General features: G+C 35.5%; 1 protein-coding gene across 4 annotated transcripts; it reads left to right on the forward strand.

Annotated features, from left to right (window-relative positions):
- Positions 1 to 17,892: 17,892 nt before the first annotated feature.
- Positions 17,893 to 59,149, forward strand: LOC127076635 (uncharacterized). 4 transcript variants are annotated; one of them, XM_051018340.1, is made up of 26 exons: positions 17,893 to 18,196; positions 19,269 to 19,349; positions 20,396 to 20,533; positions 22,735 to 22,845; positions 22,930 to 22,980; positions 23,078 to 23,178; positions 24,525 to 24,618; positions 25,258 to 25,389; positions 25,890 to 26,144; positions 26,244 to 26,322; positions 27,697 to 27,788; positions 27,894 to 27,977; positions 29,167 to 29,241; positions 30,002 to 30,049; positions 45,593 to 45,688; positions 49,580 to 49,809; positions 50,154 to 53,640; positions 53,749 to 53,826; positions 53,937 to 54,017; positions 55,739 to 55,810; positions 55,891 to 55,996; positions 56,164 to 56,218; positions 56,367 to 56,495; positions 56,588 to 56,705; positions 58,134 to 58,216; positions 58,394 to 59,149. In XM_051018340.1, the coding sequence occupies exons 1-26, from the start codon at positions 18,032 to 18,034 to the stop codon at positions 58,800 to 58,802; spliced, it is 6,450 nt and encodes a 2,149-aa protein (XP_050874297.1). In that variant the 5' UTR covers positions 17,893 to 18,031; the 3' UTR covers positions 58,803 to 59,149. The 4 variants fall into 4 exon arrangements, with proteins under 4 accessions (XP_050874297.1, XP_050874298.1, XP_050874296.1 ...); XM_051018341.1 differs by having other exon boundaries at positions 58,400 to 59,149; XM_051018339.1 differs by having other exon boundaries at positions 17,897 to 18,196; positions 50,154 to 53,638; positions 53,750 to 53,826; positions 58,385 to 59,149.
- The last annotated feature ends 12,940 nt before the right edge of the window (positions 59,150 to 72,089 follow it).

The following is a 72,089-nucleotide window of genomic DNA, read 5'->3' on the forward strand; positions in this document are numbered from 1 at the left end:
AGAGATATGTCACACAACCTGATGGGTCTCTGATACAAGAGGAAGCAAGGAAAGTATACAGGCTAAACAAAGCACTTTATAGCCTCAAGTAGCCTCTTAGGGCATGGAACAAGAAGATCGACTCATACTTGGTCGAATTGGGATTCATCAAATCCAAGTTTGAGTATGGAGTCTATGTTTAGGTTGTGGCACAAGATATAAAAATCATTTGCTTATATGTCAATGACTTGTTAGTAACTAGAAATAACTTGGAGAACTTGTCGAAGTTCAAAGAGCTAATGAAGAAGGAATTTGAAATGTCTGATCTGGGAATGTTGTCGTACTTCATAGGCATAGAATTTCAAATGTCTATGTAAGGTATAGTGCTACATCAAAGAAAGTATGTCAAAGAGATACTCAATAGATTCAGGATGGAAGACTCAAATCCTCCATCCTCATCTATCGAACCAAATTTGAAGCTGGATGAGCATGGAGAGAAAGACAAAGTCGACGCTACTTTGTTCGAACAAATTGTCGAATCTCTGAGATATGTGTGTAACAATCGACCGGATATAGGTTTCTCAGTCGGATTAGTGAGTAGATACATGAGTGAACCAATGATTTCACATATGAAGGATGCAAGAAGACTCTTGAGATGCTTAAAAGGATCAACAAACTATGGAATTATATTTTCACAAGATTCTAAAAGAAAAGAAACTGAGATTATTTGTTATTCAAATGTTTATTAGTATGGAGATAAGGAAGATCAAAGAAGTACAACTGGTTATTTCTTTCAAGTATTTGGTGCCCCGATCTCAGGATGCTCAAGAAAGCAACATGTGGTGACATTATCATCATGTGAGGCTGAATATATAGAAGGATCCTATATTGTGCGTCAAACAATTTGGATCAGATACATGCTGGAAGAGACGAAGGTCGAAGTGAAGAAACCTCTGGTGTTGTAGATCGACAACAAGTCAGTCATTAATCTTGCAAAGAATCCAGTTATGCATGGAAGGCGTAAGCACATTGTGGCAAGATTTCAAGGTGAACTTGAAGTGAGATATTGCTCAAGTGAAACACAGTTGGCTGGCATTTCACCGAAAGACTAAAGATTGACAGATTCCTAACTTTGAAAAAGAAATTAGAAATATTTTAAATCGACTATGGTTAGGTCGTGTTCGACAACTTGAATTATAAGGGAATATTTTGTGATATAATCCAAGTTATACTCAAATCACAATATATTATATATAATATATATAATATATATATATATATATATATATATATATAATATATATATATATATATATATATATATATATATATATATAATATATATATAAACTTTTTATAACATTTAATAATAATAATTCTTATTAAATAATAATTCTTATTCTTCATTCTCTCTTTTCTCATCGATATCTATTGAAGAATCTTTTTATAAACATAGTCACAGGAAAATAAATTTTGTATATAGTAGCATTATGATTTGAAACTTCTTTTACTTAGGTAATGTTGGTAACATGATAAAACTTCCAAACTAAATGATTAAAAGACAAGTTATTACATGATCATAAAAATGTACAAATGAAAACATGTGAAAATGAAGATTTAAATAGTAGATGCGCTTTAAGGAAGCGGCTTGATCGGTAGTTATTTAGTTATCCAAAATGGGTCACATGCATTTGATTTGCTGACCTCTTTTGATTGATTAGAATACTCGGAAGACCAACATGGATTGGATCAAATCTTGTTCCAAGATAAGCATTTTCTACACAAAGAACAAATCCAAATGCTCCAAGAGCCTTTGATGTTTGTGACACTTTCTTAATTGATGTAGTGCCAACAACAAAGTGGTAATAATAGCTACAAAGAAGAATTATTTATCATGGCAATATGGAGTTGGTTTAACTATGGTAATGATATTTTGACAAAACTAATTATTTATCATGGTTTCAGTTATTTAAAAGAGCTTTCAAATCTCAATGATCTAGAGTATTCTTTTTAGTTAACTATAATATTAATTTTAAGTGACATGATGCGTAACGTGTCATGTCATATCAATTTCTTTTGAGAAAATGGACGACAAAAATCAAAATTGTGGACAAATTTTTTTAAGAGAATCATTATTCAAAATATATTTTTCTATAAAGATTAAAACTAAATGATGATTTATTTAAATGGACGGAAAACATTTTTAACCCAATAGCTCATCTAACCAATTTTTATTGGTAACAAAAAAAAAAGTCCCATAAAACAAGTGTTTACGCCAAGAAAAAGAGAAGCGCTAGTGCACAACATTTTGTATTTTTTTTTTCATGTAGTCTATATTTTATATTTTTAAATATTTTAGTTTTGATGTTAGAATACGAGACTATATTTCAAATAAATAAAAACATATCAAATTAAAAAATCTTTAACGTATAACTTAAAAACTTGTTTAGTTTAAAGTTATAACAAGGATTTAAAATAAATCTCTCTCTCTCTCTCTCTCTCTCTCTCTCTCTCTCTCTCTCTCTCTCTCTCTCTCTCTCTCTCTCTCTCTCTCTCCTCTCTCTCTCTTCTCTCTCTCTCTCTCTCTCTCTCTCTCTCTCTCTCTCTCTCTCTCTCTCTCTCTCTCTCTCTCTCTCTCTCTCTCTCTCTCTCTCAAATTTTAGAGTTAAGTTTTATATTTGTGGGTGTTTATGTTTGGTGTAAGGATAATCTTGTAAATTCTTATTGTGGAATATTTTATTTTGGCTGTGAGACAAATCAAGTGAAAAGTTCTTCTTGGTTGTTTAGAACCAGTTAAAACCTTTGTTTGATTAGGAGGTCTCTAATTAAAACTCTCAATTGGTTTGTGAGCTTATTTTGATGTTTAAACCTCCTAGTTTGTTCAAGATTGTTCCGGTGAAAAAATCTCAAGGTTGGGATGTCTATGTAGATAAAATTTCGTGTTTGGTTGAGAAGTTAACAATTATAAAACTTCAATCCTAGTGTAAGGAGGTTCGTGGGAAAATTCAGCCAAAAACTCACATCATAGTGGAAACCCTCAAAAATGAATTTGTTGGAGAGGAGTAAGTCACATAGACTGAACCTTTATAAATCTATTGTTTTTTTTCTCTCTCTTTTAAACTTTTTACTTTTTAGTTATTTATTTCCGCTGCATTTCCATATATATGATTTTCTATTTTTCGATGCTTTTATCTTGTTTGTTTTACAAATGTATTTCAAACTCTCATTTTGTAAAAGATTTTTATTTGGAAATGGTTTTTCAAACTCACAATTCACCTTATCATCTTGTGTTCAGAGTCACTTGACCAATAAGTGGCATCAGAGTCTAACTCTTGTTCAAATACTAATCGTCATATGAAGAAGAAGATGTCTACAAACACTCATGCTTTTAACAGTGGACTTTACATGAATACACACCTCTACCATTTTATGATGATTGATTTGAATTATGGAAAGTTAAATTTAAAGTTTTTATCAAAGTTATTTATTTTAAAATGTGAGATATTTTAATCAATGGACTGTTTATTCATACATTATCCTTTAGCGATGAGGTAGTAAACAAACTTGATTTTCATTCGATCGAAGAGGATAAAAGAAAAGTCCATATTGATTTTGAAGTCAAACATATTTTGATAAATGATTTAAGTTCCAAATAATTTTACTATATCTTTACTTGTGAGTCATACAAGAAAGTGTGAGATCCTCTTGAGATTATTTACGGAGTTTCTCTGAGTATCACGCAAGAGAGAATGAATACACAAACCCATGAAGTTGAAATGCCAAATGAATGTGAAATTCATTCTTACATATGGTACTCAACCGTTGAAGCCCTGGGAGGTTTGATTGGAAATTGTATTTTAGAACCTATCTAAGAATCAAGAATTAAAATTATAAATCTCATCAAATCCTTAATTCAAAAGATAGTAATGTGGTTGTTGGGTTTTATAAAGAATCTAGAAAGTAAGAGATAGTCAAGAAATCAACGAAGTGATCCAACTTTTGAAAGTTTAAGGAATAAACTCTAGATAACCAGAAGAATCTTCTTCAAAAGGATCTAGTGAAAAAAGAGCGGAATCAACCTCAATAATGTCCTTTTAATGAACGATCTCAATAGATGAAAAATCATCCAAAAATCATCATCTAATGTACTTGTTGAAGAAGCTTCGACAAGAAGAATATTCAAAAGTATAAATGATGAAGAAATAACATGCAGGAGATCCTGTAAAAAATGTACTTCTAGAAGAATATTCAGATATCCCCCATATAAAGTCTATAATGAATAAAAGGAAACAATGAACGATGAATAATTAAGATCAACTTTAAGAGATTAAAGTTCTTCAAGAATATACTTGATGATATATCAAAAGACTCTTATGAAGTACCTCCTAAAAAAGGAGAACATGGTGAAGAATATCATGTGTGCCTCAAAGCTTCTAAAGACACTGATGTCATTTTTCTAACTCATAATCAATTGTTTAAACTCGGTGTTAAGCTTGCTAAAGAAAATGAGAAATTAGAGAATAACATTAATGATTTTAAGGTTTATTTTGAATTCTTAGAAAATAGCAATAATATTTTTGGTGAAGAAATTGTTAGCATAAGAAGCGAATCTTTAAAATCATATAAATATGATTTTTGAAAATCTTTGAAAAATGAAGTAGCTACTTTGTATGAAACCTTAAAGTAGTTCACTAAGGAGAAAGATAATCTCAATTTAATTCTTTCTAGTCAAAGAGCTTGATTTAATAAAAGTGGCGTAGGTTATAAACCTAATAGATCACATAATAATATTTAGCATGATAAGACGAAATCTAATCGCCCTGTATTTGAATACAAATTTTGTAATAAGTTGGCTAAATTAAGGGTCGGAATGGAATACCTGCATACCTCTTAAAGTAACTAACCGACCAACACCCAAAAAGATTTGGGTACCAAAGGTGAAACTTGATCTGTTTTGCAAGAAATGCTTTGGAGCCTTAAAGGTGCTTGTTGCAAATTTGATAAAGTTATGCAAAGTAGGTGTATACTCTGAGTATACAAAATAATTTTTTTATTCCCAATGGTATATGGTCATAGTATTGTTGGCATTAATAGTGGTATTCAATATATAGGAGAATTGTCATCCAAGGCGCAGCGGAATTTAAAATTTTCTCCATTTAGTGATCCTTACGAATGGGCATGATCAGTGATAGAATCGTTACCTCTTGTGGCGATTCAAACCTTTGGTGCAGATCTCTGATAATGATCAAAACCTTTGATACAGATCCACGGGGCGATCACGAACGTTGAACGATGACAACGTCTCTACTCAGTCTACACGAACGGATTCCTTCAATCGCAGTGCTAGCTGTTATGAATGAAGGCTTTGAGTGAGAGAGAGAGAGATACGAAATTCCAACTCTTTAGTTGTGTTTTCTGTCTCAATGAGTTACAATGCTTCTATCCAAGGGGTTCTATTTATAGAACCACTTGTGTGGGCTTCAAGCCAAAAAGCCCACTTAAGTGCATTTTGGCCCATATCTCATAAAAGGCCAAAATCACTTAAGTATTTGGTACCTTACCATATTTCGTATTCTACTTAAGTACATCGTACCTTACGATGTTCCTTAATTATTCTATCTCTCATCAATCCGTCCTTTGTGTGTGACCCTATAGGTTTTCGTGGCGTTGGCAATTATATTAAATCACGCATTTAACATAATAAACAGTGAGCGGTATTTAGCAACACATCACTGCTACCCAAGTCACGAAAATGTCATGTGATCTGACAAAACCTCCTGTGATAATAATTATGTGTATAATTACCCCTTTGCCCTTATGTCTATATTGAACACAAGGTATAGACCGTGTCACCCTTGTCCAGTTCAATATTGGGCCCATAGACATTTATCCTGTTATGCAGGATTGGCAAATTCCATCTAGGACACTCATGTCCCTCAGCATGCTTCGTGGAGTACCCATCAACTGTCTTTATGGTTATCCAGTTACGGACAATGTTGGATCAGCAATAAAGCACTCGACTCTACATCTAGGATCCATAGTGGTTTCAGGTCGAAGAGTGGTATACACTATTATCACCATGAGAATAACTTATGACACTTTGCATAACTTTCTATATAGTATTCTCATAGCGGGTCAATCCGGTATAAATATTACTCCTAATATTCATACCTATGTTTAAGACTTGATAACTCTTTATCCATGATCCATGAGATGTGATCATCAGTCTACAAACATAATAGTCTTAATGCTTTAATGTTATCCCACTCCACACTAAAACTCGACTACGGATACTTTAAGAATAGTGTCCTTATGTTTAATGTGTTCTCATGATTAAGTCACACTTAATATATTAAACGGACTATCTATTCCAGGGACTTTATTAATCAACCATAATAAAGAAAATGTCTTTTATTATTAATAAATAATTCGATACAAGTACCAAAAGTATTGGCCTCTAGGGCTTACACCAACACAATAGTCATATTTTTGTGTTGGCATTGATGATGGTATCTAACAATTATTTTATCAAGTTATAGGTCAAGCATGATTGTGTTGATGGTGTTTATTCAATGATGATTGATCAAGGTTCATGTTAAAATTTATTATAATGGCTAATAGTCATGCATAACCTATTTGTTCATTGGCATTTGTAGAAATGCTCAGTAGTCACTACGGTCCTGGTGAGTTTTAGAGTTTGAAGATCGTTATTGATCATGTCTCTCCTGATGTTTTTCTAAAAATCTCTCGTATCAAATAGTCCATACGGAGGGGGGTTTTATGATTGTTCATAATTCCCTATTGACAGGGAGTTATTTTCAAGGGTTCTTGAGATTTTGAGGTAAAGTGCTTAGTAGAAAATTGAACTGGAAAACTCCAAGAAAATTATCTAACAAGAAATCCTTATTTATGAACAACGATTTTGATTTTATCAATAACATATACATGTGTTTGAGTTGATTGGTCCTTTAAGCCATAATACATAGAAAATTAAACGAACTAGACTAAAGGGGTACAACTGTGAAATTGTAGGGGGTGCTAAAAGCAACAAATTCAAGCCTAATCTTTTGTCAAGGCCCAAAAGAAGCAAGAATGACTGAAAGTAGTCTGATAATCGATTAGACAAAAGAGAAAATAGATTACAACCCACTTCTCCTCCAATCCTTCAAGCGAGAACAGAAGATATATCTTCCAAAATTAAATTAAATAAGATCTTTATTGAAGATTGCGCCCATTCCCAATCTTCTTGAAGATCCAATTGATTAAGCATGAGTTATAATCGATTAAAAAGTTCGTTTTGGAAAGTTTTTCAATTCTCTCATTTTTTGGGGGAAATCTCCATTAATTTCATCGATTTTCTCATGAAAAAAACTTAAAAGCTACGCTATAGAAATATACTCTTTCATTATTTCTTTTGCAGCAAACTCTCTATTTTTCTCTTACAAAGTGTCGTCATAATTTATAGATGATTCTTATTGCATAGTGGCATATTTGTAAAAACCCGCAATATGGTTACCAAAGTATGGTGAAGAAACTCGTGCACCAATTTGCATTAAGTCGACACAAAAAGATGTCCATCACAAGCCTGTTTAACATTTGACAAGAACCTCCAAGGTCATCGAGGGAATACCTTGTCAATTTCAACAAAGCCAATATAAAAGTCGTTCACATAAACCAAAAAATGTTCGTTGGAGCATTTCAGAATGGTCTCAAGGCAGGGCACTTTAACAAGTCCCCCGCCCAAAGGCCAACTGCTTAGTTAACACATGTGGTCACAAAGGCATAGTGTTATGTAAAGGGAGAGGACGATAACACTGAGAAGAAGGTCTCATATGTGAAAGAACACATTCCTAACACTGAAATGTCACATCACTCATGGAATAACAATTAGTTCTTGCCCGTCAAGGACAAACGATGTTTTATGTGGAAATGTCATGGAAAGCTTCATGCCCTGAACACTTGTTACAATCAGATATGGAAAGAGATTATCCACTTATATGATATCCATGCGCCTTCATCTCCAGAGGAATTTGTTATGGGACATGAGTCTGACAGGTGGTGTAAGTTCCACAAGGTCAAGGTACACCACACAAAATATTGCTACCAACTTAAAAAGGAGATAATACATCTAATACAAGAGGGCCACCATAAGAAATATATAAAAGGCGACTCCTTCAAAGGCCAGGCGAGACCAACTCTCACGGGCGTGACGGTGCTAGAAGTCGCGAGCCTGTAAAGGGAAAAAAGTTGTGAAAATAAGATGGCGTAAGACTATGCATCATACCTTGAATACTATTGTAGGAGGATTTGTTGGAGGTGGAGAGACCAATTCCGCTCATCGAATATATGCTCGCTAGATATTAACTATATAGAACCTGCCATAGGTTTGGAGTTAGGCAAGACCAAGGCAGTAGAGGTCGATATCATCTTTTAAAAAAATACACATCATACATTCATCCCCACAAAGACGAACCCATGGTCATCATAGTAAGGTGCAATGACTTCGAAATTAGAAGAGTATTAGTAGATCAAGAAACTTCATGTATATCATCTACTAGGATGCATTTGAGAGACTTCACCTCGACCAAGATGCTCTAAAATCTTTCAAAGGGTTACCAGGGGAGTTCTCTGGGGAACGAGTACAAGTAAAATGTTATGTAACACTGAAGAACACCTTCAGAATGGGAGAAAAAGCCAAGCAAAACAAAGTTAGGTATCTGGTTATATAAGCCCAGTCTTCCTATAATATTATCAAAGTGCGACCAACTTTTAATTAGTTGGGCGCCGCCCTGTCTACCTTATATTTGTGCGTGAAATACTCGTTCTCAAACTGACGAGTTAAAGTCATCCAAAAAGGCCAAAAAGTCGCCAAGAAATGTCATGTGGAAAGTCTAAAGTTAAAAACAGATCGAACTCTAGGCGTAAACACTAAAAGTATGGGCTAGAGAACCAAGCCACCAGAAACGGACTTGAAGTATGGAGAAACTTCTCCTCAGAAGGGTGAGAAGACAGAAGAATGAAGCCTTAATGGAAGCTTCAAAAGTAATTCCTTTTTTTATCATTGTTTCTTTTGCTTGTTATTATTTCTATTTTAGGAAAGTATTATACCTTTGTTGTTTGTAAGGGAAAGTTATCTTTATGGGGAAAAACTTTCTTTCCCTTCTCCTTGTGTGGGGGAAATGGTTTTTAATAAGGCTCATCTTTTTTTGTTGATTATTTGCATTTTTGTCTCCCCCTTCTTTGCATGAAAATATAGGAAATTTTCCTCCAATGAGATAATAAAATGTTGGACCCCTATGAGGGATTTTTGTCGCCCTTTGAGGCGATAAAAATGTTGGACCCTTGTGGAGGAATCTTTGCCACCCTAGGTAGGCGATAAAATGTTAAATCCTCATAGAGGATTCCTTTTCGTCCTTTGAGGCGATCAAACATGATGGATCGTCATGGAGGAATCTTTGCTGCCCTAAAGAGGCGATAAAACACTGGATCTTCATGAAGGAATCCTTACCACCCTTTTAGGAGATCAAACATGATTGATCCTCGTGGAGAAATCCTTGCCACCCTAGATAGGCGATAAAATGTTAGATCCTTGTAATGTAATCTTTGTTTCCCTTTGAGGCGATCAAACATGTTGGATCCTCATGGAGGAATCCTTGTTGCCCTGAAGAGGTGATAAAACATTGGATCCTCATGAATGAATCCTTACAGCCCTTTGAGGCGATCAAACACGATGGATCCTCGGGCAAGAACCCTTTACGCCCTCTAAGACGATAATAAAATGCTAGATTCCTTCAAAGAATCCTTGTCGTCCTTTTGGGTGATAAAAAATGTTGGATCCATACAAGAGATCCTTGTTGGCGATTTCAACTAGTTTATACTCTTAGGCTTTGTTTATGAGTTTGAAGGGTAAGGAAAAGGATGGCTTGAAATATGATTCTTTTAAAAAATATAGAGAAATCTCTAACATTTTATGAAATTTTGTTTTGTTTAGAATGATAAAATAATGCTTATCATTAATAGATTTTTAATTTTTGAAATACTATAACAACAAAAATTATATTTGAACAATTTGTCTAAGCGTCCAAAATCCTCCAAAACTCTTTTCCAATTCAAATTTTGAGTTCTTCCAAATTAGATAATTTTTGGTGGTATAAACAAAAAGAAACCCTCCAAAGCAAAATATTTCTATTATTTTCACACAATCCATCATATTTTTTAAAGTCCTCAACTCATTTCCCATTCAAACTCTCAAACAAACCCTTAAAGAGGGTACTGCATGTGCTAACTATCTAGCAAATGATGAAATTGATAATCATGCATCAGCGTTATTTCAAATTTTATGTGGCAACATTATTTCAAATTGTCAATAGGGATGAGAATAGGTTATGCCGACCTACACGAGCTTATGGCCTGATGTATTTAAAACTAACGTGGATTGACATATTTAATAAAAAAAGATTAGACTTAGGCTTTTCTAAAAGCCTATTTAGTTAAATAAGTTATATATGTGTATCTTTTAGAAATAGACTAAATAATGTATAAAGGCCATGTTGTATATTAAAAAAAAATATGTAAAAAATACTATTTGAAAGCATTAATACAAAATATAGAGTCGTCAAAGTAGACTAGTCCATATGGATCGTCCCGCCAAACCCGAAAATTTATAGGGAGTTGGAGCCAAAATTATATATGGGCTTTCTTAGTTCGGCCCTAGAAAACTCGATACCCATCGCTTAACTAAAATTTCTAGAAATTATTCTAAATTTTATGTTAATTCACTAAAAAATAATACATTGATTTATCTCATATTATTAAATTTTATCTCTTTTAATCTTTTAAATCTTTACATGATAAATATTATAAATTATTAAAATCAAATTAATATTTAATTATCTCACTATTCACTTCCTAATTTTTTTATTCTATTAATTTGTGTTATGTTGGGTGTGTGTCTTATTTAGAACACTTTTAAATTTGTAATGTATTTAAAAACATGTTAAAGTATTTATTTTAAATATTATGGTACTTAAAAATATATTATATTTAAAATAATATAATTTATATATTATATTTATAATAAATATTATGAAATTTTTATTTAATTTTTTAATAAATTAATCATATATAAATGACCCGTTTATACCAAGTAGCCTGCAATCTGTTTAGGGTCAGGCTTAAATAATAAATTTTGACCCTATATTTAAATGAGAATTTTGGGCCAAACCCTAAAAAGCTCGAGACCCTCCAGAACCGACCAATTTATGACTGAGTAGTCCATTTTGACAACTTTAATGAAATAAGCTTTTAAATAGACTTTCAGATCAAGTCAGACTTTTAAAAAGATCAAGTTAGATCAATAAAAAAAGAGAATTTCTTATCTCATCTTATGAGGTGGAAAAACGTCATATGAAAAACCCAAAATGCCCTTCATATTAAGGAGATGCATCTCCGGACGCACTTTGTCTTAAGTCAAAACGTTAACTAAATCGGAGATGGATCTCCGTAATATTTTAAAATACACCTCATGCATCTCTCTATGAAAGACCCATACACGTTTATTGTTATGGAGATGCGTCTCTGTTTAGGATTTACGGAGATGTATCTTCGTAACCTATCATAATAGTGTAAATTATGTTAGTTTTATGGTTATTCATATGAAAATGACGATTTATAAATGTTAAGGCCCTGTTATGTGACGAGTATTAAACCATACAATCAATATGAAAAAATTGAAATATATAAATTCAGATGGTCAAAATAAGTTATTAGTCGATACACAATAAAGTTAAAATACACAATATAGTCAAAATAAGTCAAAAAATTGATAATAAATCAAAAGTACAAATAGTATCAACAATTGTGTATGTCGAACTAGAGATCATCGGGCTCCTCTGGCCCCTCCCCCTATGTTGTCTTTGGTATATTAGTGCATATTGTGCCTCTTTATAATGACATTTAGGATCTGTCTCACCTCAAACCCATAAGGAAAGATACCTTTGTCAATGCATGTCTGCCCAATCTCCACAATGAGATGACATATAGGCAAGACATCATGAGCATGATCTAACTATATATACTTTTCTTATAGTATCTTCTGATAAGCTAGCATCAACGGATCTCCTGAAGCAGTCTGCATCATATACCAATGTGATATCCTGAAGGACCACCAGATGTACCTATCGACATAACTCTAGTCGCTCTAAGATATGGTACTCCGTGTAACACCAAAAACTTCAAAACTTATATAAAAATATTACTTGACAATTTAAGGTGTCGTCAACGACAATCCTTCAAACTCATCAAACATTTGAAATTTAAGCAGAAAAATTAACATACTAAAATCCTCCAAATTAGTTTCATCAATAAAGTATTAAACTTTTAAAAAATACCAAAATCAACATTAGTTCAAAAACATAACAAACTCGTGTCCCGATGTTACACGATCAGAGCACTAAAACCACTAAAGCAAAATAAACCGATAAATAAAAATGAAGACTTGCTCCAATAAGCCACCTTCCATACACGACAACAATGCTCACTCCTGACAATCTGCAAGATGTCCATGATGGAAAATATGAAGCAAATGGATGAAAAACATCTTTCAATATGAACAATATAACAAATGTGAAGGTAAATAAGTACGCAACATGTCATACATCCAATACACAATCAACATCACCATAATCTTACACTCATTCACAACAGTATACAATTATATGTATGCAATGCGACTCACGACATAACATGACACTTATACATGTGGTACCAACTCAACATTTGGTTCTCTATGGACCGGGTCCCCCTTTATAAACCCATGCGCCCCCCTTCCGAGCTCTAAGCCCCCCTTTTGAGCTAGCGAACATGTCTCTTTCAATGACACGACACAATGATGCATGTCTCTATAAATCAATGCACAAAAAATAATAATGTTCATGACCCCCTTCTGACCATAAACAACATGCATTGACACACAATAATAACTCCCAATTATGAATTACTATCCCCCAATAATAATAATAATAATGCACACCAACAATACATAATTAATCACCGTGTATTCATGCATTTCATACACAACACAAATCATATTCATCACCAAAACGCATCACCAAGTCGAACATATATTCACATATAACACCCAATCATGTTAAATCATCTCAATATTGATTAATCGTTAAACATGTACAATAATTCACACAATTACACATACCTTTCACAACATATACTCACACATAAACGTATGTTCCCACAACACTCAAGCATGTTAACTTCTCTCATTAAACATACCTAAATAACAACCAACAATCACCAGAATCGAAAATGGACCGACAATTTCACACAAAGAAAACACCTTTGTCCTGTCATTTTTGCCAGACGATCACAACAACTTGTTGGGTGAGCTCTTCCCTCGCTAGGTGAGCAACCCAGAACCCATACTTTCTCTCACTATGCATTTCTCTTTGGGCAAGACATGGCTCAATTAGCGAAGTTTGTCCTTGGTGGGCGAGGTCGTTCAGATCAAAAGCTCCAAAAATAAGATTTCCCACCATTGAAGTCCCTATTAAAGCTCTGATTTCCAACCCCAATCGATCCCAAAACACCCAGAAAATTATATCACAGGTTATAATATCATCGCAACACGACAAAACACATAAAGTACACAATTGATTCAATAAACTCATCAAAATCATGCTTATGATCAAACTTTCAACAACTCTAACAATGACATAAACACATATGTACAGAAAAAATATGACACCTATAATTCAGTCACGAATTTGAATGATTACACAATAATTAATCAATTTTCAGAATCATATAAATCAGCAACAACTCATAACAATTCACACAATTCCTAAAGCGAGTAAGAACCTATTTTATCCACCTTTTCATGCTATACACCCATAGAGAAACTCTTTCCCCCCTTACCTTAGTTTGTTTGTAAAAATTCAGAATTGCACGAGGTTGTTCTTTCCTCTTTATGCCATAGCCTTGTCCTCGCCTCTTCTCTCTCAAGTTATGTTTTCACATACTATTTTTCTCAGAAACTCTACTAATCATTATTTATCTCTAATCTAATTATTCCAACTCTTTAATAATCATATTTTCCTCCCCTCATATTATCTCTTTTTTCTCCTTATTCCTTATACTTTTCCTTTATGTTAAATCAACCCCAACTCCAATAATTCTCATTATTTTTCTTATTTAATTTATTAACTAAAGGCAATGATTATTTCTAATTATTCAATAATTCTAATCCTTCTACCACACTACCGAGGCTCTCGCTACACCCAACCAATGCCCCACATGCATATACAAATCATCATACATATTTAATTAAAATCACACCAAATACCAATTAATTAAATAAAATATGAATAATTTGATTAAATAAATTAATCAAATTCTTGGGTGTTACACTCCATGCCTCCTCTAGTACCACATGACTAAGATAATCATCAACCATGACATCCAAATATCTACGTGTCATAGCAGGAGGAGCAGAGATTATAATGTGTATGAGAATAGTCTGAGTGTAGTCGAACCACCACATTACACACTCATACAAATGAGGAAATGTGAAACGTGAATTGCAAGCCAACCATCTAGAGTATAACACTATGTCGTCATTGTTGGTGTAAGCCCTAGAGGCCAATACTTTTGGTACTTATATCGAATTATTTATTAATAATAAAATGCATTTTCTTTATTAATGGTTGATTAATAAAGTCCCTAGAATAGATAGTCCGTTTAATGTATTAAGTGTGACTTAATCATGAGAACACATTAAACATAAGGACACTATTCTTAAAGTATCCGTAGTCGAGCTTTAATGTGAAGTGGGATAACATTAAAGCATTAAGACTATTATGTTTGTAGACTGATGATCACATCTCATGGATCATGGATAAAGAGTTATCAAGTCTTAAACATAGGTATGAATATTAGGAGTAATATTTATACCGGATTGACCCGCTATGAGAATACTATATAGAAAGTTATGCAAAAGTGTCATAAGTTATTCTCATGGTGATAATAGTGTATACCACTCTTCGACCTGAAACCACTATGGATCCTAGATGTAGAGTTGAGTGCCTTATTACTGATCCAACGTTATCCGTAACTGGATGACCATAAAGACAGTTGATGAGTACTCCACGAAGCATGCTGAGGGACATGAGTGTCCTAGATGGAATTTGCCAATCCTGCGTAACAGGATAAATGTCTATGGGCCCAATATTGAACTGGACAAGGGTGACACGGTCTATACCTTGTGTTCAATATAGACATAAGGGCAAAGGGGTAATTATACACATAATTATTATCACAGGAGGTTTTGTCAGATCACATGACATTTTCGTGACTTGGGTAGCAGTGATGTGTTGCTAGATACCGCTCACTGTTTATTATGTTAAATGCGTGATTTAATATAATTGCCAACGTCGCGAAAACCTATAGGGTCACACACAAAGGACGGATTGATGAGAGATAGAATAATTAAGGAACACCGTAAGGTACAGTGCACTTAAGTGGGAGACGAAATATGGTAAGGTACCAAATACTTAAGTGATTTTGGCATATTATGAGATATAGTCCAAAATGCACTTAAGTGGGCTTTTTGGCTTGAAGCCCACACAAGTGGTTCTATAAATAGAACCCCTTGGGTAGAAGCATTGTCACTCCATTCCACTCAGACAGAAATTCAAGTAGAGACTTGGAATTTTGTTTCCCTCTTTCTCTCACTCAAAGCCTTCATTCATAACAGCTAGCCTATCAATTGAAGGAATCCGTTCGTGTGGACTGAGTAGAGACGTTGTCATCGTTCAACGTTCGTGATCGCCCCGTGGATCTGTATCAAAGGTTTTGATCATTATCAGAGATCTGCACCAAAGGTTTGAATCGCCACAAGAGGTAACGATTCTATCACTGATCATGCCCATTCGTAAGGATCACTAAATGGAGAAATTTTTAAATTCCGCTGCGCCTTGGATGGCAATTCTCCTACAGTCATATGGTCGCGTCTCACGGTGATCGACATAGCTGTTAAAGTGCATATCCTCATCAATGAAGAGATCAAGATACACTTTAAACAACTATGTCCCCTGGTTCCCTCTGAGCGGGGAAAATGCAGAAGCACATGACATATCCTCAGTATAAGTCAGTACACACTACCAGTTGGAGATGCGCGGGAAGTGGTGTAGAATCCAAGCATGAAAAGTGTTGAGACACACAAATCATTAGTAAGGGAGTTACATAAATGTAATAAAAATGACACACAAACACTAAAATACCAATAAATATTATCGTTAGTAGTGCGATGCTGTCTGTCACCTCCTTCATCTTCCACCTACAACCTTATGTTAACTTAGAGTAGAAGTAGACCAAACAAGCACCCCTAGTTGTAATCATGGATCCGCTTGAAGTCCTCGAAGTACCATAGGTAGGCGACATCATCATAAATGACACTATTGTCCATAAAAATGCCAGTGCCAACCAAATATAATAGGTGCACTCGCGTAGCATGTGCTCTATGTAACCCACCTGCTCATCATCACCTCTAGTCCACTCTACGATAAAGATCTCATATGTATATACATTTTCAGGAATTCAAACATAGCATGAGCCCTTCTGTTTTTTTCCACCTCCCTCATGGCAGCCTCTAGGTCAACTCCCGAATAGTCTACCATAAACTCGAGTGCCTCATCTTTGTTAATCCTCATACGATCTAGAAGTTTCCCCTAATAGGAAGATACAACAAATACGGCAAATCGTCGAGTGTGATGGACATCTCACTAAGTGGTATATGAAATGACGGTCTTAGTGAGCCATCTCTTAACGAATGCATTAAACGTCCAGTGGTTGACTGTAACATAACATATATTGCATAAGTCTTTCATCCCAAATAAGGACAAAGCAGTTGGAAACCACTCATCAATAAGGTGAGGAAAACCAATAACCTTCCATCTATGGTTAATAATTTTAACGGTCAACGGTTCTGTAGAAAAATAAATCTATGTCAGAAAATTGTAATATAATAATAAACATAATTTAAAAAGAATGAATTCGACTATTTTTACCTCTCCGTCCTATATATGTTTGGCAATATGGTATGGGTAAATAAACAATAATGACAACTCTATAAGGTCTCATCCAAATGCATGAGGTGACACTGACTTATCAGCCTTAACAACTTGAGATGACCTTGGCTCAACAACCTCATCAGCCTGAGGTGGCACTGGCTCATCAGCATGAGGTCACTCCGGTGCTTGGGGTGACACTAGTGCCTCAGGTACCTCCAGTGAGTTGGATACCTCTAGCGCATGAACAAGTGAAATTTGTTGCTTATGGAAAAATGACAACATTGACGCGTCTGCAGGTGACATCCGTCTCCCACGGGAAGAAGAATATGGAGATATATGAGCCTCAGAAGTCAATGTTTATGCATGAACCAAACTAGAGGGAACAAGAGCCTCTGAAATCTGAACTCTTTTCCCTCCGGACAGATGCATGCTGTGCGATCCTCCCGTATCTTAGTCAGTCGTCTCTATCAGCCATAATGCTTGTAAGCAAAACAGACAAGTGTCACACAATTATTACAAACAATAAAATAAAATAAAATAAAATAAAAGCAAACAGAAAAATTACGCAGATGCATCTCCGGTTCCTAGAAATCCAAACGTTAAAAATTTCCAAAGATATATTTTCAGAATTTACTACAACTTTCAACTTTGTCAATAACAATAATGCAGAACACCAACCCTTCCAAAAATAATGCCAAAGTCAGACCTTATAAATCAAATTACTTTTTTCTATCAATTACAATTTACAAAGCTATAAATAATAATGCCAATAATTAAAAATGAACTACATTATGGATTTACCAAACAGTCCTTGGCCGCTTAGGCTAGGCCAGTGTAGTGAGTTTCATTTCTAGTCTTCTACTAGTAGTGTTCCGCAGTGTCGTAATATAAAAGGATGCGAGTGAGTGTGATTCATATTCAGACAGAGAAACTACAGTGAATGTAATTGATCAAACAACGAAAAAGAAAAAATGGAGGTGGAGTTAGAGCCTCGCGCGAAGCCTCTTCAATTCAAGGTCAAAGCCATGTCCAGAGAATCTCCCTCACAGAAGGCTATCAACGTTCTCGACTCCGACCTCCGTTCTCACTGGTCCACCGCCACCAACACCAAGGAGTGGATTCTACTCGAACTCAATGTTCGTTCCTTCTCTCCTTTCTCTCTCATTTGGTTTTTAATGGTTGAAATTTTGCTTAGGTTTTTCTAGTGTTCGTGCTGAATTTCTATTAATCGATCTTGATTTTGTTAAATCAACTTCAATTGAGTTTCTGCAACTGCAATTTTAGGTATTTTGAGAGTGTTGATAGAGTGATGAAGTTGAAACATTATAGTCAAATTTAAATTAGCTGAAAGAGTATTCTCAATGGATTTTATGGAGTTTATCATTTTCACTTTAGTTATATTTATTTTGCAAGTGTTGATAGAGTGATGAAGTTGAGAGCGATGGATTTACTGTGATATTTTTGATATCAAGCTGAAACATCATAGTCAAATTTAAATGAACTGAGAGAGTATTAGCAATGGATTTTATTGAGTTTATCATTTTCACTTTAGTTGTATTTATTTTGCAAGTGCCGGTAGAGTGGTGGAGTTGAGAACAATGAATTTGCTGTCATAAATATGATAATATGATATCGTGCTGAAATATGATAATCAAATTTAAACTGATTGAGAGAGTATTCTCTATGGATTCTAGGGAGTATATCGTTTTCATTTTAGTTATTTTACTAGTGTCGATTGAGTGGTGAAGTTGAGAGCATTCTGAATGGATTTTCTGGAATATGTCATTTTTACTTGAATTATAATTATTTTGCCAGTGTTGATAGAGTGCTGAAGTTGTGAAGGATGAATTTACTTTGACGTTCTATCATGCTGAGTCATGTTTTAATAAACTGAGAAAAACTATAGGATTTTTGCAAGTGTCAACAACATAGTGGGGTGAAGTCGAAAAGTTTATAGTTATGAAGCACGGATACGCCAAACATGACACCGACAGGGTAACACCAGTAATAATTTGAAAAATGAATAATTAGAGGTAACTACATGTGTCGGGGTAGGTGTCAGTTTCCAACACGGACACACCATTTTTTAGAGGTGTCGGTGCTACTAGGTTTATCATACCATGCCGGATTAATATGATTACTTATATAGTACTTATTTATGTCGTTTTGCGAACTTGAATTGTATTTGTGTTGTTTTCTTTGTTGTAGGAGCCTTGCTTGTTGTCGCATATACGGGTTTACAACAAGTCTGTGCTCGAGTGGGAAATTGCAGTGGGTTTGCGGTACAAGGTTAGTGGCTGACAGTTTGTTAAATTAATTACCACTGCCAGTTGATACTATTCTTCTCATTTGTAGTTTATAGATTAATAGAACTTATGTTTTGGGACCATCTTTGGCTTCCCATCAATGCTTTAGCAAGAAGGGGGGGGGGGGGGGGGATTGTCGTATATATAATCAGATGATGCAATGTAAGATGTACCTCACAAAAGTACGGTGCCACACTGTCAGTTTGTAACTCCTAGTACACAAATTCTATTAAATTGACCTTTTTTGCATCACATCTTTTAAAAACAAAAATGGTGGTCTCGACCGGTAACGGTTGATGGAATAAATGATAATGTCTGTAATTAATATTTTTTTGTTTTTGTGTTTTTGTTGAAACTTAGGTATGCTCAATCTGATAAGATCTTAAGAAGTCTGATCATTCTTTTATTTCGGGTTTCTGTATACTTGTGGTATAGGCTCCTGTTGTTTTGCATCACATCTTTTAAAAACAAAAATGGTGGTCTCGGCCGGTAACGGTTGATGGAATAAATGATAATGTCTGTAATTAATATTTTTGTGTTTTTGTTGAAACTTAGGTATGCTCAATCTGATAAGATCTTAAGAAGTCTGATCATTCTTTTATTTCGGGTTTCTGTATACTTGTGGTATAGGCTCCTGTTGTTTTACAGACTCATGATATTGTCAAAAGGACACATGTTTTTTGAATTCTTTCTCGGAGGACAGGTCATTTATAATTATTAAGTTATGCTTATTAAATAAAGATTAGCAAATAATTGATTGTGAAAAAAATTATACTTGATGTGCATGCCATTTTCTTGTCTACACAGTGTTCAGTAATTTCTCTTCAGTTTTTAATAAAGATGCATTATTAATGTGAATATATGCTCCAGCAATTACTTTATATATATATATTTTTTTGCAAATGATGCTATATTGATTATTTTCCTTCCTCTTCTATTAGATATGACTTGTTTATGCTTTTAGTTATGCCTTTTCCAAGCTGGATAATATTGCGGTGCTTGCTTTATTGGTTCTTATTTGCTTTCTAGCCAGAGACCTTTCAAAAAGTTCGCCCACGTTGCGATGCGCCCAGACGTGACATGACCTACCCTACAAATTACACTCCATGTCAATATGTGAGAATATCTTGTTTGCGAGGAAATCCCATTGCTATTTTCTTTGTTCAGGTATAATATTATTTCTTTTCCATATTTTACTCTTCATCATTTGTTATTGTTCTGAAGTTAAATTCTGTAGTAACTGTAATGTTAGATTTTTTGTGTTCATTTGCATTAGGTTATATGTTAAAATAAGATAGTAAGACACTAATGATTTTGAAAGCATCAAGCTTCTTGATCATTTGCATTAGAATTAATTCTACCCACTTCAGAATTAATTTTATCAACCATCATTTTGTTACCCCAAGTCTTTCAATAAATATAGCATTTTTGGATTACCTCCAAGAAATGGTTTCATGTTTCCTTATATTCCATGATTTCTTTCCATTTATAATCAGTATAATAAGTCTATATTAGTTAAATAGGAATTAGCGATTTGTGGATGCAATGCAACACACAATCTCAAACCAAGTAAATATTTATTTCAGTGTGTTTGATCTCAATTCTCTTTCTTTTTCTAGCTATATCTAAACCCCTTTAATTTTAACCGAATGGAATTTCAGTTCTATTTATTTGAGTAATTATTTGTTTGCAATTTTATCATGTTATTAGCCATGTTATTTCGTTGGTCTGTGCTAGTTACAAAGGTGTACGTGGCCTGGAATATTAGTATGACTAGGAGCATTAGATTAATATTTTTGACCAAATAATCATTCAAATGTCAGTTATTCAGAGTAATGTCTTCTCTCTTTTCCCTGATTCCATCTTTTTCCCTATAATTTCATCATCTATCACTCAAGTGTTGGGGGAAAATGGAAATTCCAATAGATTTTGGATCTGTAGTGCTGTAAGGAAGCTTAGTGGGGGACATTGAAAAGAAGAATACAAACAAGATAGAGTTTTTTTTTTTTTTGAATTTGGGGATAGTAGTATTCATTTTTGAAATATTCCTGTTGAAATAATTGATTCTGTAACAATCAATGTTAAAGATATTGATTTCTGTATGGGAATCATATTTCAAGATGAGTTCGAACTTAGAAGGGATTCTTTTAGGATGGTTAAATAGAATCACTTTTGAAGTATAAATATAGGCATGACTTTGAATATTTGGCATGTTTCACACCTAGATTAATCCTGCTCAACAGAATATCTAAAATATTTTCACTTATGTTAAAATCAACTCTACTCATCATATAATTGATTTTGAACACCCAAAATATTATCCAAATGAAATCTAAAAAGGAAACAGTCACAATCGAGGAAAGTATCAAAAAAGGAATATCTCTAAATCTTATCAAAAGATCCTCCCCGAATCTAATGTGGGACTACTTTCCTAACTTCTGTGAATTCAGTTGTGTAAAAGAGCCATTCTTAATAAATGGATTTTCTGAGGCTTGAGTGAGATAGGGTGATGATCAGATTGTAACTCCACAACTCTGGTGTTTACCATTAAAGTATCCAAATGAAGTAGTGTTTTGTAAACACCAAGTTCCCTCGACCAAAACCTACTTTTTCTTGGTCTGGATTGAACTTCCTAGCTTGCTAAGTTGAATTGCCCTCCTTTTCTTGTCCATACATGACCATCGGCAGTTTCTCATTTTCAAGTAAGGAAAGTGTTATCGTGGGTAAATGGCTCTTATCTTTGCCAAGTCCATTTCTTTTTTCCTTTTAGGTGGCATATTGTGTTGCACTTTCTCTGTGGTTCTGTACACATGAGTATCTTCTCTGTGAAATTTCTTTTACTTTTTTACATAAAAATTCAGTTTCATACTTTCATAAAATGATAAAAAGAATATAGTTGGGCTGAAGGAGACTCTATATATGGTAAAGTGCCATCACATTTGAAGCAAATCAATGCAATGCTGCACTTAAATTCCTCTGTTGATTCAAAATTGATGCACACCTAAAATTCCAAGATCATTTTATTGAAAATGCCTCATACTATATCTGCCTCACAACTAGAAACATTGTAGATGATAAAACTTCTCATGAAATACATATTGACAAAATTTTGGACTGTTTGCTACTCTAAAGCACTTGAAATGATTCTTCTGTTGCTCTGATTTTGGACAGCTCACATTGTTTAGTTTATTTGACTTTTGTTTCTCTGTATATGTTTTAGTTATCTATATCTATTTCAAGTATTCTCTATCCTCCATTTTTTAGTTTTCTCTTTCTATTTCTAATACAATTTCTTTTATATAAAAGTGGTGTTCCACATGTTGTCATCTGTCATTTCTAAGGTTGTTTTTACCTGTCTTCTCTTGCAGCTAATAGGAGTTTCTGTGGCTGGTCTTGAAGCTGAATTTCAACCAGTTGTTAATTACTTGCTACCACACATTCTATCTCATAAACAGGATCCTCATGATATGCATCTCCAGGTTAATTACATTTAGCTGTGCTTATAATGTAGTTTATTTCTGTTATTATTTGTTTGGGTTTCCTTTCTGATGTTTTATTTGTAGTTGCTGCAAGACATGACAAGCCGGTTACTAGTATTTCTTCCTCAACTTGAGGTAAACATGGGAACAATTTAGTTTAGTTAATTTATTCATGATGCTATCTTCTTTCCAATTTGTTTTATTCCATTCAGCATTTTATATAAAACTGCAGACAGACCTTGCAAGCTTTCCAGATAATCCTGAATCTAACCTACGATTTCTTGCCATGCTAGTGGGTCCTTTTTATCCCATTCTTCATGTGGCGAATGGAAGGTTTGTTTGCTTTTTATATCCTCTTCATGTCCAATTATTTGTCACCAGTGGGAAGTTTGATTTGGTTTGGATTTGTTTTGTTAATGATAATTCCTGATATTTTAAACTAGAATCGGGGTCATTGTTTAGATGTGGAAATGGTGATACTTGGATAGTTTCTCATAAAAAATGTTTCTAAAGTTCATGTAATATTTATTCATCATTATTCTAAAATTATATTGTCAATAGCGGTCTGGGGCGGCATGATTGTGGTGGGTGGATGCAGACAGTGCATGGCTTCCCCCACATGCGGCAGTGCAAACCAGACTAGAGGTGCAGCTGTTGCGTCCGCCATTGCATCCCTAAAGTGTGTTTAATTTCGCGCTTGGAATTCGGCGACAAGAACAGACCGCAGAAGTTTAGGGGAAACCTCTAAAAGTGGCCTTAGTTGTAATGATTTAATTGATAATTTCGCTTATAGTAGAGCCCAATGGTACCAATTATCCATGCAGTTGACTCTGATTAGCAAGATATTGCTTGGTATAGGTTCTTTGTGGAAAATAACTATGTCTTACATGGTTCTGGAACATAATTGATGTTTTTCAGGAAAGACTAGGTAAAATCACTGTATCTTAACTATAACGCTGTATGGGTTAGTTGATTTACAGAAGAGATAAATAAGGAAGAGATAGATAGCAGAGAAATAGGGAGAGAATTTTTATGGATGGAAAAAATCTCTTAAAAATAGGCGAGACATGGAGTGAAAGAGTAGGCATTTTCCGTTTTTCTCACGTTGCCATTCTCCATACCACACTTCCTTTTTTATTTCCTCTTTCCTGCATCTACGTAATGCATTTGCTTTTGCATTGCACCATGAACTGCATGATACTAGGTGCAATTAGATTGCCATAATGATGAGTATTTAAGAACTGGTAACTAGAGGTGCATAAAGAGAGACATGAAGATAACTAGAGGTAATATATGTTGTAGGCGAAAAATGTGGAAACCTGTTTGAACAGCGTAAGTTATCCGTGACAGTTATCGACTACTTGAATTTAAATTCCAGTCACAAAAAATAAACTTGTCATTTGTTATTTTTAGTTGCTTCTTTCTACTCATTCAAATAAGTGAAGAAAAGTTTTAGACAATATTAATTTTCTATTTATATTCATCAAAACAACTTAGAGTTTATCTTCTATTTCCATTCTCTTTTATTTATTCCTTTCATATTACGTGTTTTTTTTGGCATCCAAACAAACAGAAGCTCCGGAAGTACAAATCCAATTAGTGCGTATGTGTTCGCGCGCGCATTGACCATTTTCCTATTCCTATTTGCTTTAGCACAAACTATTTGTGTATTTTTACAGGACAACTTCAAAGCATCCGGGCAATATCACCGACTCTGAAGTCTACAAAAGTAGTCAACTGTCACCGGCCCTAACTGTTTCCTCTAACTTTGAGGTAAGCTTCTACAACCTTTTATTTCCTCTGATATACCATTATATGTGTCTCCCCATAGCATTTTAACGTTAGTTGTTCACATTGAATACCAAATTGCATTTCCATTATGTATTAATCTTGCTGTTTTAATTTCTTAATCCCATCGATGTTTTTTGTACTTCTGTTCATGTTTATCAAATTGAGGTTCATATCGTAAATTGGGGAAACTATTTTCCATATCGTGAACCAAATCTTATGAATAGTAAGATACATACTAAACAGGTGACCTAGCTAAATTATAATATATACGAACCTTAAAATAATTCAAGATTCAAGTAATGAATCAAGTGACAAAGGAAAAGTGGTTGGCTATACAAAGTTGGCGAAAAGTATTTGACTACCCTCAGTTTAGATAGAGATTCATTAGAATGGATCGATATTCATCATATTGAATCAGGATGCAAGATTTGTTTTCAAGTACAAAATAAGTACACACTAGGGATTCATTGGGATCAGTTTTCTATAAAATCACGATACCACATGTATCATAAGATACTAATAACCATGCTTCTATTTGCTTTCTTATTTTCTGTATGTATTGTTAGGTGTTTGTCTTTCTTGCTGTATAGCTCACCTCCTCCCTTAATTTTTTATACACAGCCAAGGAGATCACGAAGTGCATCATCTTTCAATTTGTCTGCGTATCGTTCCATGGTTTTACGGCCAGATGCAATTTTTATGCTGCTGAGAAAGGCTTACAAAGATTGTGATCTGAGCTCTGTCTGTAGGATGGTATTTATCACTCTTAATTATCTGTATATTTAAACTCAATCTTATTTTAAACTTTATTGGGGAAATGTCTATCTTTGTCTTTGGAGATTTCTTAGTGCATCTTATGTATTACTAGGGCACCACGTGAAAATACAAATATGCCCCTAAAATCTGGCGATGCATCCCAGACGTACCCTAAGTCAATAGAAGTCTGACTTAATGTGAAAAAACTACGAAGATGCATCTCCGGATTCGTGTTTACAAAATATGTTGGTCTGGCTCAGTGGGATGCATGTGGTGTGTTTTGAAATATTTCGGAGATGCATCTCCGGATCAGTTGTAACGTTTTGACTTAAGACAGGTGCGTTCGGAGATGCATCTCCGAAATCTGAGGGGCATTTTGGGTTTTCCATAGGGTGTTTTTCCACCCTATAGGGTGGGATAAGAAATCCCCTTGTCTTTTTGTATCTGAATTATGGGCTTTATCTGTCCTTATGTGTTGTATGTTTCCTTTATTCCAGGCATCTAGAATCATGCAGAAACTCATTGATCCAGAGCAAAATGTGTCATACCCTCAAAATGAACTTACTGACCCTTCGGAGGAGAAATCAAAATTGGAACTTACTAGTCTTTGCACTTTAGTTGATTACTCGAACCTGTTTGGCGAGGAGTTCAGAATGCCAGATGAGCATTGGAATTTCAGCTATCTTAATGTATTGGATATTGGGGCCGTGGAAGAAGGGATCTTACATGTTCTTTATTCTTGTGCAGCTCAGGTTTGTACCAATTAAATGTTATATAATTCCCTTGTGTCAATTTTAATGTCAATGTTTGCAGCCTTTTATGTACATTGTTTAACACTCTGCAGTTTGCAGCCCGTTCTTTGCAGCAAGATGGCTGAGAGAATTTCAGAATTTTGGGCTGCTCTGCCGCTTGTACAAGCTCTGCTGCCAGGTTTGAGTTTTACTACTAAATTGCTCTTGGGTTCAGTAACAGGGTCACAGCATAATGAAGCGACTTTGCGCATCATTATGAAATACAAATATTTTTTGTAATTGCATTGTCCATCCTAATTCCTCAAGAAAATGATAATGTTTGCAAATCACTCATTCTGTTCCAAAATAATTATCGTTTTAACATAAAAAATGTTCCAAAATAATTGTCGATTTACTTTTCCAATGTGGTTGGTATTTTTTCCAACTCTACCCCTAAATTAATATTGTTTTCTCTACTTTCAAGTCATTATCCTCTATACATTTATGCATGCCCTTCTTTCAAGTCATTATATATCTATACATCTATTAAAACGACTAACAACCAATAGTTAATAGATATTATTTTGTAAAACTGCAAAGTTCTTTAGTTTATTATAACTTTTCTTAACATGTATGGAAAAAACATAGGACGGCAGTTATTTTGAAACGGAGGGAGTAAAAAGAAGCATTGATTGCCATGGTTTTAGTGCTGTATGCTTATCATCACACATGGGAATGCCATGTTAGTGTAAGTTGATCTTGGAAAATGGAGGAGAGAAGGCGGAGGGCTTTTCTTTTCATTTTTTTTTGGGAGAGGAAAGGGTGGGTGGCGAGGCTGAGGTGTTGGAGGTCTAGAAATTTTGCACTGCATTTTAAATATTGATGTGAAATTCAAATGGAGCTCTAAGTAGTGAAATGGCAAGTGTGATGCATATTTGTTATCTTCAAAACACCAAGTGAAAAGACAAGGGCTATCCATTAATATTAGGTCAACATCAAGTTTATGTTGTTTGGCATTGTGATATAGAAGATCTTGTTAGTGAAAGTAAGAGATTTGTGTTCATTCTTAATTTAGTTTTTTATATGAAAATTATACTTTCCTAAATCAGTTGTGTGAACATTGAGTTTCATTTGTTTTACATTTCGACGTTGAGAATCACATGTGAGAGTGAGAGATTTTTGCTCATTTGAGTGAAGTGCTCTAAAAATGGAATTATGATTGAGTAGTTGTCAGTTCCACTCATTTCATATCTTATTCAAACAATGTATCATTAATGTCCCTCCGTCCCAAATTATTAGTGACTTAACATTTTGTTTTACATTTCGACGTTGAGAATCACATGTGAGAGTGAGGGATTTTTGCTCATTTGAGTGAAGTGCTCTAAAAATGGAATTATGATTGAGTAGTTCTTAATTTGATTATTTTCCTATAAATTTTTATTTTACATGAAACAACAAGTATCTAGCTAGATCTTCACTTTTCTTATTAGTAAAATTGTATCGCTGCCATTATTTCGTATATCAAAGCCACATTATTTGATGTTTGGTTTTTGCATTGTTGGATTTTTTATAGCTTTACGCCCATTGTTGAGCAATTCTTTTGATGTTGTGGACAACTCGTTTTCTCAGTGGAATCAACCTATTGTACAACAGGCCTTATCTCAGGTTATATTTGAAAAGCTTTCATAGACCCACCTAACTAGATGTTTCTAATGTGTTCCTTTTGGTGTATTAAAACATGATTTTCCTGCTTATGTTTCATGTGTGCAGATTATTGTTACAGCAACATCAGCTACCCATCGCTCCCTTCTTCATGCTTGTGCTGGTTATCTATCTTCGTATTCACCATCTCACGTTAGTCAACCAGCTATTTCTAAACTTTAAATGTGGATGTCAACTTATTTATTTTAATGTTACGTTATGCTTGATTTGTAATCCGCATAAATGTATCGCATCTTATGTCAACTGTATGACTCTATTCTGAGCTTTTGATGCAGTAAATTTTTATTAGAGGTTGGAAATGGTTTCTATAGATAAACAAAGAAAATCGTTACGATGATAGATATAATGCACAATCCTTTAATGCACTTGTTTGCAAAATACCCCAATGGTGTTAATCGCGGATTGCAGAAAATAGTGATTGTTAGAATTCCTCTATGCTACACTGCTATAGCCGCAATCTGACCAAGTCTCGTATTAAGTAGTGTATTGTAGGACAATAGCGATATGTTCAAATTCCACTACGCTATACTACTTCGTACCAATTTATAAGCAAAAAATGAATATTTCACACTTATTAAAAAAGTTTAAATTTTTGTGTCTTTTTTGAAATATGTTTTATGGAAATATATAAAAATAATTTTGATTGATTGTTGTTTATTGAAACTATGAGAGAGAAACCAAATTAAATGCAATTTGCATTTAATTTTGCTTTAGAAAAGATGATTTTTTTTATAATAAAATGGTTAAATGAAATAAATTTGATGTTGTTTCTTATAATTTGTTAGAAGAAAAATGTTTTTTTGCTTATAAATTGGTACGGAGGGAGTAGTGCTATAGCACCGCTATAACTGCTATTTGACAACACTGTCCTTGCCCTCACATAATCACATAGACCATTTGCTGTACACCTCAATGGAACCATTCATCTAATCTTATTCCAAATCAGAACAATGTAAGACTACGAGGCACAGCTTTTGAACAAACATGACAAACACCACATACTAGATGAAAGGACCTTATGTGGCCAGTGAACCTACGCATTGTCTTTATTCTGTGTTTTTGTATGATTTAGATATTCGAAAAGAATATGTATTGAAAAACTCTAAAAGGGTCATGAGATCTATTTGTTTTATCTGAATTAGAAGACCCATAAGTTGAGTAAATGAGACCTGAAAAGTAATATAAATAGAATAATTGATATCAGTGATAATATATATAATGCTGAGGTGACAGTTGCTAAAACCATCACACTGAATTTCATGTTCTGCATAAAATAGTTTATCTTGGGTTTGTAGCTGATATGGCCATAAATTTTGTGTAGGCTAGGGCTGCTTGTGTGCTTATTGATCTATGCTCTGGTGTACTAGCACCATGGATTACTCAAGTGATTGCAAAGGTATGCTAGAGCTTGATTCCGCATATTTTAAGATATTTTATGATGTTTCGGCCCTGATAGTTTTTTCTATTATTACGTTTTTATCAAGATCACCGCCATCATCATCCCCATCATAGTACTTGCATGTTTTATTTGGTGCTTACTCAAAATAAGTTACTCAATGTTCTTATATATATTCTAATGGTTTTTCCTTATGAAATACAATGTTGATTGTGTTCAGCCTCATGGTGAATGTGAGGCATGCTACTATGCTAGTGATCTTTGGACCCATTTTGGTAATTTCTTTAATAGTTTTGTAAGAAGGGTAACTTTAAACGGCGACATGAAATCTAAGATACTACTATATGGTTTTGGTAGATATGTAGGATTGCAATGCTCATTTTGTTAGGATGGCTTCTTTTTGGCTTAGCATCTGGTAATGAATAAGATTGTACATTGGGTTTCTATTTGGGTTTGAAATTGGCTGTCTATTTAAGTGTCATTTGTCAACGTACATGGCTCCATTGGCATGTTGGGTTTCTATTTGGGTTTGAAGCATACATGTTTTGTTTGCTCCATTTGGTATTTTTACTTATTTTATTTTATTTTATTTTATTTTTGAGGATCCCATACTTTGCTCCTTAGGCTATTTATGCTTTTACTAGTTCTTTTATATCAAAATTGACACAGAAAGCAGATTGCCATGAATGAACTTATGTCTAGTCATTAATTATTATTCAAACATTGTCTGCTTTGTCATCTGTGGGCTTAATTTGAATAGGTTGATCTTGCTCTGGAGCTTTTGGAGGATCTTTTTGGTATAATCCAGGTTCTTTTATTTCTCTTGCTCATATTTTGTGTTGGACAAGGGCGAAAAGAGAGAAATGGTAAAATCAATGTGTTTTTTTCATGACAGAATGTGATAGAAATAGAGAATTCAGTTAGAATCAGATCAGAATTTCATATTGCATTCATTGTTCCTAAAATGAGTACATAGTTCTCTTTATATAGAGATAGGAAAGGAGTAACTAAGTGACAATTGACTGACAGCTCAGCAGAGTTAATTACAGATTTAGTAATTAGAAAATTAGATAAATTGTTTGGAACTGAATAGTATATTTCAAGCATGTTAAAATTACAAGCACTAATCTCTTTATAGAAGACTATTCTAATCTAATGAGCCTAACTAATGGACTAAAAGTCCGAATATAAATTACTACTAATAATAGTAAAAATAACTTATTTACAACACTTCCCCTCAAGCTGGTGAATGAATATCTTATCATTTTCAGTTTGGAAATAATTCTTTAAAAGTTATTGTTGTTCAACCCCTTAAAAGAGTGCAAATAAGACCACTATCTAACCTTTCTTTGATGAAGTGTCTGTCAACTTCAATATATTTGGTTCTATCATGCTGTACTGGATTATGGGCTATGCTAATAGCAGATTTATTATCACAATAAAGTCTCATTGATTCATCACTCTATCTTCAAGTCTTCTAATATCATTTTTAGGCAAAGTAGTTCACATATCCCTTGTATCATTGCTCTAAATTCTGCTTCAGCACTAGATCTAGATACAACACTTTATTTTTTGCTCTTCCAAGTCACAAGATTCCCACCCAGAAAAGTACGATGTCCTATAGTTGATCTTCTATCCACAACTGACCCTGCATAATCAGCATCACTATATGCTTCAAGACTCACTTCCATTTCGTTCAAACAAAATTCCTCTACTTGGAGTTCCTTTTAAATATTGCACAATTCGGAGCGCAATTTGTAAATGAACCTCCTTTGGTTGGTGCATGAATTGACTGACTAAACTTACACCGAAGGCAACATCCCGTCTAGTATGTGATAGGTGTATCAGTTTTCCGATTAATCTTTGATACATTCCCTTATCAACTGAAATATTTTCTTATGCGTTCCCCAACTTTACACTTGGATCAATTGGTGTACTTGCAGGCTTGCATGCTGTCTTACCCGTCTCTTGTAGAAGATCAGTAATGTATTTTTGTTGAGGTATGAAGATTCCTTTCTTAGAGTGGGCAACTTCAATTCCCAGAAAGTATTTCAATTTTTCTAAGGTCTTAATCTCAAACTCCTTGGCTATGTGTTTGCCTGACAATTGTTGCTCCTTCTCATCATCTCCTGTTACTATAATGTCATCCACATACACTAATAAAACTGTTACTCCTCCTGTTTCAGAATGTTTGATAAATAGAATATGATCTCCTTGACTTTGTTTAAAACCTAAACATATCATAACTTTGGTGAATCTTTCAAACCATGCTCATGGTGATTGCTTTAGGCCATCTTTTTTAATTTGCACACAATGTTGGTCATAGTAAGTTCACAGTACTAGGGGGTACATCCATATAGATCTCTTCATCAAGCTCTCCATGAAGGAAGACATTTTTCACATCATATTGATGTAAATTCCAATTGTAATTAGCTGCTAAAGATAATATTACCCTTATGATATTCATTTTAGCAACTGCAACAAATGTTTATGAGTAATCTACTTCATAAGTTTGGGTGAATCCTTTGGTAACCAATCTTGCCTTGTACCTCTCAATAGATCCACCAGCCTTATATTTTACACTGTATACCCATCTGCACCCTACAAGTTTCTTTCCATTTGGTTGAGAAACCAATTCCCAAGCATTGTTTTTATTCAGTGCCTCCATCTCCTAGTCCATGGCCTGTTTCCATTTCCCGTCAGACAATGCCTCAGATTAAGAGTTAGGTATTGTTGTAGTGTTTAGACTTGTGAGGAATGTTTTATGGGTGGGTGAAAAATGTTCAAAACTTAGGTAGTTGGATATAGGGTAAAATGACTTTTTAGTATATTTTATGGTATCTTTTCTAAGGGCAATTGGAAGATATAAATCTTTGTAGTGTGGTGGTAGTACTGAGTTGGATTTTGTTTCTTGTTCACGAGAAAATTCAAAAGTTGAATCACTACTGCTTAAAGGGTCAGGAGAAGTTATCTCATGTAATGTCGGATTGGATTCTTGAATATGAGTGGATTCAGGAATGCTCTTCTTTCTTATATATACTAAACTCTTTCCAAATCTTATATCAATTTCAACATTTCCATTTTTTCCAGAATCAAGTTCAATTTCAACTTCGGTTCGAAAGCAAGGTCAGGAAGTAGAGAAGACTCATCTTCCTTACTTATATTCTCCCCCTGAAGATGAGTTTGAAGAAAGTATCTTTCTGTTATGGAAGGTGACATCTTGAGAGACTAAGTATTTATGAGATGGTGGATGATAACATTTGTAACCCTTTTGGGTAGAAGCGTATCCTATAAAGACACATTTTAATGCTTTAGGATCAAGTTTCCCTCTACCATCACTATGAATATGGACAAATGACGTACACCCAAATATTCTAGGGGTCAGATTACTTGAAGTAGACACATCAGGATAGAATGAGGATAAAGCTTCTGTAGGAGTTTTGGAGGCAATGACAGTAAAGGGTAAATGATTAATGAGATACAATGCAGTTAAGAAAGCCTCGCCCCAATATTTCTTAGGGACTTTATTTTGGAATATCATAGCACGTGTTTGGTCTAACAAGTGCCCATTCTTTCTCTCAGCAATCCCATTTTGTTGAGGGGTTTTAACAGAAGAAGATTCATGAATAGTACCTTCTTTTTGACAGAAAGGATTAAGACCGTGGTTAAAGTAATCTTTGGCATTATAGGACCTAATTCTTTTAATACTCACACCAAATTGATTTTTAACCATATAGAAGAAGTGAAGAAACACAAAACAAACTTCAGATTTTTGTTTTAACAAGTTGACCCTAGTATATTTGAAACATTCGATGGACCCCAAACATCGGTAAGAATTAAGTAAAACGGAAAAATACTCATTTTATTATGGACTGGAAAAGAGACATGCTTGTGATTAGCAAGTTGACACACCTCACAACAAAGACTCTCCACATCTAAACTTTTAAATAATGAAGAAAATAATTGTTTCATGACTCTTAAGTGATGGATGACCAAGGCAACAATGATACACAAGGACCTTCCCTCTGTTGATTTTACTCCCTCTGTCCCAAATTATAAGTCACGTTAAAAAAATGTTCCAAATTATAAGTCACTTTACAATTCTAATGCAACATTAATGACATTTTTTCCCCAATTACCCTCTATTATTTATTACTATTTTTCCTTCTAATTCTTTAAATTTCTCTTTCATCTCTAATAAATGAGGTTAATACTGTAAAGTCATGCACAATTTCTCTTTTTCGTACAACATTGATTATGTTTCTTAATTCGCGTGAAATGTCCAAAACATCTTATAATTTGGGACAAAGGGAGTAATTGATTATGAATAAAAGGGTTTGGTGTTGCTGAATAGATTTGGAGGAATATTTTGATTATCCAAGTAATAAAGGCCATTTCATTCTCTAGCATTTTCAATTGTCCTCCTTGAATTATTGTCTGGAAAACACAAGCATTGTTATAAAAAACAACATTACATGATAGGTCGGTTGTGAGTTTTTGTATGGAAATTAAGCTAGTAGACAATTTGGGAATATGAAGAACATTTCGAAGGATTATAGATGGGCTTATTTGGATATCTCCTTGTCCACTACAGTTATAAGGGTACCATCTGCAGTGAATATTGGGCTAAGAGCAACATACAAGGGAGAGAAACACCACATATTCACCCAAAACCTTAAGGTGATAGGTGAGTGGGTTCTCCCACTTATAAATGCTCAAGTCTCCACATTTTTAACTAAATGTGGGACTCTAACTCACACTTGACTTATTATTTTTAACATTTTTTTTTAAAAGTGAACAATATCGGGCGATGAACAATGCTGTGGATGAACAATGTCGGCGCAATGAACAATACCGCAGATGAACAGTACCCTGCGGTGAAAACAGTTTTCCCGGTGATGAACAATGCCACAACTAAACAATATTCCTGAAGTGAACAATGTTTCTGAACCTATACCCTCAAATAAGGCGGCTAGGGTTTTGAAAAAGAACCTCAATTAAGACGGCTAGGATTTTGAAAAAGAAATTGCAATTAAGGGTGCTAGGGTTTTTTTATGCGAAAGCGAAACCCTCTCGAACGAGAGCTCTGATACCATGTTTGGAACTGAATAATATATTTCAAGTATGTTAAAATTACAAACATTAATCTCTTTATGTAGAAATATCTTGTATATTTCCTTATATTTTATGAGAATTACATATGCTGTATTTATAGACTGCATAAGGCAGAATTTGAAAGAAAAATCTGACCTAAGAATCAGGGGAATTAATTTCCCATGAATGCTAATTCTAATTACAGAAAAGAAAAGAACAGGAAATAATAGCTAATTAATTACATTAATCCTAATCCTAAATGAGCTGTACAAACAGAATCATTTGATTCTGTATTGATTATTCCATACTCCCCCTCAATCTGGGTGGTAGATGTCTATCATACCCAGATTGGATCTGATATTCTCGTATATGTTCCTTGGAAGGGCTTTTGTTAGAATGTCTGCAGTTTGCTGGCATGATGGAATATGATTAACACTTATAATTTCATGATCAATTTTCTCCTTGGTGAAGTGTCGGTCTATCTCCACATGCTTTGTTCTATCATGCTGTACCGGGTTCTTAGCAATGCTAATAGCAGCCTTGTTATCACATAATATCTTCATGGGGTGATTGGTAGGAATTTTGATCTCATCTAGCATTCGCTTAAGCCAAATTCCTTCACAAATACCTTGTGACATAGTTCTGAATTCTGCTTCTGCGCTACTCCTAGCCACAACAGATTGTTTCTTGCTTCTCCAAGTTACCATATTACCCCATACAAATGTGCAGTAGCCTGTAGTTGATTTCCTGTTAGATAAACATCCTGCCCAATCAGAATCGGTGTAGACTTCAATGCCTCTGTTTGAGTTCTTTTGAAAATAAAGTCCTCGGCCTGGCGTATCTTTCAGGTACTGGAGAATTCTGTTCACATTTCTCATGTCAGTTTCAGTTGGATTTGACATATAACGACTAGCCATGCTTACAGCAAAACCAATGTCTGATCTGGTGTGAGTTAGATAGATTAGTTTTCCAACTAGACTTTGATATCTATCTTTATTAGCTGGTACATTCTCATCACTCCTTTTTACTTGTTCTATGGGAGTATTGACAGCTTTGCATCCAAGCATACCTGTTTCTTGAAGTAGATCCAGAGTGTACTTCCTTTGAGAAACTGAAATACCATTCTTTGTTCGTGCAATTTCCATCCCTAGAAAATACTTGAGTTGTCCCAAGTCTTTGACTTCAAATTCTTTTGCTAGAAGTTTCTTTAACTGGTTGACTTGTTCATCATCGTCTCCCGTAATTACGATATCATCAACATAGACAATAAACAAAGCTATCTTCCCATCCAAAGAGTGCTTGACAAACATGGTATGGTCTGTTTGACATTGAACAAAACCATCTTGCTTGACAACTTTTGTTAGTCTATCAAACCATGCCCTTGGTGATTGTTTGAGGCCATATAGAGATTTGCGAAGTCGACACACCATGTTGGCGGTTCCAGGTGATTCAAGTCCCGGAGGAATTTGCATATATACCTCTTCTTCTAACTCTCCATTTAGAAATGCATTCTTTATGTCTAGTTGGTGTAGGGGCCAATCTAGATTTGCTGCCAAAGATAGTAGAACCCGGACAGAATTGAGCTTCGCATTAGGTGCAAAAGTCTCCTCATAATCCACCCCATATGATTGTGTGAACCCCTTTGCAACCAACCGAGCTTTGTACCTGTTTATACTCCCATCAGCATTGTGTTTAATTGAAAATATCCACTTGCATCCTACTGCTTTCTTCCCTTCTGGTATAGCAGTGATCTCCCATGTGCCATTTCTTACAAGTGCTTGAACTTCTTCTGTTACAGCTGCTGCCCATTCAGGTTTCTGCAATGCTTCTTGAATATTATTTGGAATTTCTATGTTGTCAACAGCTGCTACAAAGGACCTGTAACTTTGTGATAGTTTTCCATAGGAGATATATTTTTCAATAGGGTGTTTAGTGCAAGTTCTAACCCCTTTTCTCATAGCAATAGGAATATCAATATCTATTGTATCAACATGTTCAGAGTTAGGAAGAATATTACCTGTGGGAACTTCATTTTCTAGAGTCTGGTTTGACTCATGGCCTTGCATTGGAGCTTTGCTTGACTCTACCTCCTTCCTTTTTATAACAAAAACCCTTCCACTTGCCTGTTTTTGGATCATAATCCTGTTGAGATGTGGTTGAAACTATAATTGGTTCTGTTTCCGTCACAACTTTTGTTGTCCTTTCACTCGGCTGAATGTTTGAGGTCTGGTCTGGTAATTTTCCAGCTGGTTTAGGCATAGGTTCGGCTGATTGAGTGTTGCCGGTTTGGTTTGGTAAGATTTTGTCATGTTCGGTTAGTTCAAGAGGCAAAAGTTGGTATTCTGAATTTTCTATATGCTCCCCCTGAATACCAATTTTGGTGTAATAGGGTTGATTTTCAAAGAAGGTTACATCCATAGTGTGGTAAATTTTTTTGGTATGGCGAGAGTAACACCTATATCCCTTTTGGTGAGGAGAGTAGCCAAGAAAAATGCATTTGATGGATTTTGGGTCTAATTTGCTTCGGTGAGGGTTGAGGTTATGGACAAAAGTTGAGCATCTAAATATTTTTAATGGAATAGAGGAAAAGATTTTGCTGGTTGGGAATAGGTTTTGAAGTGTGGAGAGTGGGGTCTTAAAGTTAAGGATACGGGAGGGTGTTCGATTTATAAGGTGAGTTGCTGAAAGGACAGCTTCTCCCCAAAAGTGTTGTGGGACATTTGTGGCTAACATGATTGATCTAGTCACTTCCAAAAGGTGTCTATTCTTCCTTTCCGCAACTCCATTTTGTTGGGGAGTGTCCACACACGAGCTTTGGTGAACAATTCCAACCTTTTGAAGATAGGAATTTAGAGCAAGATTGTAATACTCACGACCATTGTCAGTTCTAAGTATCTGAATATTGCTTTGGAATTGTGTTTGTACCATCTTATGATAAATTTCAAATATTCTCCCTACTTCTGATTTTTCCTTCATTAGAAACACCCAGGTAACACGTGTGTGATCATCAATAAAGGTGACAAACCATCTCGAGCCTGTAATGTTGTGGACTCGTGATGGTCCCCATACATCACTATGAATTAATGAAAAAGGTTTTGAGGGTTTATAAGATTGGGGTGAGTAATGGTTTCGAGTATGTTTAGACAATTGGCAAATTTCACACTGAAAATGTTCCTTGTTTTTATTGAATAAAGAGGGAAACATTTTTTCCAAGTATATGACATTTGGGTGGCCTAATCTATAGTGCCACATCATTACAGGATTATTATCACTTGAAACTGCAGCTGCAACATGACAATTATTCTTGAGTTTTTCTTCTGGTTTTTCCACTTGAAGGAGGTAGAGTCCAGCACACTCTTCAGCATTGCTAATCGTCTTCCCCGACTCCAAAGTCTGAAATTCACACAAGTTAGAGAAGAATTTAGTAACACATTTCAAATCTCTTGTAATCTTGCTAATAGACAGCAAGTTACAATCCAGTTTAGGCACATACAAAACAGAGTCAAGTGTAATATTTGGTGAAATGATAATTGATCCTTTACCCATGACCTTAGAATGTGTACCATCAGCTATTCGAACATTATAGTTATAGGGACATGGAGAATAACTACTAAACAAAGTAAAATCTCCAGTCATGTGATCTGAAGCCCCTGAGTCAACAATCCATGATTTTATTTTTTTCTTACTAGTGTTTAGAGCATGTAAGTAATTACCTCTTTGAGCCACTACAGTAGTACCACCTTTTTCTGCAGTTAACATGGTTTGGTGAAGGAGTTTTTGAAGAGCCTCCATTTGTTCTTTGCTAAAAAGAGATGAGTTAGAGTATACCTCAGCTTCTTGATTGTTAAATGCCGTGTTACCTCTTCCCTCCTTGCCTTTGAAAAATTTGGTCTCGGAAGGTTTTCCATGTATGATCCAACATGTTTCCTTTGTGTGGCCTGGTCTCTTGCAGTGTTCACACCAGGGGCGGATTTTCTTTTGTGGTGGCCGAGGCTGATTCCCTCTTGCTGCCATTGCAGAGCTCTCGCTGTACGGAACTGAACTAGGTGTTCCCAACATGATTTTCTTCCTGCTTTCTTCCCTTCTCACTTCTGAAAAGGCTTCTCGAATTTTGAGAAGTGGTTTGGTTCCAAGGATCCTTCCACGAACTTCATCTAGGTCCTTGTTTAGCCCCAATAGGAACTTGTAAATCCTATCTTTTTCCACCAGCTCCTTATATTTCTTTTGATCTTCTGTACAACACCATGTAACCTCTTCATATATGTCGAGTTGCTGCCAATGTTTGTTAAGTATATTAAAATACTCAGTAACAGAAGATTTTCCCTGTCGAAGGTCATGAAGAATGCTTTTAATCTCAAATATGACAGATGTATTGTCAACATTTGAGTATGTTTCCTTCACTGCATCCCATATCTCTTTTGCAGTGTCATAGAACATGAAATTTTCACCAATTTGGTTTGTCATGGTATTGAGCAGCCATGACATTACTTGGCTGTTCTCAAGTTTCCATTTCTGAAAGTTTTTGTCTCCTTTTTCCGGACATTTAGAATCCCCCGTTGTGTAGCCTTCCCTTCCTTTTCCTTCGAGGAAGATCTTGACTGACCTTACCCATTGGGTATAGTTTTGACCATTTAATTTATGGCCTGTGATGAGGTGAGTGAGCCCTTCGTGTGAACTGGTCGGAAATGATCCAGTCTCCACTTTGAGCGATTCATCAGATTTGGGATCCTCCATAGTTTGGCGGCGCTAGGTTAGGGATGGTTCAGATCGTGCTCTGATACCATGTAGAAATATCTTGTATATTTCCTTATATTTTATGAGAATTACATATGCTGTATTTATAGACTGCATAAGGCAGAATTTGAAAGAAAAATCTGACCTAAGAATCAGGGGAATTAATTCCCCATGAATGCTAATTCTAATTACAGAAAAGAAAAGAACAGGAAATAATAGCTAATTAATTATATTAATCCTAATCCTAAATGAGCTGTACAAACAGAATCATTTGATTCTGTATTGATTATTCCATACTTTATATAAGACTATTCTAATCTAATGGACCTAACTAATGGACCAAAAGCCCGAGTATAAATTACTACTACTAATAGTAAAAATTACTTATTTACAATACAAACTAAGTATTTTCTAACTATCTCTAACATTCCCCCTTAGAAATGGAGGGTGCGTGAAGCAAGTTATGTTTGTCAAACACCCTAAGCTTGTCTCGCAGAGGCAAAAACTTCACAACAGACAGAGGTTTGGTGAGAGCATCAACCCATTGGTCCTGGGCAAGCACATGAGCTACAACCAAGCTCTTGTTTAACACCTTTTCTCTTGCAAAGAATATATCCAACTCCATGTGTTTGGTTCTGTTGTGAACGATGGGATTGTGAGCAAGTGTAACTGTGCTAAGATTGTCACACAAAATCTTAGGGATTTGAAACTTGCAGTGGAGTTCATGGAGAAGAGATTGAACCCAAAGCATTTCTGCAGTAAGGTTAGCTAGGCTTCTATATTCAGCTTCTGCGCTGGATCTGGCCACTAATGGCTGCTTCTTTATCCACCAACAGATAAGATTTGGGCCTAGAAACACACAAGCACCTGATGTTGACCTTCTGTCATCAGAATCTGATGCCCAGTCAGCATCGCAGAATCCTAGAAGAGATAAAGGTTGATGAAGAGGAGCAGCTTGAATGAGTAGACCATAGTGCAAGTACCATTGAGATACCTGAGAATTCTTTTTACTGCTTTTCAATGTTCCTCCAAAGGATTAGATAAAAGCTGGCACACTTTGTTAACAGAAAAGGAGGTTTCAGGTCTTGTTAATGTAGCATACTGCAATGCACCAACAACCGAGCGAAACTGGGTGGGATCAAGGGCTGCATCAAACCCAACTCTGCAAAGTTTGCTGCTAGAGACCATTGGTGTGGGCATCCCTTTGGCAGAAGACATGTTATCTTTGGTCAGCAAGTCACGCACATTCTTGACTTGGGAGAGGAGCAAAGAGCCATTGGGTAAGTGAGTAACTTCAATCCCCAAGAAATAGTCTAAAGTTGCCTAACTGTTTAAGAGTAAATTTGTCATTGAGATTTTTGATTAAAGTATTAATAAATGATATAGAATTCCCAGTTATGATTATATCATCAACATAAACCAAGATTATAATGGAAAGACTGATAGTGTGAAGCAGAAATAGACTAGGATCACACTTGCTGGCTTGAAAGCCACACTGCAGCAAGGACTCTTTGAGTCTGTCAAACCAGGCCCTGGGAACCTGCTTAAGACCATATAAAGCTTTGTTCAACCTGCAAACAAGAGCCTTATCTGAAACCTCAAAGGCAGGAGGTTGGTGCATGTAAACTTCTTTCTCAAGGATGCCATTGAGGAAGGCATTGTTGACATCAATCTGTTGAATAAGCCACCTATTTGTGATTGCAAGCGTCAAGACTGTTCTGCCAGTGACCGACTTTACAATAGGGGAAAATGTCTCAGTAAAATCACTGTCAGCCGGATGATGAAACCCCTTGGCAACACGCCAGGCCTTGTACTTGTTGATGGAACCATCAGGGTTTTCCTTGACTCTAAAATCCCACTTGCAACCAATGGATTTTTAGTAGCAGATGGAGACACCAATATCCAAGTCTGATTCTTCAAAAGGGCCTGATACTCATCTTTCATAGCCTGATACTCATCTTTCATAGCCTGAAACCAATGAGGAGCAGCCAAGGCTTGACTTAGTCTGATTCTTCAAAAGTGCCTGATACTCATCTTTCATAGCCTGAAGCCAATGAGGAGCAGCCAATGCTTGACTTACAGAGGTAGGTACCATGTGGGTGAGTAGAAGGGTAGGATTGAGTCTAGGTTGAAAGATACCATTTTTGGCCCTAGTTTGCATAGAGTAGATATTGAGGGGATTAATGGTAGGCTCAGAGATATAAGTAGGAGTATGTAAGGGATTGTTAGAGGAGGGAGCTTCAGGTGAGGAAGAAGGTGAGATAGAGATATAAGTAGGAGTATGTAAGGGATTGTTAGAGGATGGAGTTTCAGGTGAGGAAGAAGGTGTGATACTGCTGGCTTCAGCTATATCAGAGAAGGCAAAAACATGGGAGAGAGATGATATAGGTGAGGTGGGCAAGGACGTGTCATGTGAAGCAGAATTGTTAGAGGGAGAAGGAAGATGAGGGATATGGCTAGAGCTAGACATGGGGGCAGCAGTTTGACTGGTAGCATTTGGAGAGGTAGAAGGCAGGGCTGGTATGATGAAGAGGAAGAGGTGAGGAAGATACTGCTGGCGTGAACCAGGTATTGGAAGTAGGAGGGCTAGACTGAGGTGAGGCAGAGTTGGGAAATAACTCTGAATAAGGAAACCTGGATTCATGAAACAGGATATCTTTGGAGATGTAGACGTGTCCATCAGAAGCAATACACTTGTACCCTTTATGAGTAGTGGAATAGCCTAAGAAAGTGCACTCTTGTGATCTAAATGCAAGTTTATGAGCATTGTAGGGTCGAAGAAAGGGAAAACACGCACAGCCAAACACTCTAAGGCAAGTATAGTCAGGATTTTTGTGCATAAGAATAGAACAGGGAGATTGATTTTGTAGGGCAAGGCTAGGAAGCCTATTGATGAGATAGGCTGCAGTAACAAAGGCATGATCCCAGAATTTTAGAGGGAGTTTGGACTGAGCAAGTAAGGCTAACCCATTTTTCACTATGTCATGATGTTTACGTTCAACTATTCCATTTTGATGGTGGGTATGAGGACAAGTAAATCTATGGAAGATGCCTAACTCAGTGAGGTATTTAGTGAAAGGCCTAAACTCACCTCCTCCATCACTTTGAACACCTTTAATTTTGCAATTAAATTGAAGTTCAACCATGGATTTAAAGTGAATAAACTGAGTGAGAATATCAGACTTCAGCCTAAGGGGAAAAACCCAGACAAACCTAGAGTAGGCATCAACACAGGTAAAAAAACAGGTATAACCACTAGAGGATTGAATAGGGGTTGAACCCCATAGATCACACACAAGTTCAAAAGGTTGATGATATACAGTTGGTGGAAAGAGAAGTTGGAAGTCTGTGGGATTTACCTAAGCAACAAGCAGAACATAGCTCATTAGATGGTTTGTGAGGCATAGGAATTTTGCAGAGTTTAAAAACTTAAGCAAGAGCAGAATGATGAGGGTGACCTAATCGTGTGTGCCACAACTCAGACTTGTTAGTAGATACAGTAGCAGTTGCATTGTAACACTGATGAGTTAGGAAAAGTAACCGGAGAAGTATGTGCAACAATAGAAACAGGACAAATTGAAACATTATTTATTATTGTGATTATCATTACATATAGAAATGCAGTTGCATTTAGCAACTAAGTTTGAATCACAATTGAAACCAGAACTGGAATTACAAGGTACAATACTATTGGCAAATTTGTAAAGGCCATCAGTTCCAACCAAGGTAGTCAAAATCGAGATCCTATGTGGGATCGAAGAGAGGTCACAAGATCGTAATTCGGAGTATCGTAACACGGATCGTAAGATCCTACCAATTTCACAAACTCACATATTACATATATATTCATATAAAAAACATAATTTAGTAAAAAAAATCAAATCCAAGCATAAAATTAATAATATAAATTAAAATTAAAATGCATATAAAAAAATTCAAGTGTTAGGAAAAAAAATAAAAAGAGTGACAAGGGGTGTTAGGTGTATTTGAACTTAAATTCAAGTGTTAGGAATAAAAATAAAAAGAGTGACAAGGGGTGTTAGGTATATTTGAACTTCAAAAACTTTAATGTATGAGAAATAAATATGGAATACAAAGAATCAAATTGTATTGAATAACGTAGGTGGCTCATAGAATTAATTGGTTTAGTAGATATATTGGGAAGTTAAAAAAATTACGTCGGCCAAAAAAAACCTACTTCAAATGTTTTAGAACTGCAACGACAGGAACGCCGATCCCACCGATCCAACCGTTTTTGCACTACGATCCCACCGTTCCCACCTAAATACGATTTTTTGCCTTCACAGGATCGCCCAAGCCCATCAAGATCGCAAAATCGTATGATACTACGAGTAGGATCGTGATTTTGACTACCATGGTTCCAACAGTACCACTAAGCAGGACTTCAGAAGAAGCCTGTGATTTGACAAGACAAAACTGAGGATGAAAGTTTTTGGTGATGTGAGGTATAAGAAGTAAATTGTGTAGAGTGAGAGATGTGTTGGGGCAAATGAGGTAAAGGAAGTTGCATGGAACCTACTGAGTTAATAGTCAAACCTTGGCCATTTCCCATAAACACCTGATCAGATCCAGGCAGAGAAACAAAGTCAGACATGTTGGAAGCATCAGGCGTAACACGATGAGACGCACCTGAGCCAGGATACCGCCACTGATTGTTGAAGCTTGGATCTGAACCAGTGAGATAAGCCTGAGGATGTGGAGGTGTGTTGTCTAGGAGCAGCTGAGTAGCCAAATGATGGTGGATAGGGAGGTCTTGCAGTCATCATAAAAGGGTTGAAGGAAGCTCTCTGTGGTTGAGAGGAGTGTGAGTATATGTGGTAGCAGATAGAGGCATCATGTCCAGGCTTATGACATAGTTGACACTGAATTCTCCCAAAACGACCCCCTCCACAGCTAAATCGACCACCTCCCCGACCAAATCGACCACCTCTTGAGCTGTAGCCATGGTTTCCAGCATTTGCAGTAACATGACTAGTACCAGTAGGAAAATCAGGGCTAGATTCGGTACTATCAACGAAAGTCTCAAACATGAGCGGTGACGAAAACGATGGAGCGTGCGTTAGATTCACTGATACAAGCTCGATGATAACCGATTTTCTGTTCTTAGTCGCGATTCATGCGCAAGCACAAACGACTCAAGTTCATCAAGCGAACATAGATCCTCCTTACTAATGACAGCAACAACAATAGGATCATATGCCTCAGGAAGCGCATCCAAAACAATTTCAATTAGGTTACGAAGAGGAACGGGATCTCCAATTGAAATCAAGGATTCACAGGTTTCGCGAACACGAATCACAAATTCCTCTATCGTTCGTGATCCTTTCGTGAGATTTCGCAACTCAGAGCGAAGTTGCCTCACTTTTGTCGTGAGCAACGTATTGAAGTACCGATGGATCTCAGACCATACCTGCCATGAATGTGTGCAATCCACAAGCTTCGGAAGAAGCAGATTGTAGATGGTAGAGAGAAGCCAGGTGCAAATGAGAGCATCTTGTTGCTCCAGTCAAGATACTCTAGATTTACACCTCTAGTTGCAGTATCGGCACATGGTGCAAAGCGCTGAGGAGTCGAAGCTGCAGTGACAAATTTCTGAAGTTTGTGGCCACAAATAACTCCATCAATTTGCTGCTTCCATTGTTTGAAGTTCTTGTCATTAAGTTTCACAGAGGTGAGATGCGAAAGTTTGACATGAGAAAAGGGAAACGAACCCTCAGTGGTGAACGGAGAACGATTCTCCATGGATGCAGGTTACAGGATCGAAAAAGAAGCTCTAGATACCATGATAGAAATAGAGAATTCAGTTAGAATCAGATCAAAATTTCATATTGTATTCATTGTTCCTAAAATGAGTACATAGTTCTCTTTATATAGAGATAGGAAATGAGTAACTAACTTACAGCTCAGCAGAATTAGTTACAGATTAGTAATTAGGAAATAATACAAACTAAGTATTTTCTAACTATCTCTAACAATATGAAATCCCTATATTTAGCTCCTAGATACTATTCACATGCTTCCTAACACTTCCACTCAAAGTGAGTGGTGACGTCTCTAAATAAATTTTTCTTTCTAATGAAATGTCAAGTCATCCTTGCATGCATTTAAGGCAATGTCCAATGTAGCTTGACAACTTTTTGAATTAATGTTCGTGATTACTTGCTACTTTATGACAAGGGCATTAGAATAAATTGGGTAGGGAGCATAAGAATATCACAATTTTTCTTGTTACTATATTTACATAATCGTTGTTAACTTGTATACAATAAATTTAGACACTATTTGTTTACATACTTTCTGACATCATGCATTTGATGAATACTAATATTTATTTATGCTTTGCATGTTCGAAACATTGCTCATGTGTATTGATAATATGTAATTTTCAGACATTGATCTTTGTGACCTGCACACTTCCCTTGCACTGTGTCTTTGTTGAATGATTTGTTTGTCTACAAATTTCCTAGTTGTTGGTTATTCTTAATTCTTCCATGTCTATCAGGATGCTCACAATTCACTCATTCGTGCTCGTGCTGCCTTGAAGTATATTGTGCTAGCTCTTTCTGGGCATGTGGACGACATATTGGGAAAATATAAGGTACTCATTTACTCCATACGAGAGTAATAACTACTGCTCTCTTCCTTTTTTATTCTCATTCTTGTAATACTTTTGATTTGTTCTATTGAAGTGTCTAAACAGTGCAGAATTTAAGCTATAGTAGACGGGGTCTCAGGGATTGATTTGTTCTCATACACTTTTAGTTGAGAGCAAATGAATGATTTATATCTTTCGCAACCTATACTTAACAGCACTTTGGGCCTGCAATGTGGACAGGGAATAGGCCCATAGTACATTTGCTTGAAATTGAACTTTTTTATTTAAAAAATGGGGGAACAAGGATCTAACTAACTATACCCCATAGTAATAGAGACTATGATACCATGTCATGAAACTACTATTTTTCGAAAAGCTTACGCTGTCACGTGAAAGTACATGGATGTTCTTATATTTACATATTTTAATCCCTTAAATAGCCCCTCATGCAAGAACCCATTGATTTTGAAGTGTTAATTATGCAGGGGTTTTTTCTTCCTTGTTTTGAAACTTGCCATGACAATGATTTCTTTTGTATTATGGCTTTTACCACAGTAATGTTGACCATAAATCAAACCATCATGTTGACCATAAATCAAATGGTTTCAGGGGTTGGACTTCACTTGCCTGAATATGGTTCTGTTTTTTGTGCTTGTGGTAGTAATTTTTATACAATTGTTTCACCATGATATTAAGTATTTTGATTTAAGTTTTTTTTTGGTCCTAATAGGTGGAATATAATAGGCCACACTCTTCTACTTTTATCAATAGTGGATGAGTATCGGCACAAAAGAGTAATATGACCAGCTGTTTCATTTATGTCCTAGTTGATCCTAGTTCGGCATTATAAGTTTACTCCATTGAATACTGCATGGTTTATTCGCTTCACATATCGATTTTCTTTCCTATGTGTTCTAGTCTAAATGAGAATACTAGTATATACTGTTCATATGTTATGATATGAATGTACCACACCTATTATACGTTAATTATAAATAATACGGGAGGTAAGCAAGGATCAAATTCCTTATTACTGGGAGCCACCCTAGTATATTTGGGATTTTGGTGGAGATGAATGATATCTGTTTGAAAAGATTCACATTCTTGAAGTTGTTACTCTTTCTCTTGATGAACTAGATTTGGAGATGGTTATTTTGCTAATGACGGGAAAAAGAAATATGATATTGACACTGTTGATGTGTGATATTCAGAATCATGCTTTGATCTTGTGATGTTGATTGCTAAATAATTTATGGATCATGGTTTTTAGTGAGATGTTTGTTTTCATGTTGAACAATTTAATCCTTTTCTATGTATATGATTTATGATAATTTTTGTTTTTAATCTTTTCTGCAATTAGGTCACATCGAAATAACTATTGTAAATTCTTAAAATTTATATCGAACCCATACCTAGACTCTTTTCAAATTCTGTACTTGTATATGTGTAACTTGAGAACTAGGTGAAACTTTTAAAGGGGGAGTATTGTTAGATAGCCCATATGTTAGTTAAATAATGTTTTCACATTTGATGCAGTAAGACATGAAACTGTACTTATAAGTGGACATTCTTTATCTTACAAGTCGGATGGTTTTGTAATGGTTGAGATAGGTCCAACCCAAAATTCTAACATGGTATCAGAGTTTAAAGATATGTTGTGTCACCTGGTATCGGACTCCTCGAATCACGCATCAAATGTCCAGTTCTAGTTCTGAGTGTGAGGGTGTGTTAAGAGTCCTACATTAGTACATTGAATGAGGTAAGGCAGAAAACTATGTTTATAAACGGGGACAATATTCACCTTACAAGTTGGTTTTATAAGAGCTTAGTTGGGTCTAACTCAAAATTCTAAGATGGTATTTGAGCTTATCTAAGATCCGTTGGTCCACCCGCTTTAGACCAATCCGGTTACGCTCCAAATGTCCAGACTTGCTTGTGAGCGGATGTGTTAAGAGTCCCGCATTAGATGAGATAAGGCCTGGACATTGTGTTTTTAAGTAGGAGCACTCCTCATCTTACAAATCGTTTTTGGAAGGGTTGAGTTAAGCTACTCAAAATTCTAAAAGTTGCAAATAGTTAGGTAGTACAACAGTAGACCTCAGATAGTTAAAGTGGGCAGGGTAGGATACCATAATATTTAAATAGACGATGAGAGGAAAAAACGTCTAGCTATTCAAGAAAGAACTGGGGCCTTGGGGGTTAGAGAGGTCCAGAGTGTAGACCCTCAAAGTAAGGTATAGCTGTATTCTAGGCTGTCTGTAGCTGCATTATAAGGAGGAACTATAACGGGGGAGCAGTGCAGGGGTAGTCTCCTCCACATGGGCCAGTGCGGTGTGAAATTGAGTCGCGGCGGTCACGTGGCATTTCATGCATTTCGTAGTGCATATCGCCCACACCGGCATAGTTTATGAAAATGCCAAAAAAAGGATTTATCACTGTTGATTACTTCCGGCCAGATCTGTGCTTAGTGAGGAGCTTGTTATGTTTATGTGGCAGCAATTTGTGTGTATTTGCTGTCTCTAATGTTTCCAAGCTAGGTTTAGAGAGTAAAAGGCCCTTGAAGCCCACTGCAGAATAAATGTTACTTAAAAAGCACTATCAATCTAATTGGGCTTTAGGCCACTTATTCTTTTAGAATAAAAAAGTAGTAAACCAATAATGAAATAGCATAATAAGAATTTCATGAAAAATATATTTCTTACAAAAAAAAAAAATTATAAATTAATAATTCTTAGAATTTGGGTTGGGTCTATCAACCCTACAAAACTGCCTTGTAAGGTGAGGGTTGCCCAAGTTTTATAAACACTACTCATGCTATTTCTTTAAGCAATGAGACTAAACCCAACACAATATAGGTGTTGGAGGCTGCTATGAAGGTAAGCCCAATGCCGCGATTCGGTGACTAGTGGCGTCCAATAATAGGCTCTGATACCATCTTAGAATGTAACTCAACCCTATAAAACCGGCTTGTAAGGTTAGGATTGTACCCACTCATAAACGCTACACATGTCATATTTCTAAGCAATGTGGGACTAAATCCACCTCTTCAAACCGAACACAATGTAGGTGTTAGAGGTTGCAATGAAGGCATGCCCATTGCGGCAATTAGGTGACTAGGGGCGGACCTCAATGAAGGCAAAATTTCTAATAATCAAATAAAACAGAACATCAAATCTCATTAACTTAACATTTTGTGTTTAGCTATATTTATAAAAAAAATTACATATATTTAGTACAAAATATTTAGATATATACTAGTATAGTAATAATTTCACATGCCATCAAGACGTGTTAAAATTAACGTCAACAGTAAACTTGCATTTAACACTAATCTTGATGTCTTGATGGCATATGAAATGATTATAGAATAATGTCAAAATTTATATATATGATATATATAATAGTAACTTTCAATTCAACAGTTGATTTTGAAAAATATTTAATCTGATGTAATGTTATGGATGATGTAATGTTATGGGGTAAGTGTAACTCTTGGTGTAACTTTGTTCTTAAAAGTGAATCTTCAAAACAATTATGTCTCATGGTCCCTTAAACAGAAGAGTACTGCATCGACTAGAGAACCTCCTGTAAGGGGTCTTAATCCTACTTGAACACTTGCGATGTGTTAGTAGTTATATTTTCTTTGCTTACGTGTTCTCTCTTACTTTTTGGAGAGAATAGATGAATTTCTTTGTCAACAGATTAGTTTAAATCGTTGTTCTACAGTTCAAGTTACATAGTCAGTTTTGTGGAAGAAACATCCATCTGGTTTGTATAACTCTTTTGGGGATATATTGGTTCAGCTCTTCATTTGTTAAGGTTGCACCTTTAATTTTTCTGAAAAAACAAAGAAGTGAGTCAAATAATGTTCTTTTTTTTTATGTGCCTTTACAGGAAGTTAAACACAGAATCCTCTTTCTTGTGGAGATGCTGGAGCCTTTTCTTGATCCTGCTATTGCTGTATCAAAAAGCAAAATAGCTTTTGGGGATCTATCTTCTTCATTCCCCGAAAAGCAGGAGCACAATTGCATGATTGCTCTAAATATCATCCGTGCTGCAGTACAAAAGCCAGCTGTTCTTCCTTCTTTGGAATCAGAGTGGAGACATGGGTCTGTGACTCCTAGGTAATGCACGGGGTCACATATCTGAGCCACATTATTTGTTTTTTGGGATCATTATGCAGTTTTTTTTCATTTATATATGCAATGAAGTACTAAGTATATGTTGTTGATCTTTTCACATTCTAACTGGACCAAGAATGAATCATATTATAGCTAAATATTCGATGCCAAAATAAAGTGCATTTGGATCCTTATTTGATTATTATAAATTAATGTTAAATGATGACTTTAAACTAGTATACACGTTTCTTGTACATTCATCTGGTAAAACATGACAATTTGTCAGAACCTAGCTAGATTTCTTTTGTTGTTTTACAGCTTTTACTATTTTTTTTTTCTTTCTGTAGTGTGCTTCTCTCGATACTGGAACCACACATGTTACTGCCACCTGATGTTGACCTTTGCAAATCTGTTTTAAAACCAACTGAAAATGAAGCTGCATCTGTTTCACTTCTTTCTTCTGGAGTTAACGGAGGAGGTACTTTTTCCAAGTTCAATAGTCAAGATGAGTCTGATGGCAAAACCGAGGTACCGGAAACAGCAGGAAGATCTGATTTCGTTGAAGACCGTAATCTACTTTTTGCTCCACCAGAATTGCAGGGTATTTCATTGAGAAGCAATTCTAATGTTCCTAACCTTAATAGCTCTGTTTCTCGCGATGCGGATGTGAGACTGGAATCCAAACATGTGGTGGATAAACATTCCACCCATCGTTTTCTATCGAATGTTCTTATAGATTCCGGCCTTGGTTTTGAATACTTCAACCTGCAGGCAGATTATTTTCAACTTTTAAACTATCATGACTGTGAGCTTCGTGCTTCTGAGTTTAGGCGCTTGGCTTTAGATTTGCATTCTCAGAATGAAATCACTGTTGAAACTCATGATGCTGCTATTGATGCTTTTTTGTTGGCAGCAGAATGCCATGTAAACCCTTATTTTATGTTTTCTATTGGAGCCTCTTCAAAACATCCAGACCTTTTGAACCTAAAGGAAGTTAAAACCGAGCAGTCTCATGCTAATGTGGATGCAAAAGGGGCTTTTGGAAAAAATAAACCTAACTTAGAAACAATAGCGCATATAGAGAGAAAAAGAGATAAACTTGTTTTTCATATTCTGCTTGAGGCTGCAGAGTTAGATAGGAAGTATTATTTAAGAGTATCTGATGGTGAAAGTGGCTCTTATTATTCTGAGGGTTTTGATGAACAGGTTATCAAGATGTCTTCTCATGATGAGCAACATGCAGATGCTTTAACCTTAGTTAGACAAAACCAAGCTCTACTCTGTAACTTTTTGATCAATCGTTTGCAGAGAGACCAAATTTCAATGCATGAAATTCTCCTGCAAAGCCTTGTGTATTTTTTGCACACTGGCACTAAACTATTTTGCCCTCCAGAAAGTGTGATCGATATCATTCTAAAATATGCTGAAGACTTGAACAAGATGCTGGCATCTTTTCATCATGAGCCGAAGGAAGGTAATTTGCATTTGGCAGAAGAAAGAGCACGTGGAGTAGAACGACGTTGGTTACTGTTAAAACAATTGGTTATTGCATCAAGCAATGGAGGTGAAGAGGAAAACTTTGGAACTAGCATCCAAAGTGGTTACCTCTGTGGAAATTTAATTCCCCCTTCAGCATGGATGCAGAGAATTTCTCATTTTTCTTGTTCTGTGTACCCTTTGGTTCGATTTCTAGGGTGGATGGCAGTATCTCGTAATGCCAAACAATATATGAAAGACCAAATTTTCCTTGCATCTGATCTGTCTCAGATGACATATTTACTTTCCATTTTTGCTGATGATCTTGCAGTTGTTGATAATGTGATCAATAAAAAATATGAAGAGGTTAAGATTGAAGATTCACAGGTTGAACATAGTTCCTCAGCCAAGAAAGAATTTGAGCGAGGCAACCAATATCATGAAGAGCAATCTTTTTCTGCAGTCTACCCTGAACTCTGGAAGTTCTTTCCAAATATGAAAGGGAAGTTTGAATCTTTTGGAGAAGCCATTTTAGAGGCTGTTGGTTTGCAGCTAAGGTCTGTATCTTCCACTCTTGTGCCTGATGTTTTGTGTTGGCTTTCCGAGCTGTGTTCATGGCCATTTTCTTTCACTTCTCCGATTGGTAATGATAATTTGAAAGGTTATAATGCAAAGAATGCCAGAACAATAATCCTTTTTATACTTGAAGCTATTATAGTTGAGCACATGGAAGCCGTGGTTCCCGAGACACCTAAGTTGGTGCATGTGCTTGTGTCACTTTCAAGTTCTTCATACTGTGATGTGCCATTTCTTGATTCTGTGTTACGTTTGTTGAAACCAATTATTTCTTATTCTTTGTCCAAGGTCTCTCATGATGAAAGGTTATTAGAAGTTGATTCCTGTCTTAACTTTGAGGAATTATGCTTTAGTGTTCTATTAAGTAAAATCAAACAGAAAGATAAAGAATACAATGTAGCCCTGGGTATTTTTATTTTGGCTTCAATTTTCCCTGACTTATCTATTCAATTTAGAAGGGACTTTTTGCAGTCTTTATTAAGTTTGGTGAACTTTACTGATTCAGAGCCAACAGCTTCTCTCTATGATTATCTCAGTGCGTTTCAATGTGTTATGGATAATTGCAGATTACTATTAGTGAATGCATTAACATCATTTGGTGTTATTCCTCTTCAGTTGCCTCCTTTTCCTTGTGCAAATGTGTGTGGGCTTTCTGATGATAACATACCAAATCCATGGTTTCTTAGTGATATATGTCACCATTCTTTTGAGAGTGATGTCCATAATGTAGAACATACCGATAACAATTCTACTGCTGCTGATGATCGTTGTCATTTTCCTTCTAAAGATTTAGAAGGGTTTTCTAAAGACATAGAGGTTCTCATATCTGAACTTACTCCAGCTATTGAACGTTGTTGGAACCTTCATCATCAGATAAGCAGAAAACTGACAATATCATCAGCAGAGTGTTTTGTCTTCTCAAAATGTTTGACATCGGTTTCTCCAAAATTTCATAAATTTGAAGATGATGATCAAGTTTCTTCACCGGCTAAGTCATCTGACCTGTTTTCTCTTCATTGGAGAATTGGTGTTCAAGGCCTCTCTGAATTGATTACCGTCCTCCAAGAAAGCAGTTGCTGGGAAGTTTCTTGTTTGATGCTTGATTGTCTACTTGGAATGCCGTATAGCTTTTCCCTGGATAATGTGGTAGGCATTATATGTTCTTCCATAAAGAAAGTTGCCTGCAATGCACCTAAAATCTCTTGGCGTTTGCGGAGCGATAAATGGCTGTCTTATTTGACTGCCAGAGGCATCTATAACAGTCGAGAAAGCGAGGTTCCTCTCACAGATCTATTTTGTACACTCCTAGGACACGCAGAACCTGAACAACGTATTATAGCAGTTAAACATTTGGGAAGACTTCTTGGTCAGTGTATGAATGGTGAAAGAGTACCGATAAATTTTAGAATTTGCACCGACTTTGTTCCAAATAAGTTAGTTTTATCTGTTCCTGATTATGTTCTATCTCAGCTGGTTTCAAATACTTGGGATGAGGTTGTTGTGCTGGCATCATCTGATACATCATTACAAATAAGGGTTCATGCAATGATTCTTCTTTCAAATTATATACCATTTGCTGAGCGCCATTATTTACAATCTCTTCTTGTAGCAGCTGATAGCCTTTGTTGTTTGCGTAGTACACAACCATCACATGATGGTTCTATCCGTCAACTTTCATTGGCAGTTATTGCTTATGCATGTCTTTGTTCACCACCCGAAGATATTTCTTTGATTCCTCAAACTGTATGGGAAAATGTTGAAACTTTAGCGTCCACAAAATGTACCTATACATCTTCATCCTCGTCATATCTGTATGAAATGGTTATTATAACTTTGGGTTGTGTTCTGCATGCTTTTAACTTTAAAATTTTGGTTTCTATTTCTTTTCTAGATGGAAATCTTGGAGACCTCGAAAAGAGGACGTGTCAAGTTCTATGTAGACTGAGAGACGGAGATGAGGACAAAGAGGTATCTTCTACAATGAAACTAGTCACTCGTACCGATTAAGATAAACCATATATTAGTATTTTTTGCTTGTTCTTATCGCATAACAAATTCCTAAATTATGCTTGTGTAAGGCCCTTAAAGAAGTACTTTCTTCGAATTCTTCAAAGCAGTATGATCCTGATTTTGCTATCACGCGTGAATCTGTGCTCCAGGTAATATTCTTCAAACTATCACATCATCTTTTCAAATTTGTGGAAATCCAATTTTTGTTTGTGTTGAAATCTGCTATTGTTAGACCTCTTGTAAAAAATATTTATAAGAGGAGAGGAAGAAATTAATGTTGGGAGTAGGCAGTTATTTATTTTATTAGCAGTTACTGTTTTATTATAAGGATTTAATTCATATGCACTGACAATTTAAAAATACTTTACACTGTCAAGTAACACAACAGTTAGATTTTTAAAAATGTTAGACTTTTATTTTCACCACCTTAAAAGTAATCCATATGAATGGTTGTGAAGAACTGCCACTAAAAAACTTTTGACATTGATAGTGCATAGCAGTTAAATTCTTTTTATAATTAACAATTAGTAGCAGTTATGTATGGTGTGTGAATAAAATAAGGAAACCGGAGGTTAGAGGGTTATCCTGAAAATATTTGAGTGGTTAATTGGAAAGGGAGAGATCCAAGACTCTCAAGATTTTTGTTATCTGGGTAACATTTCAATTCTGTAACAGTGTGTGTGTGTGTTTGTACTCTGTACTCTGTCTCTGATTGAGATCTTTTCTCCAGTGAATATTCAATAAACTTCTAAATACATTCTTGATACCATGCAGCATATTTGTGATCGATCACATAGCTCTATTTTGTGACTGATGCCAGCATCAGGTCACATGTGAACCTATGAGTATGGTTTCTAATTAGTTTATTGACATGCAATCACTGTGCCCTGCCTAGGAATGTAGACACCCAAGTGAATAGACACACTTCTTTTTGTTTGGTTGATTATGATATGTTTTTGTCTATTTGTATACAGCTCTTACACTTTCTAAAGTTCACGAAAAATTATATAGTTTTTCTTTCTTCTTTACTTTAATTAGGGAGTTTCACACTTTATAAATTGCCAATATTTGTTGAAACTTCAATTATGTGTAATGTAAGCTTCTAATTGTGAATGTGTCCATTGTCATGAACAAGATCAACGTGTACTTCAATTCAGCATTTTATTCGAAGAATGATGGTGGTAATGAAAGACTTATAGACCACTTGGTCATAGAGACTCTCATATACCATGTCATGAGCCAACTATTCAAAAAGCTTAGGTGAAGAAGCATGAATGGTTTAGCATTACATCTCTAACATTGTCTGTGTTTGGATCAGTTTCTTTCGACTATGTTTTGAGGCCTTGTTAGAATTTCTTCTGTACGGGGTTCTTTTCAGACATATTCAAACAACAAATCTAGTTCTATAACTAGCTACAATCTTATGATATTTTTTACTCTTTGTAGTTGTGACAAGCTAACTATCCCGTTAGACTGTTGTGTTAAAACCTATTAAGTATTTTATGATATCTAACGTGTCTCTTCCTATTAGAACCTTTTGTGTTTGAAATGTGCACAAAGCACAGGCCGAACCTGCTTAAATGACCAGGTCTGCTAAAAGCATATGCTGATAGCGGAAGGGCCGTGAATGCTTTTATATTTAACACTGACAGTCTTATCTTTGTCTTGTTACAATAACAGAACAGCCTCAAAAATTTATATCAGAACTTTGCTCTTCCAGTTTATAAATACTTAATTTGGTTTGTTTCATATATGACCATCCTGTGAAACATTACTGGCTTTCCATTGTCACACATTTTACTTGGTCATCATTGTCAAATCATCTGTGACATTTTATTTCATCTTTTTTAACATAATTAATTTGCAATAGGTCCTTGGCAACTTGACAGCAGTTCACTCATACTTTGATGTATTCTCAACAAAAGTTAACCAAGATGATATGGTATGAGAGGTCACTAGCCCTAATAGTTCATTATTTTTAAATCTAATCAGATTTGTTACATATATTTGAATAATTTCTAGGAGCTAGAGGAGGCTAAGTTGGAACTAGACATCATACAGAAGGAACATGCATTACCAGGACAAATGGAGGATTCCAAAGACTGGAATCAAATTCCAAGTGTATCCTGTAAGTTCTTTCTGCTCCATAGAAAATGAAGTTTTCTGCAACTAAAGGCAAAAGTTTTCGTAGCTATTTTGGGGTCATGTGGAAACATTTTATAATTCTTTAGTTGCTGAGAGTCCCCCACCACCCCTCTTCCACTTTACCTATTTTACAAAATGTGAACTTCACAGCCAGCGGAAAGGATGTTTCAAGGCTTGAGCAGATCAGGGAGTGCATTCGTACCATGTTAGTGATTATAAATTTCCTCTTTTCCACTTGGAAGGGAATGATAATTGTTTCCTTCATACACTTGCAGCATTTGTATGTCTGTAGGTATGAAGTGTTTGAAAACTTGTGGCTAAAGTATTTGAAATTTTGTTTTACTTGTTATCAGAGAAAAGTCCAAACTTAAAGAAGATATCCTAGCCCGTAGGCAAAAGAAACTACTTATGAGACATGACCGTCAAAAATATTTGGAAGAAGCAGTTTTACGGGAAGCAGAAATTCTGCAAGAACTTGATAGGTATTAGCTCCTTACTGAAGATTTTTCTGCCTCTTTCAAGTTGTATTTATTTTTTGTATTGACAAACTAAGCAATTTCCAATAAATAATTAGGGAGAGAGTGGCTGAAATGGAGAAAGAGATGGAAAGACAGAAGTTATTAGAAATAGAGCGTGCTAAAACAAGGGAACTGCGTCACAATCTTGATATGGAGAAAGAGAAACAAGCACAGGTAATCACACTTAAAACAGGAGTTTGTTCTCAATTGCGTTATAATTCTATTGATTTCAGAAACATAATTAACTACTAATTTAGTTCTAGTACAAGTGTTGCACTACTAGTACAAGCCTGGTTCATTGAGACTTGCTAAACTTGTGTAAATGCTAGTATGCTACCAGTCAAACTGAATGCAGTTCCATTCATAATTGAACCAAGGAGTTCTTGGTAAAAATTTGTGGCAATTGATCATTGAAAGTTACAAAACACATCCACAATTTCTAAGCTTGAATAACTGCTTTTTAAATTGCTTCACAGAGAGTTGATTATAAATTTATAATCAGTAATAACAATCTTCTCCAGAGAGACAAGATAGATGCATTTTTCCTAGATTTGATGTCACTTGAAAAGAGTGAAAGATTTGTAAATCACTCAAGGATTTTCTTAGCTTGATCGAATAGATAAAACATGATTTACAATTTTCTAACTACAGGAATCTTGGGAAATGGGAAAAAAATTGAAATAAAATTTTAATTATTAACTGCAAATGGACAGTCCCTAAAGTGGATGTTTTTCTGAATAGAAGATACCTTCAACAGTTTTAATAGAGAATATAATGATCTACTTAAAAATGAGTGCTGTCATTGCTTGACCAATAATGCTGAAGAAGTAAAACAAAGCTAGATGATACACTTTAAGCCACATAGAGGATAATCTGTATCAATATCTCAGCAGCACACGAAAGTGGGCACCTGATGAGCAATAAACCTAGTGGGTTGCTCTAAATATAAACTTCCAACAGTTTTTATAGAGAATATAACGATCTACTTAAAAACGAGTGCTGCCATTGCTTGACCAATAATGCTGAAGAAGTAAAGCAAGGCTAGATGATACAGTTTAAGCCACATAGAGGAAAATCTGTATCAATATCTCAGCAGCACACGGAAGTGGGCACCTGATGAGCAATAAGCCTAGTGGGTTGCTCTGTATATAAACTCCCACGAATCACAATGAGAGAGGGATTTGTTGCTGTCAAGTTAATGAAGAGACCAATGACAGGTAACAATCTTAGCAACAATTTGTGCCATTGTATGATACACTTATCGGTTCAATCTATCATTGTCGAATATGGAGTTGGTCCAGCAATCATTACAATCCACTTGGTGGTCTTTAAAGAGGGTGTGGCATTCTTGCAGTAACCCTTTTTTGACATATCACATACTCGCTAGCCTCTGCTACTTCCACAAGGTTTCTTTGTGATATATATTTATTTCTATCTTCTTTCAACAAAGAGCGTTTCTGAAGGAAAAAAATGCAGCATCTTTTCTTTTAGTTGATAATTTAGTTGTATTTTTTTTTAACCTAAAAAGCTTTAAGAAATAGTTTTTTGTTTTTTGTTTTTCTGCTTTGCAGCTTTTGAAATAATACCTCTATTTATATGCAGAGGGAACTTCAGCGTGAAATAGAGCAAGCAGAATCGGGAATTCGGCCTTCTCGGCGTGATTTTCCTTCCTCCACTCACAACAGGTAAGCTGTTAATTAGTTTCCTTGATGAATCTTCAAAGAAAAGTTATCCTTGCCCTGAATGTTCTGGTTACATTTTTTTTCTTGCAATTCTCTTGGAAAGGATAGATGTTATTTCATGGTTTTCTTTATCTTTGGTTTACGCTGTATTGTGGGTTTCTCATCTTGTAGTCGACCTAGGGATAGATTTCGGGAAAGAGACAATGGAAGATCTGGTAATGAAGGGAGCACTAGAGCTGTCACTGGAAGCTTACAGCCTGAAATTCCTTCCACCAATTCATCAATGGCAGCCTCACAAACTATAGTTCTCTCTGGCTCGCGGACATTTTCAGGCCAGATGCCAACTATCTTACAGTCGCGTGACCGACAGGATGACAGTGGCAGCATATACGAAGAGAATATTGATGGAAGCAAGGATTCCGGGGATACCGGCAGCTTTGGAGATCCCGAATTGGCATCAGCATTTGATGGCCCATCTGGTGGATATGGGTCCCAAAGACATAGTTCAAGGGGAAGCAAGTCAAGGCAGCTTGGTGAACGTAGAGAAAGAGAGAACAGACGTGAAGGGAAATGGGAAAGAAAACACTGATACCTCGTTTTCACGTGTATATATACATGTATACAAGCATCACGAATTGTAGTTCTATCACGGGAGACAAGCAAAAACCTTTGGTTAGGAGCTTGGAAAATTCTTTGCAGATCTATGGAGAACTTGTCTCTTTGGATCTGCTTCTTGTTGAACAGTGTTGTAACTTTTTATGGATGGTTAGATTATATGCTTGGGAACTGTCTCCAATATTGTGGATATTTGTCAAATAGATGATTCACATGGCTGCATAAAGGGATGAAGCGAAGCCTTTCAACTATAATAACTAAAATGATATTTGCTTAATCATTAATCTTTCCCTTAAGCATGTAAGCATATGAATTTGATCTTGAGACGGCTTGTTTGATAGGCATATGATCAAGTTATCATATACTATCTCCAATTTCGCTTTGAGAAATTATTTTTTATTACAATATAAATCGTGGCAATGAATCATGTTATTTTTTTTATTATACCCTTAAATATTTATTATTCTCTTTCCTTTGAATTATGTCCATTTGTGTTTTCAATATCATTAATGAAGGACAATTTTGTAAAAAATTTCATAATTTTTTTAATATCATAACTATTATATTTTTTAATACGTGTGAAAAATAAAAAATTAATAATAATAAAAAATGGAGAGTATTTGTTATTATTTTATCGTTAAGATTTTATAACGTCACTTTATCTTATTCAATTCATTTCTTAACATTTTATTGAGAAACATAGAATTAAATTATGTTTTAAAAGATATAAGTTTATTATTACTTGCATAATTAAAAGTTCTAATTTCAACTTGATGCTTTGATAAATCATATTCAATAAATTGTTTTACATAAATGCCTTTTTTTTCATTTTGAACAAGCAAAAGTTTTATTGAATCTCTAAACTAAAACCATAAGATATGCTCCAAGTAGGGAAGTAATACGCAAAGTTCCTTATTCAAATTAAGGAGTAGTCACTAGAAGGTTTATCAAGTTAATGAATTTCTTTTTCCACTTCTATACCTTCTCACAAATCCTTGATGAAAATAAAAAAAATATCTTTAAATTTCAGAGATGCATCTTCAGATGTACTTATTTTTTACAAAATTTAATACAAACGGATGAGTCAATCCTATTATACTTAATTTTAGTTCGGAGTTGCATCTCCGAAAGTGTATTTGATATATTTCTGATATGTATTTTTGAAAATGGTTCTAATACTTCAAATCAGAAACAGAGACAAATGAGTAAGATCTAGAAAAAACAATTTGACATTAAATTAAAATACTCAACATTACATTGAGAATAGTCAATATAAATTTAACATTATATATCGTTATAAACAGGTAGTTTAGGATGTTGCAACATATTGATAACATCGCCGAGCGATCTTGCAATCTTCACATCCACTTTAATCAGATCCTTTGATGCGTAACAGTAAAATATGCTCCACACAACCTTTAAATCTTCACCCGTCTTCATTTCAAAATTGGCGAATTGTATATTCCCTTCGCTGTCAAACGAGGATGAACGATACTTGAGCTTGACAACTCTTCGATTTTCTGGATATCTTAGGAGAATATTCAGTTTGGATATCAAATCATCGAGAGGTGTGTCATTGATGACCCTAAATTGAAATGACAGTTTCACACCATTGAAATACACAAATGCAAGGTAGGAATTCATTCTCTGATTGTGGTGTATTTTATAGAAAATATGGGATGAGAGACACCATATTTATACAAGTTTTGGGTCACTTTGGATTATAGAAACCTTACCATGTCATCAGAGAGTTTTTCAGAGATGCATCTTTAGATAAGCCCTATTTTTTTTTTACGAAAAAAGGGTGTTTAGGGATATACACATCCGTAAACTGCCATGTTGTATTTTTTTTTTTAATTTAGTGTGGAATGTATCCGGATATGCATAATCTGGAATCATCCCGAACCTGAATCACACCAGAAACCGTGTAAACAAAAACAACATATGTAAACCATAAAATTTGTAAACTAAAACAACCGGCATTTACACCATTATTGCTGAATATATATTACTTATGTATTAAACCATATCAAAATTCCATCGTTGACGATAATACATTCAAAAAAAGTGTATCAATTACAATTTAAAATGTATTAAAAGATGCACCACCACATAAATTTACTATTGGTTCCTCTTCGACTTTTTCTTATTTGATTCTCTTTCAAGCTCGCTCAGTTTTCGCCTATTTTATGGAATGTGTCATCCATTCTAATGATCTACTTGGTATAAGACATCTCGATTTCAAATAAACCTCAACAAAATGTAACAATTTTGAAAGTCATCCAATACACATGATGCGTCCAGATGGATCTTGAGGTGGGTCACTCCGAAGTGGAAAAATATCTTTGAGAAACCATATCTTCTCATATCGATGCACGCCCTTTTGTATGCATTTGCTATAAGATGGCCAATTTCACACATTCATTCGATACGGGACCACTAATAGAAGGAATAAAAGCATCTTAAATTGTATCAAAATACTCTTTTTTTCCCGTATAACGATCTGTAGAATTCCCTATGCGACGCCAACTATGGCAAAAGCTATTGGCGGATAAGAAAATGATTCTCCTCTCCGTTATCGAGCAAGCCGGATACGACTCGATAACCACAATTACCATCATCCTTAACATTTACAACCTTTCTTCAATGTAGATTATTTTTGCCATCGGCGATGAAGAAGGTGGTTTGCTAATGCGAACTCCCTTGTAAACACTTTTTTTGAGATTTCAGAGTTGGAGAATCTGGGAAATATGAATCAACATGTTCAAAGAATGAAGGAGACCACTTTGTTGAATTATCATATTGTGCCAGTTGGACTTTTTAGGGGCATCTTTGGTTTTAACCGGTTTCGAAGGAGGTTTCAAATCTGTGGTTTTTTTATAGGCAATTTTCCTCAACTTCTCTTTGATGTGCAATTTCATGGTGTCATCTACTTTAGGAAATCTATATTGTATTATTTCCCACTCGGTCATGATAGTTATACATGCTTTACCATCCATCATCACACCATCGTCATTAAAGCAAAGCCTTTTACAATGACTGTAGACTTCATCCATACGTGTCGGAGCATCAAACTTCGTCTTTTTTAAAATGATACAAGAACATGGAAGACCGTAAGTCTTCCTAAGTGTACATCTACACTTTGAACTATTCGAACTTGTCTTCTCTGCATCCATGCATCCATTATCTTTTCCAACACCACACTAGGTTTGACAATTTTTCCATCTTCACCCTTGATTTGTTTGGTGCATATCACAGGTTTGAGCCTACTTCTTATATCTTTTGTCATGTGATATCGACAAAGTATTGCGTTTGATGTAGGAAACACCTTTCCAATTGAATTCATCAGTGCAGTGTCTCGATCGGTGACAATTACATTCAACATGTTTTATTGGTCCTTCAACAAAGACTTACACATTTCCAAGGCCCATCTAACATTGACCCCTTTTTCGGATTCCAAAAATGCAAACCCCATCGAAAAAGTCTTCTCCGTAAAAGTAAAACCAACAATTTCCAAAAGCGAAAGCTTATACTTGTTGCTCTTATATGTTGAATCAATTATGAGGAGAGTGGGAAATGTGTTGAACAAATTGATACTTAAGAGATGAGTCCAAAGTTTGTCACAAAGAGTGACTTTATCCTCACAAACTCAATGGTGTTTTTGTAGATGCATCACCGAATACACCCCAGAAAGTTTCCAGATGCATCTCCGGACAAATTTTGGAAAAAAATGAAGTGACTGCTTTATTTACGGAGGATGGGGTGCTCTAATGTGTGTCCGAAAATATATCTCCGAAAACACCTAAAGAAAAATTTAAGTTTTCAGTGGTGTGAGTCACACCTTAAGGGTGGGAAGATAAATTCCCAAGTTACACGCTGTAGTACGTCAGTACTTGTATCAAAAGTTAATCTTTTCAAGAATTGTTATACATTAAAATTGTTATAAGAGATTATCTGAAAACAAATTTCAATTTTTTTAAGAATAAGCTCTATTTTCTACCCAAGTGTCTTTCAATCTATTTAACTCTTAATTGAATTTCTACACCTTAATTTCCTTTCGTTCGCAGATTTTCCTCAATGATTCTTCAAAGTGTTCAATTGCCTCTAGGCTTAGGGATATAAATGAGTCGAGTCAAACTCGTCTTTGTTTGACTCGAATCGATAATTTTTTTGTGAAAAATGCTGCATCAGAAACAAATAAAAACCTACGAGAAAGATTGAGTTTCTTGAACAAACACAAGAAACCCTTTTAATTTTACAAAAGAGAGAGAACATGGAAGAAGAAAAATAAGACATGGTTTAAACCGTGTTTCTATTCACTTTCTCTAAAATTAGTTACAAGTGAATAAAAACTTAACCCTCTCAACAATCTGAGATAACAACCTATTTATAGACTACTAAGCTAACTTAAGCACTAAGCTAACATAAACACTAATCTAACTTAATCAACAAGCTAACTTAGAAAACTTCATGCTTGAACAGACTTCGACTACATCATGCAAATCACTGTCGAAACATGAATCCTTCTCTACCGATACTAGAGTTCGATCCCCAGTGATCTATCACCAACATTGTGATCTATCACAACCTTCATCACTTTGACTTCTCGACTTTCGATTTTCTCTTTGATGAAATGCAACCTAACAAAAATGTTCTATATTCTTTCATGATAGGTTGAATTCTTTGACAAATATATGGAACTTTGACTATCACATTTAACAACTATAACTCGACCTTGAAGTTTCAGTTCCTTGACAAACACTTCAAGCCACAATGTTTTTTTCATAACTTTAGTGAGGGTAATATATTTGACTCCAGTGGTTAATAAGGAAACAACCTTTTGAAAATAATCTTTCCAACTGATTGTTGTGCCAAACGTTGTGAAAACATATACAGAAAGAGATTTTCTGGTATCCATACATCCTGCATAGTCAGATCGACATATCCTTCGACTTCGACTTCGGCTTCACCATCACTCATGGCTCTACCATAAACCAGGACCATAGTCAGGGATCCTTTTATGTATCTCATAATCTTCTTCAGAGCTTGCCAGTGTACCTTCCCAGGATTGGCCATATATCTGCTTACAAGACTCACTTTGTACGCTATGTTTGGTCTCGTATATACCATAACATACATTAAAGAACCTACTATACTAGCATACAACATTCTATTCATATAAGATCTTTTGACTTCAATACTCATACTTTGAGTAGTACTCAGATTAAATTGAGTATTTGTTAGTGTTACAACAGGCTTTGAATTTGACATACCGAATTTGTCGAGAATATTCTATAGGTATGTCTCTTGAGATAAGTATAATCTCAACTACTTTTTATCTATTTGAATGTCAATCCCAAGGATCCTGGAGGCAACTTCTATATCCTTCATGTTGAATCTTTATTGGGTTCAGCTTTCACCTTCACTACATCCTCTACATTGTTTCTTGCTATGAGGATGCCATCCACATAAAGCAACAAAATAACAAGTGAACTTCCAGATCAAAATCTAAGGTAAACACATTGGTCGAGCTGAATCCTAGTGAAACTTATGTGTCACGATATTTTCAAATCTTCTCGATAATGGAATAGAATATTTGAAGATTTGAAAATATAATCTTCCTTTCCTCTTTCTGCATACCCTTCAGGTTGCCTCATCAGAATTGTTAATTTCATCTAGATCTCCTTACATAAAGGTGTTATTCACATACATTTGTTCAAATTCTAGGTCTAACTTCTCTACCATGGCTAACAACATTCTAAGGGATCTATGCTTTAAAACATGTGAAAACACATCATTGAAGTCTTGTTCCTATCAATACCATACATAACACAATAATTGTTGAAAGCTTCATTGCAGAATTCAAGGTCATTATCGGTCTTCAATCTTTTGGCCTTCCCGCCAGTCTGATTTTCATCCAGAGTATTCCAACTTTTGAAATTCTCAAAAGTTTCATCCATATTCTTCTAGAAGAATATATATACACACACACACACACACACACACACACACATATATAATATATATATATATATATATATTATATATATATATATATATTATATATATATATATAATATATATAATATATATATATATATATATATATATATATATATATATATAATTTAATGGAATAATCATCAATTATGGATAGAAACACATTGCCCCTGAGTATGAAGGATTTCTTATAGGCCACCAAAGATCAACATGAATGTAATCAAGGGATCCAAGTATTATTTGTCTGCCTTTGTTGAACTTCACTATACAAGCTTTACCAAACACACAAGGTTCACAGAACTCCAGCTTTTCGACCTTGTCACAACCTAGCAAATTTTGTTTTCCTAATTCGACCTAGCCCCGTTCACTGACATGGCCCAATCTCATGTGCCATAGCTCATCCTTCGGCACATGGTTCACGGATACAATACCACTTGAAACACTTACAACCTTAACCTTAAGGTTATACAAGTCTTGCTTCATTCTGCCTCTCAAGATTTCCTTCGACCCCTTCATGACTCTTACGATTCCATGTTCTCTATTGAAAACATATCCTTTCTTGTCAAATTCACCAAGAAAAATCCATTTTCTCTTAAGATTAGGTACATACCTGCCATTTTTCAATACCATTAGTGACTCCTCATGGAGCTTGAATCTAACTGATCCGATTCCTGCAATCTTGTAGGATCTATTGTTTCCCAACAACACTGATCCACCATCTTGATCACATAATTCTACAAATACATCTTTGTTTTGAGTCATGTTCCGGGTACAACCTAAATCCATAATCCATTCATTGCTAGAGTCGTTGCTTGAAACCACATGGACATCAGATAATTTATAATCATCTTGCATAATGGATGTGTTGCCACTATCCTTTACCTCAATGACAATCTAGACATTCATGCCACACCTTTCTTGTATTACCTTCTTTCTTACAATGATAACGCCTAATTACATGAGTGTCACCACCATAATACTTATAGTGACCTTTACCCTTCTTCTTCTAAACCCTACCATCTTTCTTAGAGAGTTTTCCCTTCACGGATAAACCTTTTCCAACATCTGATGGTTTTTGCTCTTTTCTTTCGTTCAAGTCCTTTGAGTACAAAGATGATTGAACTTCTTCAGATGTCAGGGACTCTCTTTCATACACGAGATTTTCTTTGAAGTGAGCATGATATCTAGGTAAAACACACAACAACAACAACACTTGATCTTCATCATCGATCTTGACATCGATATTCCTAGATCAAGAATCATCTTGTTGAACATATCCAACTTCTCCATCAGGACTCTGTCTTCACTCATCTTGAATGAATATAGGGCCTGTTTAAGGTTTAGACGATTGACCAAAAATTTGGTCATATATAACCCTTTGAGTTTGCTCCACACACTTGATGTCGGCTTCTCCTTCTAGACCAGTCGGAGAACCTTATCACCAAGGCTTGATATAATGGGAATATGGGATTTATCGATCATCATCGTCTTCTCCTTCTCCGTTAGGGCAACATCCATCTTCTTTGATCCTTTCAACGTTTCTAACAAGCCCAACTGAACCAGAAGAGCTCACATCATCAAGCGCCATAAGCCGAAATCATTCACTCTGGTGAATTTCTCAATCTCACACTTCATTGATGGCATCTTAATCCACGTCCACCATACCAATTTGTTGTGACAAACGCTGCACCAGGAACAAATAAAAACCTATGAGAAATATTGAGTGTCTTGAACAAACACAAGAAACCCTTTTAGTTTTATGAAAGAGAGAGAACAGGGAGGAAATGGAACAAGAATTGGTTAAAAACTTTTTTCTATTCACTTTCTCTAAAATTAGGGTTTACAAATTACATGTGAATAACAACTTAACACTTAACCACCTCTCAAAAACCTGAGAGAGCAGCCTATTTATAGACTACTAAGCTAACTTAAGCATTAAGTTAACTTAAGCACTAAACTAACTTAATCAACAAGCTAACTTAGAAAACTGCATGCTTGAACAAACTTCGACTAAACATGCACAACTCTGTCGAAACATGAAGGTATCTCTGTTGAGACTAGAGTTTGATCCAAAATACCACAAAATTGATTCCGCTCAAAACTCGGCTCGAGTTTGATACAAACTTTTTTTAGCTCAAACTCGACTCGTTTTAAGGTCATATACAATTCGATTTAATTCGTTTTAAAGTCTATTTATTTTTATATATTAGATATTTTAAATTAATATTTTTTTAAAAAGAAAATATTGAAATGAAATAAAAATTACAAGATTGAAAAAATAAATAAAACGCTAAAATTTGGAGTACGTATTTAATCTTGATTTTGGATTTGGTTCATGAACCAAATTCAATGATTTAATTGTCGAATCGAGTTTTGAATTATGTTCGAGTTAGTTCGGTTTATTGTTAGCCCTATTTGGGCTATTAGGTGATTGACACCCCCTTGAGTTTCTAGGTTTCCTTGAATTTTCTTGGCTTTTTCTCAAATCCCACTATTTTTTCATGGTTCTTGACTACATGATCCCTCTTATCACGCATATATATAAAGTTGACCAGACTTAATATTTACGTGATGATAGTAAGAACATTCAATAAATTCTCCATAAACCTCATCAATAACTTGAAATTAATTACACATGGTTAGGTCATAGACTGACATGCTCGAATAATGAAATACCAAAATGTAGCACCATAATCATATGTTTAGAATTATAATTACATTGCTAACTTTTGATACTAGATACATAGAAAGTTTAAGTCTAAAATAAAACTCAATGATATTAAAACATAAATTATTTATTATAAAATGCAACGAATCTGACTGAATAATGACCTAACAACCTATTTGTTGAGCAAAATAGAAATTTAACTAAAATGAGACTTTAACATCAAGTCCCCATTTATGAATTCAACTTGTGTATCCGCTTATTTTAAAAAAAATTAAAATGTGGAAAGAGGGAAAGATATTAATCTTGATGGGTTCTTTAACTAGAACCTTCAAACATCTCACTACCCGACTACCCGAGTCAAAATGTAAATTATCTTAACTACTATGATAACCTATGTATCTCAGTTAGACCTACAACCATTATGGTTAACTAGGAAGGTACCATGACAGCTATGTAACTTCTATATGACTCACAAGATCCTGACCACATAAGATAATTGCGTATAATATATAGATCATGTCCATGCTACTATAACTCATAGGATCTAAATGATATGTAATCCCTTATAGTTGAGTATAGAAGTGAAAGTGAAACCATTCCTTATAACTTGTTGGAAATGGACTAAACATGATACATTATACTGTCGAGTATAACATTTGAAACTCGATTATACTACTATGACTCATGGGTTATAGATTCGTGCATATGAACTACATATCCTGACATGCTTAGCCTCAATCTAATCATAATCAATCAATCAAGTAACCAAGATTCTCTTACACTCGACCTAACTCATCCAGGTTTTCCTTGCGATACTTAATTATTTATCAAATATATTTTAGGTTCTCGTAAGTATGAGTATCCCTAGAAGTCACAGCCCATCAAGAGGAATCAAACCCCTAATCTGATGTATAACCTGCTGGGTGGAAATGAAACCCTCTAGTGTTATCGGATTCTAATGAGTGTGAGTATCCTTAAGCTTATTGTCCATTGGGAGGAATCAAACCCCTAATCCAATGTATAACCCACCACGTGGAATCAAAACCTCTGACGTAAGAGAGTCATTCAATGATTCCATACATTATCCAAGTATTAGGACTCACCTACACTAGTTAGAAATTTCCTAATTTTTTCCCATATACCCATTGCGCTCTTCTTAACAAGTATTATTGATTCTAAGTGTTGGCAGCAATTTTGGTAAAACAAAGAGTGTTCACAAGATGTCATGTGTGATGTCTTAACATGAGATACCCTATGTACCTGCTGGAGTTAAAGAACATGTGCAAGCAGGATTGTTTCAGAATGCCATATGCAATGACAAGGCTTATGATATTGGTTGTACCTGCTGGAGCTTATATGGAAGATATGTTCATGCAGGATTGTTTCAGATGACATACACAATGTCATGGTATCTGATATGGCTGTACCTGCTAAAAGGAAATTGGATTATGCAGGATTTTTCTAGGATGTCAGACCCGATGTCACGACATCCTGTACACAGAACATTCAGTATGAATGTCTGGTGTTTTATGATTGCACAATTAATGGCAATCATTGGTTGATTGAAGATATGGCTAGCTGGCGCATTCAATCAGGGATTACAACCAGATTTGATTATTTTCCAAGGAGATCTATACAGCTGTTATAAAAAGATTTGATTGGAAAATAGATTTAGGGTTTTCAAGATGTCCAAGCCCAGCTGGATGCTTCTATAAAAAGGGACTTAGAAAACCTGTTTGAATACACCACCAATACTGAGCGAAAATAATGTAGAATTAGGGGTGTGTGTGAGGTAAACCTCCCAACCTGTGGGAAGGTTACCAGGTGTTTCTCAGTGCTAAAAAGCCTGAGATTATTTGTAACTCAAAGCCTGTAGGCAAGAGTTGTTATGATCTTGAACGAAGCTGTGAAGCAAGTTCAAGGTGTTTAGCATTACATTGTAATTGTAGTGATAGGAATGGAAACTGGAGGTTTCTATCTAGGAGTTCCTAGGTATAAATTGCATTGGGTAGGGATTAAGTGAAGAGTTGTAAATGGGGGAGTTTAACTCTGAATTAATACTGCTGATAATGGATCTTCTTCCTGGCTTGGTATGCCCCCAGAGTAGGTAATGTTGTATCGAACTGGGTTAACAATTACTTGTATCGAACTGGGTTAACTCAGTATGTATTTCAGTCTGTTTATGAAGGAAATAACAGACCTGGCGCATAACTTACTGTCTGAATGCCAAACTGAATGTTATGACATTCATAATTGACAGCTGGTACTGAAGTATAGACTGGTTGGTGTTTTACAGTACAGCAAGTTGTAATGCTGGAACAAGTGATGTTCAAATCAATGTTAAGACATCATGCTGATAACTGTGCAGGCTCAATAGAAGTAAGTGCTATGGTTCATCTCTGCTGTGTATTTGTACCAGATGGACAGAACTGGGTGTTCTTCCATTCTATGGTGATATAGTAGCAGATGTCAGACATCTGTGAATGTGTGCATATGAGTACTGGGGTTTAATTTGTTTTAACTGTCTTGTTGTATTAGTAACAATGTTGGATCAGATGTCATGACTTGGGATAGAACATCTGAACTCTGACTACACCAGAATTTCAATTGGTATCAGAGCAGGCATCCTGTTCTGTTTCTGGATGAGATCCATGGGTGATACTTTCTGGTATCTTGCAAGGAGTTATGTCAGTACTGATGTAGGAACCTGTGGAAGGTTCTGTGATTTCCCTGAATGGCCCCTTGAAGTAGGTGGATGGACTATTCATGACAGGAACTATGTGTACCGGTCTCTAGAGGTTGGCAATTGGCCTTTGTGTGGAACAGCTGTGCTAGTATTGAAACATATTCAAACTTGGTATGTTCTTGGAGGCTGATCTGGTGAAGTGTGTGGTCATAGGTTGAGTCGTATTATGATTTCCGCTGCATAATACCTGGCAAAACTCAAACTCTGATGAAGTTTCCCCTCATGTGGATGAAAGGCTGCTGTATTCAAGATTTCATCATAATCTACTGAAAATGTCAAAGATACTTGAGTCTCCTCAAGTCCACTCATCACGACGTTCTCACTTCAGGATGGTAAGAATCACATGATCACTGATTCTTTTACTCTCTTGGGTAGTGTATATGAAGACCTTGAAGACTTTCAATGAGGGTTTGTTCCAAGGAGGTGGAACTAATGTTCTATGCGATGTTAGAACATGTTGTTTAACAAGTATGCAGCTACTGGTTGAAGAGCAGATGGTTTTAGGTGTCAAACAAAGGGATACTTGTGTTTGGAACCTACTCCTGACCTGGAAGAGGAGACATCTGTGGGTGCTAAGTTGACAAGGGTAGGGTCAACTGTTTGTGTGCTCAAGAAGGTCACTTTTAGACGTCTGATCTCTAGAAGTGGAGCTGGTTGAGATGTGACACGGTGCAATTTCCTGTTGTCTGTCTTATTCCTATAGATTGATCAGGATTGGATAGTTGTTCCCTGAAGTACTATGTTGTGTTGGAAGACAAGTTCCCTAGATGTTAGAAGTCAATAATGGGGTAACCTGATTGCTATTTCATTTAAGAGGATTGGGACCATGAATCTTGTTATTCAAACACCACGCTCAGAAGTGGCAGTTCTTTCAAGGAGTGAGAATATGAAGATTCAGAGGTTGGTTGAGGTAGTATGCTCTGGAAATGCATATCTACTATTGACTGGTGTTGTTTTCTTTCACTAGTACTGATGGTCACCTGGAGTCTGATTGGTGTGATTGGAGTATGTATAGGTATAACTCATAGAGTTAGTTGCCACTGATAGGGATGGGGTATGTCATGTTGAGACATGTGTGTACAATGCATGGATATTGGTGTGGAGTTTCCATGATTGTTAATTTGAGGGGGAGTTTTGGTTAACCTCCTCATGTTCGGTCAGCCTAGGGTCTAGTTGGCTGTTGACCTGTGTCACATGGGTTATGGTGGTTGTGTGACACATTTGCAAGGAAGAATTCATCTCTCTCATTCCTAAGGGTGAATTTAATCTGGGAAGATTTTCAAAACTGTTGAGGTGCTTGCAAGCAGAAGATGTTGACACTAGAAGAGTATTTTCAAAGTAGTCTTATGGTGGAAGTATCTGAAAGGAATATTGGGAAAGGATTTAAGATCAATGTCTACTTGTGCCAAGTACAAGTATTTAATTGATTATCCTTGGAGCTCAAGATAAATGATGTTTTTAAAAGATGTTGGAACATCTCATCTTCAAGTTCCTGTGCAGAATCACAGGAAGGATAGTAGATTGGTTTATGATCTATCACTTTGGTGGCAGCAAAAGCATATGATCTCTGAAAAGGTTTCCTGGCAAGAAACATGTTCAGCCTTGGTGTGTACAAGAAGAAGAAAACATCATAGTCCTGATGGTGGTTACTTGGATCAGTTTACTTCTGATATAGGTAAGGAAGTGCATTAGATAATGCACACTATGGAGTCAAGAACAAGTGGTAGCAGTCTTGACATCATGGAAACAACTTTGCTTTACGAAGTGGAATCCTTGGTATAGCTGAAGGGATAGTTTCTAACTGGTCCTTCTGAAGACTCATGCATCAGAGTGTCTGATGTCTTTGG

The sequence above is a fragment of the Lathyrus oleraceus genome, chromosome 4 (assembly GCF_024323335.1).
Source record: "Lathyrus oleraceus cultivar Zhongwan6 chromosome 4, CAAS_Psat_ZW6_1.0, whole genome shotgun sequence".
NCBI classification, from domain to species: Eukaryota; Viridiplantae; Streptophyta; class Magnoliopsida; order Fabales; family Fabaceae; genus Lathyrus; species Lathyrus oleraceus.

What these genes read in the sequence shown, in the direction of transcription:
- LOC127076635 (XM_051018339.1), top strand. Translation starts at nt 18,032, where the DNA reads ATGGAGGTGGAGTTAGAGCCTCGCGCGAAGCCTCTTCAATTCAAGGTC. An exon ending in CTCATGATATGCATCTCCAG is followed by an intron (nt 22,846 to 22,929) that starts GTTAATTACATT and finishes TTTTATTTGTAG; the next exon opens with TTGCTGCAAGACATGACAAG. An exon ending in ACATATTGGGAAAATATAAG is followed by an intron (nt 45,689 to 49,579) that starts GTACTCATTTAC and finishes GTGCCTTTACAG; the next exon opens with GAAGTTAAACACAGAATCCT.